The sequence below is a fragment of the Tamandua tetradactyla genome, chromosome 10, assembly GCF_023851605.1.
Source record: "Tamandua tetradactyla isolate mTamTet1 chromosome 10, mTamTet1.pri, whole genome shotgun sequence".
Taxonomy (NCBI): Eukaryota; Metazoa; Chordata; class Mammalia; order Pilosa; family Myrmecophagidae; genus Tamandua; species Tamandua tetradactyla.
In genome coordinates this window covers 4,723,113-4,795,201 of record NC_135336.1, presented here as the reverse complement: position 1 = coordinate 4,795,201, position 72,089 = coordinate 4,723,113, and the positions used below count along the sequence as shown (strand labels likewise).

Here is a 72,089-nt window from a genome sequence, read left to right as displayed (position 1 = left end):
CAAACTGTTAATACCTATTCTAACCCCTCAAGCTATAGCATTGAATGCAGAATGCATATCAATAAATTCAGCCTGATCCAGCCTTATATCCCTCCCACCACTATCCCACACCCTTAAATCCATTGTCACACATATCCCCCTGATTTCTGTCTATATAAATTGGAAACCTCACACAGTTCTTTTGGAGTATTAAATACTTCCTCATGTGTGATACTTTGTACCTCACCTTTAGGGGCCTTTTGGGACTTTAGTCTAGTTATAGGTCTGAAAGAAATGATGGGTGGTGGGGGTGGGTCATGAAAACAATTAGAAATATCTTCCAGGCCATTTGCTTCAGGGCCTTCGTTTGCAGTTTCATCTGTTGAAACAGAATTAATCACTCTAGGGCTAATCCTTTCAGGAGGAGGTTGGGTGGCCAACTCCTCAAGGCAGGCTGGAGGTGGGGTGGTTATGTCCTCAGGGCAAACTATTACAGGGTTATCTAGAGAAGACTCAGCATGACCTAGGGTTTCAACCTCACCCCCGACATCATTATCAATCCATATGTCACCATATGTCCGTTTTTCAGGGTTCCACTCCTTTCCAATCAATGCCCTCACTTTAATGGCAGACACCATGCAACATTGGATTTCAGTTTATGTTGGAAAGTTGCTACTCTAACAATAGGATTCTGAGTCTGATTTTCAGAGATCTCAAGTCTACAGTTACAGTAAATAAGATTTTCCTTCAGGATACTCATAGAAACATCTCCATCTGTCAGACGGCGGTTAAGCTTCTCGCTTGAAGCCTTAAGCCCATCCCTTTCACTCCTTAATGTAGCCAGTGTATCTAGCAACAGCCAGCCAACATCTCTATACCTCTTATTTCCACAAAACTCTGTAAAGGTGTCAAAAATATTATCCCCCAGAGCCCGGCTTCATACAAGTGAAGCATTAGGAGAATCAAATGGTGATATATTGACTATCTCTTTTTCCAACTCACTCCATGGATTGGGAGTGTCATTCTGATTATGGGAATCAGAGTCCTTAGTGCCTTTGAGTCCAGTCAGAGTAGAAACCCATTTTTAAGATTGTATTTCTTAAGAACCACTCCTGGTACCAAGATGTATTAGTTAGGTGAGAAACAGAATCAACAGGGAACACTCGCAAATATAAAATTTATAAAAGTGTCTCACGTGACCATGGGAACACAGAGTCCAAAATCCACAGGGCAAGCTGTGAAGCTGACAATTCTGATGGAGGGTCTGGAAGAACTCCACAAGAGAGGCTTGTCAGCCAAAGCAGGAAGAGAGCCTGTCTCTTCTGAATCCTCTTTAAAAGGCTTCTAGTGATTAGATTAAGCATCACTCATTGCAGAAGACACTCCCCTTTGGCTGATTACAAATGGAATCAGCTGTGGATGCAACTGACATGATCATGATTTAATTCTATGAAACGTCATCATTACAACAGACAGGCCGGCACTTGCCCAATCAGACAAACATGTACCACCACTTGGTCAAGTTGACAAATGACCCTGACCATGACATTCCTTGTTTAGCCTCCTATGTTCTGGAGCAGCTAGAAGAAAAAATCTGAGATGATGGTAAGGTAGCCCATGACAAATTCTGGGATCTGTCCTGTAACTACTTGTTGAAGAGTGCTTTGAGAACTACTGCTTTTTTTCTTTCTTTGCTTTGTATTTATGTTATATTGTACAATAAAAAGAAATGTCGTTTAAAAATTGGTAGCTATCTGGAGATGAATGAAAATGAGAATACAATATATCAGATGTATTGTATTTGGGATGCAGCAAAGGTTGTGTGTGCTGAGAGGGAAATTTATTGCCCTAAATCTTGTATTAAAAAAGAAGAAAGAGCAAAAATTGAGGACTTAACTGCTCACGTGGATGAACTTGAGAAAGAACAGCAAACTAACCCCAAAGCAAATAGAAGAGAAATAAAGATTAAATTAGATAACAAATAAGGTATCAGTAGCTGAGAGACTTCAAATAGAGTCGAAATGCTACTCTGGAGGTAACTCGTACACAAGCTTCAGTTTGGCATTGTTACTATCATAATTTAACAAACCCCAACCAAAACTACCCCTGCCAATCCTAAAGAACACCTAGGGCATTATATAAGATTCATATTTTTGACAGCCCCTTCTAACATGAAAAAGTTAGAATGGGCATAGCCCAAATACCCCTAAAGAGTTGGAGAATGATCAAAGGTGATGGTGGAGTTATACAGAGAACTTAACTAGGGACATAACGGACTTCTACACAGAAAACTACATAACATTCCTAAAAGAAATCAAAGAATATGTATATATGTGGAAAGACATTTCCTGCTCATGGATAGGAAGCTTAAATATAGTTAAGATGTTAATTCTGCCCAAATTGATCTACAGATTCAATGCAGTACCAATCAAAATACCAAAAACCTATTTTGAAGATTTCGAAAAGCTAGTTACCAAATTCATCTGGAAGGGAAAGAGACTCCGAATAGCTAAAAAGTATCCTAAAAAAAGAAGAACAAAGTGGCAGGATTAACATTTCCTGATTTTAAAATTTAGTATAAAGCCACAGCAATCAAACAAAGAGAAGTATTGACCAATGGAATCAAATTAAGAGCACAGAAATAGACCACCAAATCTATGGTCAACTGCTCTTCCCAAAAGCCCCCAAATCCACTGAACTGGGACAAAATAGTCTTTTTAATAATTGGGCATGAAAGAACTGGATAACAATAGCCAAAACAATGAAAGAGGACCTTACATTATACACTATACAAAAATCAACTCAAAGTGGATCAAATGCCTTAATACAAGAACCAGTACCATAAAGATCCTAGAATAAAATGTAGGAAAACATCTTCAAGACCTTATAATAGGAGGTAGCTTCCTAACATTCAAAGCATAAAGAAAAAATAGATAAATGGGAACTCCTCAAAATCAAATGCTTTTGTGTCTCAAAAGACTTTGTCAAAAAGGTGAAGAGGCAGCCAACTCAATGGGAGAAAATATTTGGAAATCATAAATTGGATAGAGGTTTGATATCCTGTACACAAAAAGAAATCATACAACTCAATAACAAAAGAACAAACAACCCAATTATACAACGTGTTGTATATGAATTGGCATTTTGCTCAAGAGTAAATACAGATAGCTAAAAGGCACATGAAGACATGCTCATTTTCATTAGCTATAAGGGAAATGCAGAGCAAGACTACAATGAGATACCACCTCACACCTATACGAATGGTTATTATTAAACAAATAGGAAACTATAAATATTGGGGAGGATGGGAAGAAATTGGGACACTTGTGTACTGCTGGTGGGAATGTATAACAGTGCAGAAGCTATGGAAGAAGACAGTTTGGAGTTTCCTTAGGAAACTAAATATCGAGTTGCCCTACGACCCAGCAATACTTAGTATATATCCAGAAGAACTGAAAGCAGTGACACAGACGGGCATCTGCACACAGATGTTCATAGAAACATTGTTCACAACTGCCAAAAGATGGAAACAATCCAAGTGTCCATCAACAAGCAAATGGATAAACAAAATGTGGTTTATATATACTATGGAATATTATGCAGCAGTAAAACAAAATGATGTCCTGAAGCACATGAAAAGATGGGTGAGGCCTGAGGACATAATACTAAGTGAAATAAGCCAGACATAAAAGGATAGATATTGTATGATTCCACTTTTGTGACCATGGTAAAAGTAAAACCAGAGGCTTATAATACACTTATAGGCCCCAAAGTGAACCACCTTCACTTCTATCTATTTCCTTACATTTGAGTTCAACCTCGTTAGCTAACTGTTCACCCATCTCTAGCTTCTATGTGTTTCTAGGTCCCCTATATTATGTATTATAAGCCTCTGGTTTTACTTTTACCATAAACTCTTACAAAGGCTTCGGTTAGACATTGCTAGCTACATAACTTGCCAAACCCCATCCAAAATCATTCCTGCCAATTGAGCACCTAGGGTGTTATAAAAGATTCTACAAAGATTACATGCAGGGCTTAACAACGTGCGCATTTTAATTCGTCCTCCAGAACAACTGCTAAATAACCAGAAACAGTACAGAACAGCTCCTGGGGCCACGTCAGTGACCAGATACACAGCGTACCCCAGTCTGGACCAGCTGGACCGGCTGTGAGCACCCCCCAAAACCGTGAGTTCCCAAAGCTGCGGCGGCCAGCGCCCCTCCCCCACAGGCCGCTTCCCAGAGGGGAAAGGAAAGGACTTTACCAGCAGCAGGGACTGGGCACAATCAAACGCCAATTGTGGAACTAATTAACAAATTCTGACTACTAAAAATAGGCCCCCAGCTTAGGTGAACCCGATCAAAGCGGAGGTTGCTCATTTTTGCCCCGGCACCAAGGGGGCAGGACTACAGAAAAAGGGGGGAAAAAAAGAAGGAAACAGGTTTTTGTGGCTGTGTATCTACAAAGGCTTGACTGCCTCTGGATACAGCGGCAGGACTTTTCAGGCTGCAAATGCCCCAGGCATAGGCAGAAGTGAGCTCTTTTGGGGGCTCATCTGGAGCCTGTGCCTTCCCCAGGGGAGAGGTGAAGGCCCACCCAGGTGGAATCCCTCCATCAAGGAATTCAGACACCAGGGCTTGGTAATTTGAAGCCATTAAAACCAGCCTACAACCTCTCCTCTGTCTCCAACAAACCCCCAGCCAAAGTTAAAGGTACCACATCATCTTATGCTGGTGGGACCTGCAGTCAGACAAGTGCCACATACTGGGCAGGATAAGAAAAACAGAGTCCAGAGACTTCACAGGAAAGTCTTTCAACCTGCTGGGTCTCATGCTCAGGGAAAACCGACACAGGTGACTCTTTCCTCCTGATAGGAGGCCAGTTTGGTCTGGGAAAATCTGGCCGGGGTCTATAATATCTAAGTAGACCCTCCTAAGTGTGTGTGTGGGAAAGGTACCACACACACTTGGGGCAAGAAACAAGAAAACAAGAACTGAAAAATTCTCCTCTGTTAAACAAAACTTAAGCTAAAGGTTCAGATAAAGCTGAACAGAATGTCAAAGAACAGATAGACAACAAATTCATCCAGCAAGAAAACCCTAGATAAAAGAAGTGAAAGCAATCTCCAGAATAAACTAATTAAGGTAATTAAATGCCTAGACGCCAGCAAAAAATAACAAATCACACTAAGGAAATTGAAGATATGGCCCAGTCAAAGGAACAAACCAACAATTCAAATGACATACAGGAGCTGAAACAAGTAATTCAGAATATACGAACAGACATGGAAAACCTCATCAAAAACCAAATCAATGAATTGAGGAAGGATATAAAAAAGGCAAGGAAGGAACAAAAAGAAGAAACTGAAAGTCTGAAAAAACAAATCACAGAACTTATGGGAATGAAAGACACAGTAGAATAGATGAAAAAAACAATGGAAACCTACAATGGTAGATTTCGAGAGGCAGAACATAGGATTAATGAACCGGAGGATGGAACATCTGAAATCCAACAAGAAACAGAAACTATAGGGGAAAAAATGGAAAAATATGAGCAGGGACTCAGGGAATTGAAAGACAATATGAAGCGCATGAATATACGTGTTGTGGGTGTCCCAGAAGGAGAAAAGAAGGGAAAAGGAGGAGAAAAACTAATGGAGGAAATTATCACTGAAAATTTCCCAACTCTTATTAAAGACTTAAAATTACAGATCCAAAAAGTGCAGCGTACCCCAAAGAGAACAGATCCAAATAGACATACTCCAAGACATTTAATAATCAGAATGTCAGAGGTCAAAGAGAAAGAGAGGATCTTGAAAGCAGCGAGAGAGAAGCAATCCATCACATACAAGGGAAGCCCAATAAGACTATGTGCAGATCTCTCAGCAGAAACCATGGAGGCGAGAAGACAGTGGGATAATATATTTAAATTATTAAAAGAGAAAAACTGCCAACCAAGAATTCTATATCCAGCAAAATTGTCCTTCAAAAATGAGGGAGAAATGAAAACATTTTCAGACAAAAAATCACTGAGAGAATTTGTGACCAAGAAACCAGCTCTGCAAGAAATACTAAAGGGAACACTAGAGACAGATACGAAGACAGAAGAGAGAGGTGTGGAGAAGAGTGTAGAAAGGAAGACTATGAGTAAAGGTAAAAGGAAGGAAAATTAGATATGACATATAAAATCCAGAAGGCAAAATAGTAGAAGAAAGTACTACCCATACAGTAATAACACTGAATGTTAATGGATTAAACTCTCCAATCAAAAGACATAGTCTGGCAGAATGGTTTAAAAAACAGGACCCATGTATATGCTGTCTCTACTCAAAGGTCACGAGGCCAAGGACACAAATGGACATTTACATGTTTATAGCAGCATTATTAACAATTACCAAGTGATGGAAACAGCCAAAATGTCCATCAACAGACAGTTGACTAAACAAACTGTGACATTTACATAAGATGGAATATTATGCAGCTGTAAGACAGAATAAAGTTATGAAGTATGTAACAACATGAATGGACCTTAAGGACATTATGCTGAGTGTGATTAGCCAGAAACAAAAGGACAAATACTGTATGGTCTCACTGACATGAACTGACATTAGTGAATAAACTTAGAATATTTCCTTGGTAACAGAGACCATCAGGAGATAGAAATAAGGTGAGATATCAGGTGATTGGAGCTGAAGGGATACAGATTGTGCAACAGGACTGAATATAAAATCTCAGATATGGACAGCACAATACTACCTAACAGTAATGTAATTATGTTAAAACACTGAATGAACCTGCATGTGAGAATGATACAGGGAGGAGGACTGGGGACACAAATGAAATCAGAAAGAAAGATAGATGGTAAAGATTGAGATGGTATAATCTAGGAATGCCTAGGGTGTATAATAATAGTGAAATGTACAATGTACAAATTTAAGAAATGTTTTTGCCTGAGGAAGAACAAAGGAATGTCATTATTGCAGGGTGTTGAAAATAGATGATAATTAATACTTTAAAATGTCACCTTATGTGTGAGACTAAAGCAAAAAATGTTTATTTGTTACAAAATTTATATTTTGACTAGAGCATTTCCTAATATAACTCATGTAGATAATTTGATTGAATGTCACTTGGAATCTCAGGTAGCACATGAGATTTTGTTGGTTTGTCCAGAGTGATCTCCCGATGAATCCCAGAGTGATTTGATCAGTGACTGGAAAAGTATTGGCAAGCCCCCTTTGGGGAATGGTGAGAGTGGGGAGAAATTCAACTTCCCCAAGCTGAGTTCTTGATATTCTCACAAGCAGTGTGGACAACCAAAGCTATGGGCTGAGCCCCCAGTCTTGGGGTTTGTTCATATGAAACGTAACCCCACAAAGGATAGGTCAAGTCTACTTAAAATTTAGGCCTAAGAGTCACCTCTAAGAGAGCCTCTTTTGTCGCTCAGATGTGGCCTCTCTCTCCAGCCAACATGACGAGCAGTCTCACCACCCTCCCCCTCTCTGCGTGGGACATGACTCCCAGGGGTGTGGACCTTCCTGGCAACATGCGACAAAGATCCTGGAATGAGCTGAGACTCAGCATCAAGGGACTGAGAAAAACCCTAGAATGAGCTGAGAATTAACATCAAGGGATTGAGAGAACCTTCTCGACCAAAGGGGGAAGAGTGAAATGAGACTAAGTGTCAATGGCTGAGAGATTCCAAACAGAGTCCAGAGGTTCCTGGAGGCTATTCTTATGCACTAAGTAGATATCACCTTGTTGTTCAAGGTGTAGCGGAGAGGCTGGAGGGAACTGCCTGAAAATGTAGAGCTGTGTTCCAGTAGTCATGTTTCTTGAAGATGATTGAATAATGATATAGCTTTCACAATGTGACTCTGTGATTGTGAAAACCTTGTGTCTGATACTCCTTTTATCTACCTTGTCAACAAACAAGTAGAACATATGGAATAAAAATAAATAATAGGGGGAACAAATGCTAAAATAAATTTAGTTTGAAATGCTAGTGATCAGTGAAAGCGAGGGGTAAGGGGTATGGTATGTATAATCTTTTTTTTCTCTGTTATCGTTTTATTTCTTTTTCTGTTGTCTTTTTATTTCTTTTTCTAAATTGATGCAAATGTTCTAAGAAATGATGAATATGCAACTATGTGATGATATTAAGAATTACCGATTGTATATGTAGAATGGAATGATCTCTTAATGTTTTGTTTGTTAATTTTTTTAATTAATAAAAAAGTTAAAAAAAAAAAAAAAGATTACATGCACTAGGGTAACTTTCCAGAAGCGTACAACCTCCAGATGGGTCCCTGGACCAGGTAAGTTCTAAAATGCAGAAGGGCCAGCCTTTCCAGAACATCATCTAATTCCATCCCCCTAGCTCTTATTATCAACAGCCCCTTCCAATACGAAAAACTTAAAATGGAAGTAGCCCAAATACCCCTAAAGAGTGGGAGAAAGATTAAAAGTGATGGTGGAGAAGGTAGGGTTTAGCAAGTGAGTATGATTGCTGAATCACTATATCGATATTTCTTTTAGTCTCCTGTATCTTGGCACAGCTAGAAGTGAAATCCTAAAATTGTGGAATTGTAACCCATACCAAACTCTGAAATCTGTTCTACAACTAATTGTTTTGATGTGCTTTGAAATTTATTGCTTTTTTTGTGTATATGTTATTTTTCACAAAAAAGAAAAAACAATTTCTTCTAGCCTCATGTATTGGAGCAGCTAGAAGAAAAAATTGAAATAGTGGAACGGTAACCCGTAACAAACTCTGGGATCTGATCTATAATTACTTGTTGAAGTGTACTTTGAAAATCTTTGCTTTTTCTTTCTTTTTTTGGTGTGTATTTCATATTTAACAATAAAAAAATTTATAGAAACAGTCTGGTATTCTAGCCTTTATAGAAGTTGGGATTGGAGAGATAAGTAAGAAAGATATTCTGGCAAAGGAAAAAGATTTACAAGCCAGTGGCTGCTTATAGCATAAAGAGTTTAGATGAAGGTCTTTGCTTTTGTTTTTGATTCTTAGATTTTAATTTATTTTTCTTGTCTACCAAATAATACATTCCCATGAAGAAATTTTGGAAAGTTCTAGTAAGTGGAAAGAATTATGAACATTTTCCTCATAATATCACCATCCTGAAGGAACCACATTTGGCATATTTCATCCCATCATTTTTATGCGTTGTTTTCTTTACATTCTGGTGATAATTCTATACATATAATTTGGTGTTTATTGAGTGGTAAAATAAAGATGACTAAAACTATAACAAAAACATATTAGTTATTCAAGCTTTTATTATTTAGGATTCTTATCTGTAAGAAACATTAACTATGGAGATTATTCAAAAGATAGTGGGTCATTTTCAGAATCTTCAGTAATGCTGGTACAGCGTTTAGAGGCTGAGCAGCCAGGACATACCTGAATACCCCACGACAGAATTGGTCTTGCAAAAATATCACAGCTGCTACCATTGAGTGCAGCCATCACAGCTCATAACACCACCACCCCTGACCATGGTGCCAACAGCTACAACTGCTACTCTGTTATTTCTAGTAATTGCCCGTAGATGCTGTTGCTACCACTCCCCTTTTCCAAAATGTATTCTGTGAAATCTCTGTTTCTTTGCATTGCCAATTTCCAATTCAAAGACTGGAGTGGTACCTAGCCCCAGAGAAAGGGCAAAAAGCAAATATCTGGGGTAGCTTTTATAATGGGAGGTGGGCCCTGCTACATATTCCCCCAAATACAGGGAAGGAATTCAGATGATTGACTATGAAGAGAGACAAATGTCTAACAAAGTCTACCTCTTCAGCTTCTCAATATATACTCCTCTTCTCATTTTTACATTGTTAGGTCAGGGGAATGGGGAAGGGCACTGCAACTTGAGCTGCGGAGGCTGTGTCGCCCCTCCCAACATGACTTCCGGAAGTAATGAATCGCACCTTCCGGTCGTCACCTGACCTCCATCCTTAAAAGCTGCCCACGCCAAAGCCCACAGGCGGACTCACAACTTTCCATGTTGGGTTCAGTGAGGTCTGCTGGGGAGTGCAGAAATAAACCCTTCCACTTTAAATTTCCTGGTCTACCTTTCTTCTTTCTCACCATTTTGCCTCCTAAACCTTTCATACCTGTCTTTTTGTAAATAACATCAGATACTCGACCTTACAAAATACTTTGTATCCTTAACCTCTTCCAAAAGTGGTTAACTCAAAATCTCATAAATTTGTTGCACCCCTAGGATCTCTTAGATTCCATCTTGAAAATGTGTAGACTATTCTTTAAATTATGAAGTTCAAAAACTTCATTTTCTATATAAAATATCAGTGGAAAGGGTGTAAAAAGAGAAATATTAGTTTAAAACATACTTTTCTTCATGGAATGCCAGTAGATCTTAAAGTCCTCATTTCTGTAACTGGATCCAGGTATTTATAACTTCACTTCCAATTACCATTGCTATTTTTATCTATAGAGCACCTCAGCTGACCAAATCTTTATTGCCAAGGGATTTGAATTTTCAGTGGTCATGTCTATGTAGAGTTACTGGAGTTCTCCATGAACTTTCACCCTTGGACATGGCAGTACTGGTCAACACCCTCACAAAGATTATGCCTCTTTCTTAGTGGTAGGAAGAAGATCCAACAATTAGTCTTTTCTTTTGTAGACAAACTTCACTGAGGTAGCATCCCTTTTAAATGTTTTGTGATTCTTCTCACATCCCCTGGCAGAGATGTTTGTCACCAAGGCACCTAAGGTAGCCACTATCAATTCTCTAGGTCCTTGTGGCACGATTACAACAATGTATTGGACTACCGTGTGATAGTCTGTGAATTGCTGTAACAAAAAAGTTTCCCAAAACACAGAGCCAGAGAGTCAACATAACCTTGATGAAAGACAATGAAGCTGCATTGCTGTCCTTGCCAGGAGAAAGGTATTCTCTGTTATTGGAATCAGGAACAAATATAATTTTTAGATCAATAGCTACATACAAGCTACCAGGACTTATGTCACTTTCCCCAAAAAAGGAAACCCCATTTGGAGTAGCAAATACAGTTGTAATCACCACCTAAGTTTGAGGTATATCACTTGTCATCATCTAGACTCATATGCCTTCTGCACTGACCAGCTGGTGAATTAAATGCTCTGTCATAAGAATCACCGCCTTTGCATCTTAGAAGACTTTGATATTGACACTATTACTGTGATTCTCCAAAATTTCACTGTCTTAGTAGGAAGAGAGAGTTTCGGGAAATTCCACTTGGTTCTTCCTACCATAAAAATATCTCTAACTTTAATGTCAGAAAGCCAACATGGGTATTACGCCACTTGCTAAAGATGGTAAAATTCTGATGGCAAAACTCCAAAAACGACAACAAAAAGTAGTAAATGGGTTCCAGAATGGTCAGTTTCCAAAAATCCAGGGACGCGTTATTGGGGGTTAATTAAATGATTGGGGTAAGCCTTAACAGGAAGGTGACTTAGTTGCAAAGATCCAGATTTGCTTTCCAATCTTATGGGTTCTGGCTGAGGTTTGGTGCCACCCAGTGGAGAAAATCTGTTTTGCCGTAAGTGTTGAATGCGGTGATTCTGTGTCCTGTGGATAGCTGGAACTTCCAGAACAAGTTAACACTTGTTTTATTGATCCAAAATAAGAACATTGAATCATTCCTTCCTCAAATTTTCATAGTAGCTCTCTACTTAAAGACAATGGTTACTATAGCACTATTCAAAGAAGTTGGTACTCACTTCATGAAAGTATCTCGGTGCTTTAGCAAGAGAAGTATTTTCCGGGTTCTTTCAGGATAATAGAGGTTGGGTAAGCAGATTACATAAGAGAAATCTACTCCAATGTTCCCATTTATTTAAATCTTTATATTCTTCCATCTATCATATCAGAAAAGAATCAAAAGGTGTAAGGATTGGAAAAGAAGAGATAAAACTATCCTTATTTGAGGTTGAAATTATCATCTGTCTAGAAAAAGCAATGGAATCTACAAATTATCAGAGCTAATAGTAAGTATACCAAGTTTGTTGTATATAAGATCAACCTACAAAAATCAATAGCATTTCTCACACCATCAGTAACTAACGCAATATAATTAAAATAAAATGCTATTTACAATATTAACAAAATGCAAACTATACAGGAATTAAAGAATACTTAAGATGTCATAGAAAAAAATACTCTAAAATTCTTATGAATGAAACTATTGAGCTGTGTTCCAGAAGCCTAGATTCTTGAAGATGATTGTATAAAGATGTAACATTTACAATGTGACTGTGTGATTGTAAGAACCTTGTGTCTGATGCTTCTTATATCCAAGGTATGAACAGATGAGTAAAAAATATGGACATAAATAAACAAACACGGGGAGACAAAGGGTAAAATAAATTGGGTGGATGGAAACACTAGTGGTCAATAAGAGGGTGGGGTAAGGTATATAGTATATGTGAGGGGTTTTTTTTTTCTTTTTATTTCTTTTCTTGGAGTGATGCAAATGTTCTAAAACATGATCATGGTGATTATGATAGTTAGATTCAGATGTCAACTTGGCTAGGTGAAGGTGCCTAGTTCTATTGCTGTGGACATGAGCCAATGGCATGTGAACCTCATCTGTTGCTGATTACATCTGCAGTCAGCTAGGAGGCGTGCCTGTTGCAATGAATGATGTTTGATTTTACTGGCTGGTGCTTAAAACAAGAGGGCTCAATGGGGTACAGCCAAAGCAGCACAGTATACCTCATCTCAGCACTTGCAGCTCAGCCCAGGCCTTTGGAGATGCAGAAAGGAATCACCCCAGGGAAAGTTATTGGAACCCAGAAGCCTGGAGAGAAGGCCAGCAGAGATCACCCTGCGCCTTCCCACGTAAAAAAAAAATAAAAAAAACCTCAGTTGAAAGTTAGCTGCCTTTCCTCTGAAGAACTATACATTAACTAAATATATTCCCTTTCACTGAAAGCCAATCCATCTCTGGTGTGTTGCATTCCAGCAGTTAGCAAACTAGAACAGTGATGAATGCACAACTATGTGATGACATTGTGAGGCAGTGATTTTTTTGCACTATGTATAGAAAGTATGTGCGTGAAGATTTCTCAATAAAAATATATATTTTTTAATCTCTCATGGTAGAGTTCTTGCCTGCCATGCCGGAGACCTGGGTTCACTTCCCAGTGACTGCCCGTGCCAAAAGAAAAAACCTCTTATGAAGGATATAGCAGTGATCTGAATGAATGCACACAGTCATCCTCTTGCATAGAATGACATTATAAACATGGCAGTTCTCTCCAAGTTAACTAAGTTCAATGCAATAAAAATTTCACAGAAGTTTTTTTTTAACTTTTTTTATTGTGCAAAAATAACATATATACAAAAAAGCAATAAATTTCCAAGTACATTTTAACAAGTAGCTATACAACAGATTTTAAAGTTTGGTATCGGTTACAGTTCCACGATTTTTCATTTTTAATTCTAGCTGCTCCAAGACACTGGAGACCAAAAGAAATATCAATATATTGATTCAGCAGTCATATTCATTTGTTAAATCTTATCTTTATTTTATTCCTCCTACTCTTTTTTTTTCCTTTTTTGTGAAGAATAACATATATATGAAAAAGCAATAGATTTCAAAGCACATTGCAACAATTAGTTGTAGAACAGATTTCAGAGTTTGTCTGGGTTACAATTCCACAATTAGAAGTTTTTATTTCTAGCTCCTCTGAGGTACTGGAGACTAAAAGAAATATCAATATACTGATTCAGCATTCGTACTCATTTTTAAAGCTGAACTTCTCTGGATAACTCCACCATCACCTTTAATCTTTCTCTCACCCTTTAGGGGTATTGGGGAATGGCTGTTCTAACTTTTTCATGTTGGAAGGGGCTGTCAATAACAGGGGATAGGGAAATGGAACTAGCTGATGTTCTGGAAAGGCTGGCCCCTCTGCATTTCAGTACTTATCTGGTCCAGGAACTTATCTGGAGGTTATAGGTTTCTGGAAAATTACCCTAGTGCATGGAAACTTTGTAGAATCTTATATAATGCCCTAGGTATTCTTTAGGATTGGCAGGAATGGTTTTGGTTGGGGTTTGGTATGTTATGATAGGTAGCAATGTCTAATCGAAGCATGTGTAAGAGTGACATCCAATGTAGCCTCTCGAGTCTATTTGAACTCTCTCAGCCACTGATATCTTACTTGTTACACTTCATTTCTCCCTTTTGGTCAGGATGGCATTGATCTCATAGTGGCAGGGCCAGATTCATCCCTGGGAGTCATCTCCACTCCGCCAGAGAGACTTTCATCCCTGGATGTCATGCCCCACATAGAGGAGAGGGCAATGGTTTCAATTGCAGAGTTGGGCTTAGAGAGAGAGAGACCACATCTGAGCAACAAAAGGGTCCTCCGGAGGTGACTCTTAAAGGCATACTCACAGGTAGACTAAGTTTCTCCGCTACTTACATAAGCTGCACAACAGCAAGCTTCAAGATCAAGGGGTTGGCCTGTTGATTTGGGTGTCCCTAATGTTTGAGCAGTATCAGGGATAAAGTTTAATAGTTTCTTGTTTTTCTCTCATCCCTCAAGGGACTTTACCAATACTTTCTCTCTCTCTCTCTCTTTCTCTCTCCCTTTTTTTTTTTTTTAACTTGGGCAGGCACTGGGAATCGAACCTGGGTCTCTGGCATGGCAAGCGAGAATTCTGCCGCTGAGTCATCGCACCACCCTTTGCCCATGCTTTTTGGTTATCTGTTTATTATATTCTAGTATGTATCCAGGCATTACATTAAGCTATACAGGATTAAAAGCCCTCATTCTTATTCTGGGTTCTCTGTGATTGGATTGTTTAAATGAGCTATCCAGACAGGTTGAGTTAGATTATGTGCTACAGAAAACTTAGGTTCCAGACAAAATAAACCTTTCTTCCTTTGGTCTCAAAGAGTAGGTGAGGAAAATAGACATTGTCTATTAAATAGACAATGTCTTTCTTACCCATGTTCTGAATTACCTTAATCCCGACCTGATCGGCTTCATTCTTATCTCTAAATACCAGGTTATACGTATATAAAACAACTTCTCAAAATCCAGAAATAATAATTATCACTCCAGACTAACAGTATCTGCTATAAGAGCATATAATCTAGGCCCCGGTTTTCTTAAAAGTATTTTCTAAAGTAGACCATACAATAATTGTTCTTTTGTTTCTGACTTATTTTGCCTCACCAAATGTCCCACAGATTCATTCACATTGTTGCATGCCTCACAACTTTTTGTAGCAGCACAATATTCAATCATATGTATACACCGTCGTTTGCCAATCTACTTCTCAGTCTGCATCCTTCAGCCACCTGCATTCATTAGGCATGATGTATAATGTCCAAAGTCCACATAAATGAAGTTTTGAGGAATTTTCCAAAGATCTCTATAATTTACTTAGAAGAATAAAGTTTCAAAAATAACTAAGCCAATCCTTTAAAACAGTGTAAAAAAAAGGAGTAGATCCATCAGGGTTCAACCAGAGAAAAAGAATCAGTTACTACATATATACATTAAAGAGATTTATTGTAAGGCATTGTTTTATGTGATTGTGAGATCTGACTGGATAAGTCCAAATTTTGTGGGGCATGCCATCAGTAAGGGCAGGCTGGAAATCTCAGGCAAGGCCAAAGTTGCTGTCCATACAGCAAATTTCTTCTTCAAGGAAGCCTCAGCTCTGCTTTCAAAGCCTTTGGCTGATTGAATCAGGCCTACCCAGATTATCTAGGACAATCTATTTTACTTAAAATCATCTGATTATGGACTTTAATCACATCTATGAAATACCTTCATACCTAGATTAGTTTTGATTGAATAACTGGGGATTGTAACCTACCCAAGATGACACATCAAGAAAAACATCATAAGGTTTTAAAGATGGTACTGTAGAAACTTAGTAATTAAAATGTGTTATTGTTGAAAGAACCATGAAATAGAATAGACATCTTAGGTTCTCTCTACTGAGAACCATGAAATAGAATAAATAGCTTAGAAACAGACCTGTGAATATATGGGAACTTAATATGCAATAAAAGTGGCACCACACAAAAAAAATCAGGTTGGTTAATGTACAATGTTGGAAGAACTAGAGATGGCAATAGAGAAAAAAGAAAATGATCCCTATCTCACATGATGCACAAAAGTAGATTCTAAATGGAATTCAAACTAAATGTGTTGGATAAAAACAATAAATACAAGAAAGTATAGAATATCTTTGTAATTTAGGGAAAAGGGATGACTTCATAAACAAAATCTCTTGCAGAAACCATACAACAAAACTTTATATCAAAATTAAACAATGTTATTTAATGAAAGACACCACTGACAAAATTAATACATGATAGGACCTGAAAAGATATTTTGTAATGTCTAAAACAAACAAGGGATAGTAGCCAGAATATATAAGGAATTTATGAAAATCCACAAAAAATAGGTGGGAATCCAACTGAAATAAGACAAAGGTTATAAACAGGCAATTTACAGAAGAGGAAATCTAAATTAAGGCTAATAAATGGAAAAGAGATGCTCAAACTCATAGAAATAGGAGAAATTAAAATACAACAGCAATGTGATATTAGGTTGGCAAAAATAGGAAACTGAAAAATACAAGAGATGGCTGTAGGACACTTCTGATTCTGCTGGTATGAGAGTACAGACAGCCATTCTGAAGAGACAAGTCAGCTGGCAATCCTTAGTCAAAGTAAATACCCATCGACTCATCAAATCAAATCTTCACACATGTTCATAAGGTGACATGCATGAAGCTCTTCATCACAGCATTGTTTAGGGTGGTGGGGACTTGGAGGTAATTTAGATTGTACACCACAGAATACTACAGAGTAGCTAAAAACAACACAGAACAGCACGGATGAACTTTGAAACATAGCATTGGGTGAAAAAAGTAAGAAACAGAATGCGATCTTGAACACAACAGCATTCACGTGAGTTTAAAATATAAGCACACAGGGAAACAAAACATTAAAGGCAATTGAATAATTGGGGAGGGAGGAGTAGAACAAACAAATATAACTAGTAGGGCCTTGCATGGACCAATGATGAAAAGGGGCCATGAACTGAACAGTAGTCAGTCCTCAGCACATGAAGTGCCTCAAAAAAGTTATTCTGGTAACAGGTGCACACCTGTCTCTGATTTTTATAAGGAGAGTACAGTACCTAGGTCAGGGCCGGCATGCTTCCAGCTATCTTCACCCCACAGGAGGTAATGCTCAGGAAGGGGAGAGGAATAGGGATTTGTGTTGTTTTAAAAAGTTCTAAAGATGATTCTAAATGGGACCTCTAGTGTGTCATCCGTCTCCCCTCCCCTCCTCCTCAAGGCATACTGTATTTAAGAATTCCAAATAGAGGAGGAGACACTATCACAAGCAGCACGGAAACTGGTGGTGGTAAAGCCGGTGGTGGAAAGCATTGGTAGGTGAGGAGGACTTTGCACCACACTCTGACAGAAAGGTCAATAGGCAAAGGCTAGAGCAAGGGGCTGCAATGTAAGAAAAGGGTACCATACACTGTTTTATTTAATCTTTTGAAAATATGTTCTTATTTTAGACATAGAAGAGTAGAAAAAACATATATCAAATACATATGATTTAAGATAACTTAAGAAACAAAACATAAATACAGCATCTCATTTAATCTTTCCCAAAACCCAAAGGGCTAGTACAATTATTATTTCCATTTATAGGTAAAGAAACTGCAGTTTATAGAACTTGTCTAAGGTCACACAGCTGATCTGCACCCATTACTCTTCCCAACATCTCCTAGAACAAAAATAGAGATATGCATGTTGCATTTTAGAAATATTTTATGGAGGACATCCGCCTTGCTTAGGCTGGAGGCAGTCACAAAAGGCTTCCTGATCAGCCTTCTAGAACTTCTCAGTACAACAGTAGTCAGTTTAAGAAGGACCTAATAGAAAAGGAATAAAATAAAAGAGCTATACCAATAGGGGCTCAGTAAGACATAGAGAGGCAAGCCATGTAGTCTAAATCAGAACCCCCTAAATCTTGTTAAGAAGTGTCCTACAGACACATATCCCTCCAACTCTTGGTATTTTCCCATTTCCTATTTTTGCTAGGGGTCCTGGCTAGGGGTAGTAGAGAAATGCCACAAGGAAGAATCAGGTGAGATACACTTTCCAAGGGACTTTGTGGACCAGTCAGGCGGGATTGGGGTGATTGGTGATAGGAGGGAGGGTTCCATTGATTTGGTTGATGGAGCATTGTTTTAGTTTCCATGGCTGCTCAAGCAAATAGCATGCAATGGGTCACCCTAAATAGTGGGAATTTATTAGCTCACAGTCTGAGGTTGGGAAAATTCCAAATCAAGGTATCATCAAGGCAATGCTTTCTTCCCAAAGACTATGGCGTTCTGTGGCTGATCCTTTGTCCTTGGCTCCTCTGTCATATTGCAATGCACAGTGTGTTCTTCCTGTTTTCATAATGAACACTGTCCAATTGCTGTCAACTGTTTAAAGGAAACCATAAGGAAAAACAAACTAGAAGAAAATTGAAGGGTATGTTTAATCTCATCTCAGGATAAGAAGGGATTTCTAAGTCTAAATGTAATAAAGAACTTCCTAACAAAGAAATCTGAAGATCTAACTATGCAAAAATGTAAAACTTGTATTTGATACTAGTTGGGATGACTGTCCAGCTCAAAGGATTGCTTACTAACCATATTTGTTTTTTCCAACAATTACCGGAAAGCAGTAATAGACCTACCTTCCAGGCATAACGATGAGCACATGACCCAGGCTGGAGACCTCTCCCCTCCCATTTCCTACTTATTTTGTTATCTATTCATACATTCCACAATTATTTATAGAGTGGGGCTTCTGTGGTTAACAAAAGCAGAGAAAATTCCTGCCCTCATAAAGCTTACAGTTTTAAGGGGAAAAAAAAACATTAATCAAACAATCCCATGAATAAGCATATAATTAGAAAACAGAAATAAGTACTCTGAAGGAGAGGGAAGGTTTCATTGCCAGGGTGTCACTGGAGATGAAATGTGAAGAATGCAGAGGAATTAACCAGATAAAGGTGGGGAAAGAGACAGGATTGCAGGCCGAGGACCAGGCCACCAGCCTGTTGTAAAAGCAATCAGAGATTAGCAGAGATAAACTTTGTCATTGGTTGTCAAAGAAATTCAAATTACAACTACAAGTAATTCTACTAGATTAATAGTTTTAAATTACAACATCACTGATGTGATGAACATTCATGGATTACTACCAGCAGTGTAAATTCAAAATTAATGCAACTTTTATAAAAAGTAAGTTGACAATATGTTTCAAAAGTCCTAAAAAGAATTATACTTGTTAATTATGTATTTCTTCACCTAGGAATCTACCCTAAGGGAAAAAAATTAAAACTCAGAGATAGATTTATGCACAAAAATATTCATTGAAACATTATTTGAAATGGTGAAAACTGAGAAACAACAAAAAATGGTTAAATAAATTATGGTATAGTCATATGGTAGAATATTATAGTGCCAATATTACAAAGACTATATATGGCATCAATTTTACAGTTGGAAGGTAGCCAATTAAACTATTCTACTGCCAACAAAAGTTGTCAGTACTCAGTGCATAATTCGTTGTTTAATTACTATTTGCTGAATGACAATTCATGCACAAAAACAAATATGGTTCCACATTCAGAATTTTTGATATTTTATAAATTCCAGGTGGATAATTAAATTTTAATGTACATCCAATCTTGTATATCTGACTTCCCATTTGACAACAGAACACTGTTTTCCCTACTTTTTAAGCAGCTGACTTTTCATCCTCTAGGTCTTCATAAATAGGGGAATGGTAAAATATACCATGGCACATATTTACAATGGAGTACTTAGCAGCCATTTGAAATATAAGATAAATCTATGTCTACTGATATGGGAAGATATTCAATATATTTTTATTTTGCTAAGTGAAAAAAGCAAATTGAAGAAAAGTGTGTTCAAATAATATGTATAGCATGATTCCATGTGGGTTTTTTAATTTTAAATTCTATCAATCAATCTATCCCTCTATGTATGTATCTCTCTCTGTTTTTCTATCTACCGAAGTTAGTTAGGCTGCCTGCAACCCTCTCTCTCTCCCCACCACTCCTTCATCGGATTAATTCCTCTGCATTCTTCACCTTTCATCTCCAGCGACACCCCCTGAGTGAAGCCTTCCTGATCACTCTCCTCTCTACCTCCAGAATAGGTCTGGTTTCTTTGATATATGTTCTTTTGCTTCTGATTTAAAATAAATCACATAGATAATTGTCTAGGTCTTAAAAGAAGAAAAACAAATTTATTCTCTTCTTCCCAGGGAGGATATAAGAAATTTTAGAAATGGTATAGCCTTGACGACATAATGATTGGACATTAATAAATGCAGAGAAGCCAAAGGATAATTGCAAAACTCCTAATATAATTATCGGGGAAAAAAATTATACTAGAGTTGAACTAGAATTTTTTTCTCAAATACACCATTTCATCTTTGTGAACTATGATTCCAGCTCCCAGGTAATGGTAATGGCTTGAATTTTCTTTTTTTTAACAAAATTTCTTCTTGCCAAAACTTGAAATATAGTGCTCACAGATCTACAAACTCCACAAATACTAAATCAGTTTCTAAGATACTTTGTAAATTCTCCAGATAAGATGACGTCCAGATAGATAGTGGAAGTGGGGATGGGGAGGAAAAGATACATATAAAAATATTTGGAGGTCAAATTGATAAGACGTGCTAACTAATTAATTACATAGGCAAGGATGAAAGACTCATGATTCCAGGTATTTAGAGGACAGAGAAGGGGCAGAGAAGTCATTATTTTAATTTTAGACATGTCCATTTTTAGTAGCCTCTGAAATATCCAGGTAACTATTCCAGTTGACAAGGGGAATTTAAACATGGAGAAAGTGTTCAAGGCAGGAAATACAGATTTGGAAATCATAAGCATGTAGACCACTGATTGAAACCATGAGAATAAATGAGATTCTCTCGGTGAGAATGTAAAAAGAGGATCGCCTTGAGCCATCAGTAAATTGCTGGGTTTCAGGATCTTAGAAACTGATGCTGTTTCAGATGATCATTTTAAACCAAGCAAGAATCAAATCACCAACTTTTACAACTCAATAATAAAAAGTTTTTTTAACCCAGCTAAAAAATGAGCAAAAGGAGGGAGCCAAGATGGCATCTTAGCAACGTGTGGGATTTAGTTCCTCCTCCAGAACAGATACTAAATAACCAGGAACAGTACAGAATAGCTCCTGGGGTCACATCAGTGACTGGACACAGAGCGTGCCCCAGTCTGGACCACCTGAGAACCCCCCCAGAACTGTGAGTTACCCAGCCAAAGCGCCAGCACCCCTCCCCCAAAGGCTGCTTCCCAGAGTAGAAAGGAAAGGGACTTTACCAGCAGAAGTGGCTGAGCACAACCAAGCTTCAAGTGTGGAATTAATTCACAAATTCTGACTACTAAAGATAGGCCCCCAGCAAAGGTGAACTTGGTCAAAGCGGAGGTCACTAATTTTTGCCCCAGTGCTAAGGGGGCAGGGCTGATGGAAAAAGGAAAAAAAAAAAAGAAACAGAGGTTTTTGTGGCTGTGTTTCTACAGAGACTTGGCTGCCTTTGGAAACACCAGCAGTGCTTCTCAGGCTGCAACTGCCCCAGGAATAGGCAGAAACAAGCTTCTTTGAGAGCTTATCTGTAAATGGAGCCTTCCCCAGGGGAGGGGTAAGGCCCAACTCAGGTGGAATCCCTCCCTCAAGGAATTCAGATTCCAGGGCTTGGTAATTTGAAGCCATTAAAACCAGCCTACAACCTCTCCTCTATCTCCACCATGCCCCCAGCAGGGAGAGTATGCCAAAGTTAAAGGTACCGCATCATCTTATGCTGTTAGGAACTGCAGGGAGACAAGTGCCACATACTGGGCAGGATAAGAAAAACAGAGCTCAGAGACTTCACAGGAAAGTCTTTCAACCTGCTGGGTCTCACACTCAGGGAAAACTAATGAAGGTGACTCTTTCCTCCTGACAGGTGGCCAGTTCGGTCTGGGAAAATCTGGCTGGGGTCTATAAGACCTAAGTAGACCCTCCTAAGGGTGGGGGGGAAATGGCACGATACAGGCAGGGCAAGAAACAAGAAAAGAAGAACTGAAAAGTGCTCCTATGTTAAACAAAACCTAAGTTAGTGGTCCAGAAAAAAGCTGAACTGAATGTCAAAGAACAGACAGACAACAAATTCATACAGCAAGGAAACCCTAGGTAAAAGAAGTGAAAAAAATCTCCAGAATAAACTGATTAAGGTAATTAAATGCCTAGACACCAGCAAAAAATAACAAATCACACTAGGAAAATTGAAGATATGGCCCAGTCAAAGGAACAAACCAACAATTCAAATGAGACACAGGAGTTGAAACAATTAATTCAGAATTAACAAACAGACATGGAGAAACCTCATCAAAAATCAAATCAATTAATTGAGGCAGGATATAAAGAAGGCAAGGAATGAACAAAAGAAGAAATTGAAAGTCTGAAAAAACAACTCACAGAACTTATGGGAATTAAAGGCAAGGTAGAAGAGATGAAAAACAATGGAAAACTTCAATGTTAGTTTTTGAGAGGCAGAAGATAGGATTAGTGAACTGGAGGATGGAACATCTGAAATATGACAAGCAAAAGAAAATATAGGGAAAAGAATAGGAAAATATGAGCAGGGACTCAAGGAATTGAATGACAATATGAAGCACATGAATATACATGTTGTGGGTGTCCCAGAAGGAGAAGAGAAGGGAAAAGGAGGAGAAAAACTAATGGAGGAAATTATCACTGAGAATTTCCCAACTCTTATGAAAGACTTAAAATTACAGATCCAAGAAGTGCAGTACACCCCAAAGAGAATAGATCTGAATAGATGTACTCCTAGACACTTACTAATCAGAATGTCAGAGGTCAAAGAGAAAGAGTGAATCTTGAAACCAGCAAGAGAAAAGCAATCCATCATATACAAGGGAAGCCTAATAAGACTATGAAGAGATTTCTCAGCAGAAACCATGGAGGTGAGAAGACGGTGGGATGATATATTTAAATTACTAAAAGAGAAAAACTGCCAATCAAGAATTCTATATCCAGCAATATTGTCCTTCAAAAATGAGGGAGAAATTAAAACATTTTCAGACAAAAAATCACTCAGAGAATTTGTGAATAAGAGACCGGCTCTGCAAGAAATACTAAAGGGAGCACTAGAGGCAGATACGAAAAGACAGAAGAGAGATGTGTGGAGAAGAGTGTAGAAAGAAAGACTGTTAGTAAAGGTAAAAAGAAGAAAAATTAGATATGACATATAAAATCCAAAAGGCAAAATGGTAGAAAAAAGTACTACCCATACAGTAATGACACTAAATGTTAATGGATTAAATTCCCCAATCAAAAGACATAGACTGGCAGAATGGATTAAAAAACAGGATCCTTCTATATGCTGTCTACAGGAAACACATCTTAGACCCAAGGATAAACATAAGTTGAAACTGAAAGGTTAGGAAAAGATATTTCATGCAAATAACAACCAGAAAATAGCAGGAGTAGCTATACTAATAGCCAACAAATTACACTTCAGATGCAAAACAGTTAAAAGAGACAAAGAAGGACACTATATATTAATAAAAGGAACACTTCAACAAGAAGACATAACAATCATAAATATTTATGCACCTCACCAGAATGCTCCAAAATACATGAGACAAACACTGAAAAGAGAAATAGATGCATCTACCATAATAGTTGGAGACTTCAATTTCGCACTCTCATCAATGAATAGAACATCTAGACAGAGGATCAATAAAGAAACAGAGAATTTGAATAATACAATAAATGAGCTAGACTTAACAGATGTTTATAGAACATCACACCCCACAACAGCAGGATACACCTTATTCTCAAGTGCTCATGGATCATTCTCAAGGATAGAGCATAGGCTGGGTCACAAACAAGTCTCAATAAATTAGAAAGATCAAAATCATACAAAACATTTTCTCAGCTCATAAAGGAATGAAGTTGGAAATCAATAATAGGCAGAGTGCCAGAAAATTCACAAATATGTGGAGGATCAACAACACACTCTTAAACAACCAGTGGGTCAAGGAAGAAATTACAAGAGAAATCAGTAAATATCTCAAGGCAAATGAAAATGAAAACACAACATATCAAAACTTATGGGATGCAGCAAAGGCAGTGCTCAGAGGGAAATTTATTGCTCTAAATGCCTATATTAAAAAAGAAGAAAGGGCAAAAATAGAGGAATTAACTGTCCACTTGGAAGAACTGGAGAAAGAACAGCAAACTAACCCCAAAGCAAGCAAAAGAAATAATGAAGATTAGAGCAGAAATAAATGAAATTGAGAATATGAAAACAACTGAGAAAATCAACAAAACCAGAAGCTGGTTCTATGAGAAAATCAATAAGATTGATGGACCCTTAGCAAGACTGACAAAAAGAAGAAGAGAGAGGTTGCAAATAAATAAGATCAGAAATGGAAGAGGGGACATAACCACTGACCCCACAGAAATAAAGGAAGTATTGACAGGATACTATGAACAACTTTATGCTAATAAACACAACAATGTAGATGAAATGGACAACTTACTAGAAAGGCATGAACAACCAACTTTGACTCGAGAAGAAATAGATGGCCTCAACAAACCAATCACAAGTAAAGAAATTAAATTGGTCATTAAGAAGTTCCCCAAAAAGAAAAGTCCAGGGCCAGATGGCTTCACAGGTGAATTTGACCAAAATTCCAGAAAGAATTAGTACCAATTCTGCTCAAACTCTTCAAAAAAACTGAAGAGGAGGGAAAGCTACCTAACTCATTCTATGAAGCCAACATCACCCTCATACCAAAGCCAGACAAAGATGTTACAAAAAAAGAAAACTACAGAGCAATTTCTCTAATGAATATAGATGCAAAAAATCCTAAACAAAATCCTAGCAAATCGAATCCAGCAAGACATCAAAAGAATTATACATCATGACCAAGTAGGATTCATCCCAGGTAAGCAAGGATGGTTCAACAAGAAAATCAATTAATGTAATAAACCATATCAACAAGTCAAAGCAGAAAAACCACATGATCATCTCGATTGATGCAGAAAAGGTGTTTGACAAAACTGAACATCCTTTCCTGTTGAAAACACTTCAAAAGATAAGAATAGAAGGAACTTCCTCAAAATGATAAAGGGAATAGATGAAAAACCCACAGCTAACATCATCCTCAATGCGGAAAAACTGAAAACTCTCCCCCTAAGATCAGGAACAAGACAAGGATAGCCACTATCACCAATGTTATTCAACATTGTGTTGGAAGTTCTAGCCAGAGCAATTAGACAAGAAAAAGAAATACAAGGCATCAAAATTGGAAAGGAAGAAGTAAAACTCTCACTGTTTGCAGACAATATGATACTATATGTTGAAAAACCCTAAAAACCCACAGCAAAACTACTAGAGCTAATAAATGAGTACAGCAAAGTGGCAGGTTACAAGATCAACACGCAAAAATCTGTAGTGTTTCTACACACTAGTAATGACAATCTGAGGGGGAAATCAAGAAAGGAATTCCATTTACAACTGCAACTAAGAGAATAAAATATTTAGGAATAAATTTAACTTAAGAACTTCCTGGAAGATGGCGGCTTAGTAAGACGCGCGGATCTTAGTTTCTTCTCCAGGACACCTACTAGGGGAGTAGAAACGATACAGAAAGCGCCCAAAGCCACAACAGAGATAAAAAAGACAGCATACCCCATCCTGGAACGGCTGGCTGGCTGAGAGAAGCAGCTCGGGTGAGATCGCCGAGGCGCGCGGGCCTTACCGGGCGGGGTGGCAAGCGGCCGGAGTTACTCCCTTCCCCCTTCCCGGGCCGGCTGGGAGAATTGGAGAGGCGGTCCCCTGAAACAAAGACGGCTGGCGCCCACACCACGCGCAGCCCCCGGACCAACTGAGAGAATTGGATCGGAAACCCCCAGGCCGCGGAGAACGGTGACCCCGTGACTCCCGGGGAACGTGCACTCTCTCGGGCGGGCCGCTGCCGCTGGCGCCCTCCCGCCACGCGTGTTGCCCAGGGCCGACTAGGAAATTCGGACGGGCTCTTTCCCTGGCTGCGGCGACCAGCAACCCTCCCTGCGTTCGGACCCCGGGCCGGCTCAAGCCGCTTCGGCTAGCGAACCCCCAGGACGGCGAGAGTTTTCCAAAGTTTAAGGTCCCACAGCACCTTTTACTGGTGGGACCCGCAGACAAACGTGTGCCACGAGCGCCACCTACTGGGCAGGATAAGAAAAACAGAACCCAGAGATTTCACAGAAAAATATTACAACCTTGCTGGGTCCAACACCAAGAGAAATCTGAATAAATGCCCAGACGCCAGCAGCAGAAGATAACTGTCCACGCTCAAAAGATTGAGAATATGGCTCAGTCAAAGGAACAAACCAATAGCTCAAATGAGACACAAGAGCTGAGACAACTAATGCTGAATATACGAACAGAAATGGAAAACCTCTTCAAAAATGAAATCGATAAATTGAGGGAGGACATGAAGAGGACATGGGCTGAACATAAAGAAGAAATAGAAAAACTGAAAAAACAAATCGCAGAACTTATGGAAGTGAAGGATAAAGTAGCAAACATAGAAAAAATAATGGATAGCTACAATGATAGATTTAAAGAGACAGAAGATAGAATTAGTGATTTGGAGGATGGAACATCTGAATTCCAAAAAGAAACAGAAACTATAGGGAAAAGAATGAAAAAATTTGAACAGGGTATCAGGGAACTCAAGGACAATATGAACCGCACAAATATACGTGTTGTGGGTGTCCCAGAAGGAGAAGAGAAGGGAAAAGGAGGAGAAAAACTAATGGAAGAAATTATCACTGAAAATTTCCCAACTCTTATGAAAGACCTAAAATTACAGATCCAAGAAGTGCAGCGCACCCCAAAGAGATTAGACCCAAATAGGCGTTCTCCAAGACACTTACTAGTTAGAATGTCAGAGGTCAAAGAGAAAGAGAAGATCTTGAAAGCAGCAAGAGAAAAACAATCCATTACATACAAGGGAAACCCAATAAGACTTTGTGTAGATTTCTCAGCAGAAACCATGGAAGCTAGAAGACAGTGGGATGATATATTTAAAATACTAAAAGAGAAAAACTGCCAACCAAGACTCCTATATCCAGCAAAATTATCCTTCAAAAATGAGGGAGAAATTAAAACATTCTCAGACAAAAAGTCACTGAAAGAATTTGTGACCAAGAGACCAGCTCTGCAAGAAATACTAAAGGGAGCACTAGAGTCAGATACAAAAAGACAGAAGAGAGAGATATGGAAAAGAGTGTAGAAAGAAGGAAAATCAGATATGATATATATAATACAAAAGGCAAAATGTTAGAGGAAAATATTATCCAAACAGTAATAACACTAAATGTCAATGGACTGAATTCCCCAATCAAAAGACATAGATTGGCAGAATGGATTAAAAAACAGGATCCTTCGATATGCTGTCTACAGGAAACACATCTTAGACCCAAAGATAAACATAGGTTGAAAGTGAAAGGTTGGGAAAAGATATTTCATGCAAATAACAACCAGAAAAGAGCAGGAGTGGCTATACTAATATCCAACAAATTAGACTTCAAATGTAAAACAGTTAAAAGAGACAAAGAAGGACACTATATACTAATAAAAGGAACAATTAAACAAGAAGACATAACAATCATAAATATTTATGCACCGAATCAGAATGCCCCAAAATACATGAGGAATATACTGCAAACACTGAAAAGGGAAATAGACTCATATACCATAATAGTTGGCGACTTCAACTCACCACTCTCATCAAGGGACAGAACATCTAGACAGAGGATCAACAAAGAAATAGAGAATCTGAATATTACTATAAATGAACTAGACTTAATAGACATTTATAGGACATTACATCCCACAGCAGCAGGATACACCTTTTTCTCAAGTGCTCATGGATCATTCTCAAAGATAGACCATATGCTGGGTCATAAATTTAACTTAAGAGACAAAAGACCTATACAAAGAAAACTACCAGAAATTGTTAAAGAAATCACAGAAGACCTAAATAGATGGAAGGGCATACCATGTTCATGGATTGGAAGACTACATATAGTTAAGATGTCAATTCTACCTAAATTGACTTACAGATTCAGCGCAATACCAATTAAAATCTCAACAACTTACTTTTCAGAAATAGAAAAGCCAATAACCAAATTTATCTGGAAGGGCAGGGTGCCCTGAATAGCTAAAAGAATCCTGAGGGGGAAAAAAATGAAGTCGGAGGTCTCATGCTATCTGACTTTAAGGCATATTATGAAGCTACAGTGGTCAAAACAGCATGGTACTGGCATAAAGATAGATATACTGACCAATGGAATAGAATAAAGTGTTCAGATATAGACCCTCTCATCTATGGACAATTGATCTTTGATAAGGCAGTCAAGCCAACTCACCTGGGACAGAACAGAATCTTCAATAAATGGTGTCTAGAGAACTGGATATCCATATGCAAAAGAATGAAAGAGGATCCATATCTCAGACCCTATACAAAAATTAACTCAAAATGGACCAAAGACCTAAACATTAGATCTAAGACCATAAACTGTTAGAAGAAAATGTAGGGAAATAGCTTACACATCTTATACTAGGAGGCAATTTCCTAGAACTTACACCCAAAGCAAAAGCATTGAAGAAAGAAAGAAAGAAATGGGAACTCCTCAAAATGAAACACTTTTGCACATCAAAGAACTTTGTCAAGAAAGTAAAAAGACAGCCTACACAATGGAGACAATATTTGGAAATGATATATCAGATAAAGGTCTAGTATCCAGAATTTATAAAGAGATTGTTCAACTCAACAACAAAAAGACAGACAACCCAATTACAAAATGGACAAAAGACTTGAACAGACACTTCTCAGAAGAGGAAATACAAATGGCCAAATGGCACATGAAGACATGCTCAACTTCCCTGGTTATTAGAGAAATGCAAATCAAAACCACAATGATATATCATCTCATACACACCAGAATGGCCATTATCAATGAAACAGAAAATGACAAATGTTGGAGAGGATGTGGAGAAGGAGGCACACTTATCCACTGTTGGTGGGAATGTCAAATGGTACAACCGCTGTGGAAGGCAGTTTGGCGGTTCCTCAAAAAGCTAAATATAGAATTGCCGTATGACCTGGCAATACCATTGCTAGGTATCTACTCAGAGGACATTAGGGCAAGGACACCAACGGACATTTGCATACCAATGTTTATAGCAGCATTATTTACAATTGCAAAGAGATGGAAACAGCCAAAATGTCCATCAACAGATGAATGGCTAAACAAACTGTGGTATATACATATGATGGAATATTATGCGACTGTAAGGCAGAATAAAGTTATGAAGTATGTAACAACATGGATGGACCTTAAGGACATTATGCTGAGTGAGATTAGCCAGAAACAAAAGGACAAATACTGTATGGTCTCACTGATATGAACTGACATTAGTGAATAAACTTGGAGAATTTCAATGGTAACAGAGACCATCAGGAGGTAGAAATAGGGTAAGATATTGGGTAATTGGAGCTGAAGGGATACAGATTGTGCAACAGGACTGAATGTGAAAACTCAGAAATGGACAGCACAATACTATCTAACTGCAATACAATTATATTAAAACACTGAATGAAATTGAATGTGAGAATGATAGAGGAAGGAGGGCTGGGGGCACAAATGAAATCAGAAAGAAAGATAGATGATAAAGACTGAGATGGTATAATCTAGGAATGCCTAGAGTGTATAATCATAGTGACTAAATGTACAAATTTTAAAAATGTTTTTGCGTGAGGAAGAACAAAGGAATGTCATTACTGCAGGGTGCTGAAAATAAATGGTAATTAATATTTTAAAATTTCAATTTATGTGTGAGACTAAAGCAAAAAAGGTTTATTTGGTACAAAATTTATATTTTGACTAGTGCATTTCCTAATATAACTTATGTACACAGCTTAATTGAACACCATAAATACATAGAACCTTGAGTAGGACATGAGATTTTGTTGGTTTGTCCAGAGTGATGCCCCGATAAATCCCAAAATGATTTGAACAGGGAATAAAAAAGTATTTACAAAGTCCCCTTTGGGCAATGGTGAGAAAGGGGGAAAATTCAACTTTCCCAAGTTGAATTCTTGATATTCTCACAAGCAGTGTGGACAATCAAAGCTATAGGCTAAGGCCCAATCTTGGGGTTTGTTAATATGAAACTTAACCCCACAAAGGATAGGACAAGCCTATTAAAATTAGGCCTAAGAGTCACCCCCAAGAGAACCTCTTTTATTGCTCAGATGTGGCCTCTCTCTCCAGACAACACAACAAGCAACCCCCCCACCACTGTCTACGTGTGACATGACTCCCAGGGGTGTGGACCATCCTGGCAATGTGGGACAGAAATCCTGGAATGAGCTGAGACTCAGCACCAAGGGATTGAGAAAACCTTCTCAACCAAAAGGGGGAAGAGTGAAATGAGACAAAATAAAGTGTCAATGGCTGAGAGATTCCAAACAGAGTCGACAGGCTATCCTAGAGGTTATTCTTATGCATTAAATAGATAAACCTTGTTAGTGAAGATGTAGTGGAGAGGCTGGAGGGAACTACCTGAAAATATGGAGCTGTGTTCCAGTAGCCATGTTTCTTGAAGATGATTGTATAATGATATATCAAGTTCACAATGTGACTGTGTGATTGTGAAAACCTTGTGTCTGATGCTCCTTTCATCTACTTTATCAACAGATGAGTAAAACATATGGAATAAAGATGAATAATAAGGGGAACAAATGTTAAAATAAATTTAGAGTAACATGCTGGTGATCGGTGAGGAGGAGAGGTGTGGGGTATGGTATGTATGAATTTTTTTCTGTTTTCCTTTTATTTCATTTTCTGAATAGATGCAAATGTTCCAAGAAATGATCATGATGATGACTGTGCAACTATGTGATGATATTGTGAATTACTGATTATATACGTAGAACGGAATGATCAAAAGTTACAAAAGTTTGCGTTTGGTGTTTTTTGGTATTCAAAAAAATTTTAAAAATTAATAAAAACATACAAACACTTTTTAAAAAATGAGCAAAGGATTCAAATATACATTTTTCCAAAGATCTACAATGGCCAATAAACACATAAAAAGATGTTCAACATCATTAGTCATTAAGGAAATACAAATCAAAATCACAATAAATTACCACTTAACATCCACTAGAGAGGCTGTAAAACAAAAGACACAATAGGGCGATGCAATAGTGGTTCAGTGGCAGAATTCTTGCCTGCCATGCTGGCGACCTGGGTTCAATTCTCCCAGCAGGCGCATGCCAAAAAAAAAAGACAATAACAAGCGTTGGTGGAGATGTGGAGAAATTGGAACTCTCACACATATTGGTGGGAATATAAAATGATGCAGATACTTTGGAAAAGGTAAACAAAGAGGTCCAATACTGTTAGGAAAGTCACAGACACCAATCAAGCTGTCATTGCCCAGTCCTCACCTACCCCACATCCTACTCCCGGGAAGTCACACCCTGCACTAAGTGGCCACCCTCTGGCATTCCACTACCCCCGCCTCCTTTTCTGTTGTCTGTCATTCCTTACTCTGGGGAAGATGTTATGTATAATGAAAAGGCCCAGCCAGACCTTAACCTGGGCCTAGGAACAAACAGCCCCAGATGTTTATTAGAACAGGAATTCTCCGTGGCAGGGCCCCATCTCTTGCCTCAAGTGGATAAAAACCACATTTAAGCAGTATAGATTTGCCTCTGTTCTCCTATGTGAAGTGGGGCATGCAGAGCTGCCATCTACCAACCCTGACTTGGAGTAGTTTGGGACTGGGACACCAGCCACAACTGGACTTCTCTGCCTGCTCTTTTGGATTCTTTGTGTTGTGGAAGTAAAAAAAAAATTATTTGACCCTTCTGAACTCTTTATACTGTGCGAGTAATAAAGAGGTCTTTAGTGAAAATTTGTGTTGTGCCCTGAACCAGTATTCCCACGAAGCACTGCTGTAGCAACCCGCTCCAAAGGCTTAACTCAGCAATTCTACTCCTAGGTTACCCAAAATAATTGAAAATAGGTTCATATAAAAACTCGTACACAAGTGTTCACAGTATCATTATTCACAATAGCTAAAAAGTGGTAACCCCACAAATATCTAATAGATGAATGGATAAACAAAATGTTATATAATATCCATACCATAGAATATTTGGGCATATATGCAACAACATGGATGTACCTGAAAACATTATGCTATGTGAAAGAAGCCAGTCACAAAGGAGGACATACTGCATGATTCTGTTTATATGAAATGCCCAGAACTGGTGAATTAGTACACAGAAAGATTTGTGATTGCCTAGATTTGAGAGAGTTGGGTGTGTGTGTGTCAAAATGACTGCTGATGTGTGTGGTATTTCTTTTGGGGGTGATGAAATTGCTCTAAAATAGATTGTGGTGTTAGTTGCACAGCTCCGTCAATATACTAACAAACATTTCAATAGTACCCTCCCAGTGGGAGAATTATACGGTATGTGAGGTATCTTAATAAACCTGGAAAATAGAATCAAATTGTCCTTCACAGGTATTGGTACAATCCCCTTCTTACCCACGGGGAAACAGAGGTGCAGAGAACTTCCAGGTTTGGGCTCTTTCTCCAAAACCATGCTGTTGGGAGTGGCAGAATTAATCATTCTTTCTGTGACACCATGTTATTGTATATGCCTCTGTCACTCAAAACCATGGCCTGCAATTAATTGTGCGTCTAAGGTCCTGCCTTATTAGACCATGGGCTCCTTGAGAACAGAGATTGTGCCTGATTGCTGTTTGGTAAGATCTGGTAAAACATTTAGGAGGTGCTCAAGTGAAAGTTTATTCAGGAAAGAAAGAACTGCAGCTGAGGCTAAATAAATGCAAAGGAAAGTAGAAACCCAGGTTATGGATTTCTGCCATTTCCAACCATGGGAAGGCACAAACTCAAGTGAGGGAGAACTTAATAAAGGATAGGAAAAACGGACGGCATCTCTTTCTTCCCCTCACCCCAAAACATTGCTCTTGGAAAGTTCCAGAAGGGATTCAGGCGTGGCCAATGACATCACCGCATCCCGTGGCGACCACCATGGAGACCATCCCACGCGTTCACTTTCCCGCCTCACAGAGGAGAGGGGGAGGGGGATGTCCGCGCGGAGGGGCGGGGCTTACGTCACGTCCGCTTTGGGCCGCGCCAGTGCGAGAGAGCGAAAGCACAGCCAGGCGGGGGTGGGACCAAAAAAACGCGCGTTTTGGGCGGGGAAGGAGAGGGTTTAAGGAGCGCCGCGTCACGTCCGGTATAGTTAGAGTGCGTGCGGAGGCGGTGCAGAGCGCTTCGTATCTGAGCGGCTCTGAAACCAGTGTTCTGAGAGGCTGCGGCGGAGCCTCGATAAAGAAGGCACCTGAGGTTGGCAGCTTAGACTAAGCCCATCGATCGACGACAGCAGCCGGGAGTCATGAGCGACAGTGGCGAGCAGAACTACGGCGAACGTGTACGTACAGGCGGTGTAGGGGGCGGCTGTGTGGTCCAGCTTCTTGCATTTCTTTGGAGGCCCGTCGGTCTCAGACCTGAAAGGGCGATTTGGCTTCCAAAATCGGGTCTCGAGGGATGGGAGAGAAGGTTAAAGAGCCCCGTGGATAGTGTCTTTAGTCCTAAAGGAGATCAATGTGGCTTTATGTGGCCACATACCCGCGGCGGCGGTTTTTTTTCCGTTATAAGGGGAGGGGGAGAGATTAAAAATGGCCGCTGCGTCCCCTCGGTGTTGGGGGAGGGGAGCAGTATCGTATTTCGCCGTTGCTCTCCTGCGAATCCTCGCCGCAGCCATCTTGGGCTGAGGGTCTGGGCGCGCTGCCAGAGGCACAAAATGGCGGAAGAGCCGTACGTTAACGCGGGCCCGCGCAGACCTGGTGGCCGCGCCTGCGCTTCAGGGGGCCGCGTGGGGGGCGGGGGTTTGGGGAGAAAGATCACGTTCTTTGGGGTCTTCCGCCCAGTATTGGGGTTAATTTAAGGCATCTTATCGGCCCGCAAAGGACAGAATCTCGGGGCCTCCTAGCGGAATAATCTGATGTAGACCTAAATTCCTTACCCCTTAGTTTGACAGGATTGCGCGCGTTCTTGCCGTTGGTCTAAATGGCGTGCTTCATACCGAAAGAGCTTTCCAAGGAAGAATCGTTTAAATTAGCGTCTTTAAAGTCTACTCAAGTAGAAAAGACCACGAAGTCGCTACGATTTGCTTATTTAATAGAGTTGTGGTTGTTTCCCCCCACGAAATTGTGTAGGAGAAAATTGGCGGGCAACAGTTTATGGCGCAGTTACTTCCTTTGTTTTGAGGCGTTGTACTGAGAACCATATCTTGTGTGGGCACACGCGCTTCCCCTCTCCCCCAACTAAGCGGTGAGTTTAGATTAAATGCAGCAAACCGTTGGGAGTCTTAACGAACCGCTCGTATGAAGCGTGACTGTGAGGTCGAGGCTATTAGATTCGGAAAACATCTCGTAAGGATACAAAAATACAAGGCATGCTAGAGACGGAAGTTTGGGAGCTTAGGATACTTTGTTAGAAGGGTAATAAAATCCTTGAACTTGATGGTGGGGGCTGGTATGTAGGTGGGTTTTTTTTTGTTTTTTTTTTTTTACGTTAAAAAAATAACGGTTTCCCCCTGTTAATCTTGTAAAAATCTGAATGGCATCTGTCAGGTAAAGACGTCTACTCGAACTTCTTAGTATATTCATAAAATATATTAGGTATTTGATTAGAAGGGATATTTTTAGAAAGTACCTTCGTTTCTTAAATTCCTCATATTCTGAACTTACTGGGTTTAGAGCCTAATTGAATTTAGTTTGACCTAATCACGCCTGCCTTCAGATTTCAGATGTAGATTGGTTTGATTTGGGAGTTTTGCTTTACTTTTTTTCCCCCCTACGCAGATTTGACTTTTATTATCACCAAGTGTATGTGGTTATTTAAGGTCTCGGCTTTCTTAACAGTTGGATTGAGTGCCCAGGTTGTTAGGGGTGATGCTTCTGGTTCCTGCTAGTTAAACATGTTCTTCGAAGAAGTCATCAGTTTGTGAACATCAATTATTTGATGTCCTTGCATTGTTAAGGAAACAAAAAATGAAAGATTTTGGTTTCTAACTAGGGAAGCTCCCGATTGAGTGCTAGTGACCAAGTACATATGAAGATGAAAAGTTGTGGAAACTTGGTCACAGAATAGTAAGCTAGTATATTTTACAATGAGGTCCTGGTTTGAAACACAGCTGAAGATTAGAAATTTTCGAATTGGTTCTGTTTTCTTACTGCGAGTAGAAAAGACTTTTGTTTTTCCCAACCCTGTTAACTCAGAATTAATATTGACTAAATTATTGTCAAATTATTGGAAGAAGAGTAAAGTTAAAGTGATGTATCAGAAGTTGGTATTTTTAAGTAGTGGTGACTTTATGCGAGAGACTTCTAAACCTCAAGGTTGTGAAATATTTCCACATTGCTTAGCTTGGTGTTTTGTGTCTGCTTTCCGATTGATTATTGAAATAGGAAGTGATTAGAAGAGAATCAGCACAACTCTTCAGTCCCAAAGAATTTTTCTCAAAAGCATAAGCTTGTTGGAACAGGTTCAAAATAAAATGCTATAAAAGATGTAGAACAGTCAAGTCCATTGGTTAAATCCTTTTAAGAGTGGCTAAAAGCACTGAAAAATGTATTAATAAATGAGATGTGTTAAAGATGATAATTATGGTCATGTCTGGTATAAATAACTTCTCATTTAACTCGAGGCTCTTAAAGAATCCAGACTGTTCGTGTGAATTCCTATTACAAATCTTTACAGTTAAGCTGGAGTCTCCCCTTTCAATCATCTAAGACTCTAAGGGAGCCTCTTTCCCCTCCCCCAAGGTAACTTTAGAAGTTGTTCATTTCCTGAACAAGTTGTGTGTGAAATCAAGTAACCTTCAATAGATGATTGACTCTGTCAATCAGTGTTTATTTACCAGGTGAATAAATTGACACTTAGAATTATGATTCAGTGTCTCTCTCATCCCTTGTTTTAAATGCGCAACTAGGATGTGTTCATGAATTTCTGTGATGCGTCACACTTAGTTACGGCACTCTTTTTACCTGAGGAATATAGTAAAGGGGGGGGGGGGTTGGCATCTCACAGTTGATGTAAAATCTGTCTCTATGGGTCTAGTCAGAGTAGGCTTAGATGTAACCTAACCAGGTGCAAAGTAAATCATTTTCATCTTAAGTCCTTTCCAGTATTTTCCAAAAATTACTTGTCAGTCATTTTGTAAAGGGATTGACTGGCTCCTTTCTCTGAAAGAAGAGGCACTCTTAGTTAGCTTCTGTCATTTTGGGAGAATTAGAACTTTGGTAACAAGTTGAGAATTCAAGGTAATATTGAGAGTGTAGTATTAGTAATAAAATCCTTGAGGAGTAATGGTCACAATATAGGGTAATAGGGCATGTGAGTTTTGTTTGGTCTTGCATTCAGTTAATATTGTGCCCTTCTGGAGACTAGGATTTCTTTGGTTTCTACAAATCAATCTTACCCGAAGAATCCAAAAACTATGGAAGGAACACTGTTGTATGAACTGGGTGGTTTGATTTGTCAAGCTATTAAGATTGCAATAGCAAGCTGTTTAAGACATATTTTGTCCCAGCCAATAATAATATTTTTGTAGAAGCAAATTGCTTGCAGTTTAGATGCGTTTTCTCTAAGTCATAGTCTCAGGAGTTGAATAGCATCTGTATATACCATCCCTTCAAACTGCCTTTCAAATTCTGCAGTTTTCCTCTTCTTCTGCTTTTACTCTTTGGTTCTTTTTGTGTTCTTTGGTTTTGGCCTTAACTCTAAATTCTGATTTTCAATACTGAAAACATCTCTGGAACAATTTTTTAAAGATAGATTGTAATCTTCTCACCAAACTTCTTTAGTAAAAGATTGAATAAGGTCACCTAGGAGAAAATATTTTGCACTCTTTTCTATTCCTGTGAGTCTGGTTAGCTTTGAGTCGCCTATAGTCTCTCGAAGCCAGGTTGAAACGTGTTTATTTGACTTTAATTAAGAATGCTTTAATATTGTGGACATTGTCTGGAACTAGAAGGTGACATTCAAAACGAAATTACAAGTGATTACAAGGTAAGTACTACCAGTTTTGTAAAACGAATTCAGATGAAGAGATGTGTTAAATGGAATTCACTCTTTACAACCCTTTCATCCTTATTCCTGGGGGAAAAAACAACAAACTTAGGTGATAAACATTAATGCTTTCATAGTCAAAAGTTAGCGTTTTTCCCAAGACGAAGGACAAAGCCATATTGGTATTATTTTTTCAGGTTTAGCAATATGTTTATGGTGATTGATGTTTAGGATTAGTTTTTTGGAGTGTAGGTCACATACAGTTATGTTTACTCTTGCTTTTTAAGCCTTAAGCCAAAAAAAAAAAGCAACGATGTTTAGCTAATTAGTTTTCAGATTCCCCAAATTCTTTGCTCTGATTTGGGTTTTGGAGGTTTTCAGATTGCCTACGGTGTAGACGACAGCACCTTTTTTGCTTAGATTTGTAGGTAGTCTTCTGAAAAAAGTAAAGAATACTTACTTTTGCTGGAAAGTGCTTGAATGTTTTATGAATGTAAATATAAATTTAAGGGTCTTTGTTCTTTTTGCACGGACCTTCAACCGGTTTAAGCATGTCAGGTGATGGTTTTTTCAGAGAATATTTCAATCTTGAAGTGTTTTATATCCAGTCTTCTGGTGGACAGTTGGCTGAAGAAAAAATGTCCTTTTTATATTAGATGTGAGCGTTAATGTATTATGAGGATCAGTGAGGTTTTCTTTGCCCTTCGCAATTTTTAGAGTATTCATAAATCACCTTACTGAATTTAAGCATGCTTTATACTAAGTGAGTTCCATCTATGGCCCCTAGAATCACCAAAAACTGTTGATAATGAGATAAGTTTTCTGTTCATTTCTAAGTAGCATCTCTGATCCAAATGTGTATATAACTTTAGCCCTTATGGTTGGTCTTTGGGTTTCATAAAGTAGCCACTTGAGCTTAGCAGCTGAATTGAAATAAATCTAATATTTACAGTACCCAGCAGTGTTTTAAACTTTGAACATAAGAGAAGGAAGAGGTTGGAAGGGGTACTCTGAATAGTCAGGAAGGTGTCCATATTGAAAACAATTGTAATATTTATAGCTTTGGCCTCCATTCTAGTATTTTATGACTTCTGCATCTAAGGCCCTGTACATAACCTTTAGGAGGCTCTAAGGAAATCTGCTTGGGCATTCTGATTCCACGATTACATTTGTGCTGCCAACAAAAATTCCCATTACATTTTAGTGATGGATATGAAAAGAAAACCAGTTATTCCCTTAAATAAAATTCCACATAAAATTTTTCCTGGATTAAGTCAAGTTAATAGTTATACAGCCAGATAGAAAATTACGCTTGCTTTGTTAGAAAAGCCATCACAACACTTCCATCATAGAGCCATGATTGTCTTTATGCCCATATGTCTTTATGTCTTTATGGGGATAGAGCATTTTTTCTTTTTCTTTTTCTTTTTTTTTAAGGAAAGGTTTATTTCTTCAAAATGAAGTTGTGCTAGATGAGGAAATCATTGAAAGGCAAATGAAAGCTCATTAAGAGAAGCAGAGATAGCAAGGAAAGCTAGGGGCGTTTTATAAAGGCAATATTTTGTTTAGTGTTGAATACACTATTGATCTAAATTGGTGTTGAGACTGAATATTTGAAGAGGTGAGCTACAGTTTTCTCCTAGAATCACCACCCTTTAAAGTAGGTTTTCTCTTTTGGACATCAGAAGTCTTTAATATTTTGTTCATTGAGGGGAAGAAATTCTTTGAAAATACATACTGTTGGGTTCAAGTTTGTTTTGCTTTTCTTTGTTGCTATTCACATAAAATAGTTGGTTGACTTGATACTTAATTTTTTTATGTTTTTAGTTCTAAATTTAGTATGTAGACCAGTCATAAATTTTCTAGAACAGCTTTCTCTAGAGGTGGGTTGAAAACTAAAGCTCCAAATTTTCAGATTCCCTGACAGTGTCTTTCTGCAGAGCTTTTTAAATATGCAGTGCAAAAATGTCTGACATTAAATACATTCTTTGACCCTATCCAGACAAATCATAGTATTGTAAACCTCTTCAACCTGAGCGTTTGTCATCATTGTACAAATGAATTGTCCATGCTTTCCTTTCTTGGACTTTTGTGTTAGTGTGTCGCTTTGACTAGAGATTTGCTTTTGACACTTTACATATTTTCTATTGATGAATACAATAAGTAAGAAGTGTGGACTGTAATTAAAGTTTTTAAAATGTTAAATGAACAGTAAATGTTCAGTTTTGCGCACTTCACATTCAACTTAAGCATGATAAATCTCTGAAGTAGACAGATGAGCTTGATTACCATATATATATTCTAGAACCAACAGAAAACTATGTAGTTTCTGTTTTTTGAGCTGCATATCCTAGGTTTTTTAAAAATCCAAAACAAGGGATTTTTTTTTCTAGTTTCAGTTTTGGCACTGGATTTTATCCTGGAGTTTTAAAATATTCTTCATCCTGTTCTTTTTCTATTAAGGTTAATGTTGAAGAAGGAAAATGCGGAAGTCGTCATTTGACAAGTTTTATAAATGAGTATTTGAAGCTCAGGAATAAGTGAAGCTGAAATTTGAAAAAATAAAAGAAAGAATGCATGCTAATTATCAGACCAGAAGTCCCACTTGTAGAATATTGAGCAATTTGTGTGAAGTGGGGAAGATGAAAGAAGTCAGAATTTGAAACGGAAGAATGAAGAAAAGAAATAAAAATGAAGTTAAGATAAGAAGTAATCTGGAATCAGAAAGCACTACGCTAAGTAATTACTAGTCTGTTTATGTGTCCCTGTATATTTTGCTAAACATGCATGCATTATTTGTTTAATAGAAGAAAATATATACAGGGTAAAGAAGTACCTTCCAGGGGAGACGTTTAAATTAGGTAATTCTAATTTTAACTGCTTAGTCATAAAATGATTGAAATGCAATTTTAAAACAAAGATAACCTTTGTAGTCGAACACCAGGCAGGAATGGGCTCTCCTAGAGCACGGGTGACAGTTGGTTTCATGTTCTCCCCCTTTAGATTTTTCATAACATTGCTGTCCTGGGGCTTGAGTAAGTACTTATGTCCAGAATTGGAACTGGTGGTCTTGTGTTCCCACCCCCCTCACGTAGACCATTACAGTGCACTTGCACTGACCCCCCTCTTTGAGTATTGAGCTATGTGTAGTTAAAATAATGCTTTCTGAATTTGTCAGGGTTTTTGTTTTGTTTTCCCAAAAGAACCTCACTGATGATGGTTATGGACCCAAAATCCAAAGGGTTCCACAAGAGGTTCCTTTTGACATTTATGAAAACATTCGTTCTTTCCAGATGCTCTCACTGGAGAGCTTTTACTATTTAGCCCCTACTTTAAGGTGTATGTTGTGCTAAATTACAAGGATAAAAAAATTCTTAAATTTGTTAAGTGCCTGTCCTAACTGAGTAGTGATTCTAAAATGTGATAGCTTCTTTTAGAACAAAACAGGTCATGCAGGTGAAAAGGATATCTAATTTAAAGTGCAGTGACAGTTTTTTCCTTTTTTTTTTAAATCAGCTTTACCTATTTTTCTTATCTATCAACACTTTAAATATTATAATGATGTGATGAATACAGATTATAGTTTTTTTTTTTTTTTCTAGTTCTCCACCCCCAAATCTTACTGGGGAAAGCAACCCCAGTAGCACAATTCAGAAATCCTGTAGTTTATTTTGCTAACTCGAAGTTACATAGATGTTTGGTGTGATGTTAGCAATAGTTGGGTTGGGTCAAGTACACATAAAAATAATACCCATTAGTAGCCAACCAACAGCTCTCTTCTACCTTGTTGGGAAAGCCAGGGGTATCATTTTATACTCTTCTTTCTGAAGTGAAGATTAAAAGCTTTTCTCAGAGTTATCAGGTCTTAAAGATCTTGGGGAAACTGGCTTATATGGCATTTCTTGAAGGATTCCTTTTCTCAGGCTTTAGAGCCAAGCCTTTTGTTTGTTGCAGTGTGAAAGTGTGCTTTTTAAAATTTTTTCCGTATCTTACTATGGGAAGAAAATTGTCCCCCCTTTAGGAGACCATTTTCTGCATTTTCTTTGCCCTAATTATTGCTTTGTAAAATTTCTTGTGTGAGGCTACTATCATGTGTCTGACAGTTGAGTGATAGGTTGAGTTTTCAGCTCACTCAAAGGTAAAAGCAGATTTCAAATTGAACACAGTATGGGATAACTTATTTATTTCCAAGATACAATCAGTCTTTAAGGAGTAACCTATGTGCCTTTGGCCTACTGTGCTTTTGCAGTATTTCAACTCATTAGTTTATCCACAGAATCCAGTTTGACATAACGTTAATTCTGCATTCTAAATTAAAGGGCAGGCAGATGGCTGAAGTAAAAATGATGTCAGTGGATATGGTATTCAAACTCATGGTATCTTTTGTTAGGCTATCTGAAAGGTCCTTGGGATCCCCCCCAAAATAGAAGACCTAATAGGGCCCTGAAGGATAGAAAGCAGCTTGGAAGCTGACCACATGTCCCGAATTGGATAGATTTTTAGATGAAAATAGCATTTGTGCTTGTTGACCGTCTGATCCTTCCCTCACCCTTCATCCCCCTTGGCCAAAGCATCTTCGAGTCTGAGGGTTTCTTCCTGGGGCCAGTGGGGAAGAAGGCAGACAAGCCTCTGGTCCTGGGATGTGCTAACAGTGACAAAAACATCACAGGAAGGTCAATTAATACCCGAGAAAGAGGTGACAGGGAACAAGGTACCAAGAAGATACCTTTGCCAAGATAAAAGGTATAGGAAGAGCTTACATAATTCGCGGAGTAAATAGAACTTTTAGCCAGCGTCAGAAATGCATATATGGTGCATTCAAGAAATGTAGGCATCCAGCAACAGACCTACTAAAAACACCCTCCAGGTTAGGCCCTTGTGTTTTTAAATGCTGTACAGATTCAGTGCATTCCTCAGTTTAAGACCCACTACTTTAAATCCTAGTATACTGCACCCAATTTGAAAAATAGCACAGGAAAAATCCAGGGTTTGGGTGATTGCTCCTACTTTGATCATCTTTTTAGAAAGGTGTTTCTAAGGTATGATTCTTGGAATAGAGAGGTGGAGATTAAAGTATTTTGTAAAAAGGCTGATTTCAGTTTTTTCTGCAAGTTGTATACTAGTAGATAATTAAAATCCATTCTATAAGTACTTGATTCCTGAGCATTTTAAAGGGACTTTTTGGCTTTATTTTATTTGTTCTAACTTTAGGTTCATGATCCCTTAGTCTGAGTCATGATGTGTTCCCCAGTAGTACTTGTAGTAGGATTTTTTAAGTGTTGATATCTGTATAGTTCTGTTGATCCTGAGAGTGGACTTCTGAGTTTTCCTTATGTGTAGGGGCCTTCCCATCAGGTTTGATAGATTTGCCCTTGGGTTAAGGTTTAAAGCTAACTTTTATTTATGCTTTTAGATTTAGCTTGTAGTTTCAGGTCTCATTTCTTTCTACACTAGCTAAATTTCCTTGCATGTTTTTCTAACCCTAATGGCCAACAAAACTACAGAGGACTTTAACTTCTTTAAGAAAGTCTCTGACAAGAAAGACGGATAGAAGGCATTGTTCAGGTGTTAGCCTAACCAAGTGTTAGTACAGGAAGGAAGATCTACATTCTGATGCTTCTCTATTATTCTTGATCTAAGTAATTGCTCCCAAAACATACCTGCATAGCCGATTAGTTTTGGAGGCTGGGTGAAAAGTCCTGCAATTATTTCACGGATGTTATATTGTCTTTGACCTTTGATCTAGAATTTCATGAGGAAATGTCACTAAGTCTTCAGTTTTATGCGGGAGCAGGAGTGCTGTCTCTCCCCTCTTAGTGCGTAGACTGTCTGGGAAGCCAGTTCAGTGTGGGATAAGGCTTTTTTTCTGTTAAATGAAACCAGAGACTTAAAGGGATCTTGACTTTTCTACCCACTCTTCCTTTATACTAAGATCTCTAGGGTAATTGAATTTCCATTGATTACGGTTACTTTGTTGGTATTTTAACTCTTATTGTGGAGCTTCTGTATTCTCTTCTGCCTTTCTCAGCAAATTTCAGTAAAGTAATCTTTCTAGCATTGCATAAAGAAAGACAGTAATAACTTTTGGGTTACCAGTTTCTGTCTTCTGTTCTAGATTAGTTTTTGCCTGTGATGAAGATTTCAAGAAATATACCTATTTTTGTGACATTCTTTGTCCAAGAAGAGAAGGAATATGAAGTGTTTCTAAATGTTTCAGTGTTCAGAATATTTGCTGGAGAAATCAGGGGTATTAATTGGGGTACCCAGAGTAGCAGTGCATCTTTTAACCATTTTACTTGTGTTTAAAGGCACCTGTTCTCACTAACAGTGAAGGGTGCTATCTTTTTCTTTTCTTCAAATCTCTTTTATGGTCACTCCTGGGGGCCAGACTGTCATGTTTCATGTCACTTTGTACCATGTTTTTATTGACTTTGAGATCTTATTTGACAAGTTCCAGAGTTAGATGCCTGGAGACTTGAACTCACTTTATTGGCTGCTTTTGTATTTTAAACTTTTAATTTTAATATGTCTTCTCTCTGTTGTGTGTAATTTTTTTTTTTTTTTTTTGAGTGTCCAGAATATGCTGAAATGTGCCACTTTGAGTCTGGCTTTTTCTGCTCTACATTGTATGTCTTTTAACTTGTCTAAGATTGATGACTTACTGAAATAAAGGCTTTTTCTTGACCTTAGTCAGTGTCCAAATTATGGGTGGATTTTGTCCCTCTGTCCTTTTCAGTTTTGATGCTTTGGCAGAACTTTTTCCTGGTCTATTACTTCCTGTGTATGTATGCCTTTCTGATGATTAACCATGTGCCTTGTGGCTCTTTGATGAACTTCATTATCCTTTTTAGCCATTCCTTTACTTCCTTATTTAGCAATCTTCCTTTTTGTGCCCTTTACTTTGACTTCTAGTTCCACTTTTGTTTGGAAAGCTATGGGCATATAGTACATGCCCAGATTCTGATTTTTGCATACAGTTCCTAAACTCCTTTCCTGGTCCCTGTAGATTAGAAGTCCCAATCTAACCTGTCCGTGATTTCACTGTATCCTTTATATGACTTTCCTAACTATTCAAAGTTGACCATCTGTTTGCCCTGACTCCATCTCCATTTAGCTGAGGAAGGTATGGATCTCTTGTATCCACTCTACTCATCTCTATACTGCTGCCTTTCTGTTTCTATCTGGTTGTCTTGAGATTCTTACAACTCACCATGGTTAAGATGGAAGAGGATATACAGGGTCTGGTGTCCTTCAGTTGGTCTTTTCTAATAGATTTCTACCTTTCTCTAGGAATTGAAACTCTGAGATATTCCTGTCTCTTTTCCCATTCAACTGTAAATATAACTTGAAAAGTTGAGGTCTTATGAAAAAATCAAAGGCATTTTAAAAGTAAGTTTTATAAATTTTGTAGGATCTGTTTATTGATTTTAACTTGACTGAAAATAGGTATAAAGTATAGGTGCCATAGTTAATGAGGTTCTTTCTCACCCTAGTTTTTATGGAATAACATTCCCAAAACAATCCTTTGACAGATTCTTTACTTGTTGACCTTGGCACCCCTTTCTGAAGGGAAGTGGGGTCAGATAACTCTTATCCCTGCTCTAAAATGTGGAAAAAAGGACAAACTGGCTTATATCAGTTGGAGCAATGAAATGAAACTATTACAACAGGTATACTCAGTTCCTGCCCTTACCTAAGATTTCTTATCTTGGGAGGGGATTGCTTTCCCTCACCATTTATCTCATACCAGCTTATTTGTTTTTAAAGTTGCCCAGAAAGTATACAAATTAAACTTTTGAAATCTACGTGTAGGAATCCCGTTCTGCTTCCAGAAGTGGAAGTGCTCATGGATCTGGGAAATCTGCAAGGCATACCCCTGCAAGGTCTCGCTCCAAGGAAGATTCCAGGCGTTCCAGATCAAAGTCCAGGTCCAGATCTGAATCTAGGTAAGAAAGACTGTCTTGGGATTTTCTCCTGTTACCCTTAGCTCTGAAATTGGTGTGTGCTTTGTAAACCAGGAAGGTAGAGAGGGTTAGATCATTTGTTGGCCTATGTAATATTGGTATTAGAAATGAACTTAAGTTCTGGGAGACAGAAGACTGAGTGCTTCTCAACTTGGGCTTTGGAGTCAGGGTTCAAATCTTAACTATTTTTGTTGGCTTGGACAAATTAACCTTTTTTAGCTTAGTTTCCTTCTCTGTGAAAAGAGTTAGTAATAGTACCAGTTCTTCAGAGTTGTTGTGAGGATTCACTCTGAGAATAGGTAAAGTGCTTAATATGGCAAACATACTGCAGAGAAGTGGCTTTTCAGTAATCGCTATTAAAATAAGAAATAGGTGTTGTCTAGTGTTTGCATACAGTCGTAAACAAAAATAATACCACAGTGTGCTTTTTTTTTTTTTAATGTTCAGTAGTGTAGAGTATAACATCCACGTTTGTCCCAAACAGTCCCACCCAGTTTATGCCTGTTGCCCAGGCATTATTTAATAGTTCCCCTCTTCTTTCCTAGATGTGTGTTCTGTTTTAGATGATAAATTGTATGGTCAGTCTAGTCAAGAGCCACTTGCTGATTTTTTTTGTTTATTTTTTTTAACTGTTGGAGAAAAATATAATGGTGATTTTAATATCTCATTAAGTGAATGGTGAGCATAACGAGAGAGGCAGAGAAAAGGTGGTATTAGGAAAGAGAAAAATGGGCACAAATCAAGCTAGGGAAGTGCTGCATGTTAGGATTTTCCAAGAGATAACTGTGTTTATTTTACTCTTCCTTCATCTTTCCTTAATTTCAAAAAATGTTGGAGGAGGGTTTTGACTTTGGAACTCTCCATAACAGAGTTGAAATCACTAGATAGAGAAGAAAATTATTAATCCTTGTTATAAGGATCAATAACTCATGTCTACATATTTCTGGAATGTGGTCCTTCTTTTGGAGTTTACTCTAGAATAGAGTGGCATAATAGTTGAAAGTCACTGTCTCTTATCAGTTTTGTCGTAACCTTGAAGCCTTTGTTTTGCAGGTCTAGATCCAGAAGAAGTTCTCGAAGGCACTACACAAGGTCACGGTCTCGATCCCGCTCCCATAGACGATCACGTAGCAGGTCTTACAGTCGAGATTATCGCAGACGGCATAGCCACAGTCATTCTCCCATGTCTACTCGCAGGCGTCATGTTGGAAATCGGGTAAGATGAAGGTTTGTGTTTTCAAAGCAGTGGGACTGCCTAAAACATGCTTTTGTTTTTAATTAGAACTGATTGGAGAGCATTAGCTCATGAATACATGAGTTATCTTTAGCGCCTTTTTGATATTAGGATAGTTCTTTAAGAAACTTCAGAATTAAGAAAGACTGGGAAATAGAACCTCAATAGTCATTATAGAAAAAAATCCTTAAAAATGTTTTCTACATAATAATCTGGATTGAGAGCTGTTGGGCACATTTGGGCACAATATTGACAGGCTGGAGTGACTTAGCCCATAGGGGGAAGGGAAGAGAGAAATCCATTGTGCCTTGATGTTACACTGTTAGTATGTTAGTTATTACAACATACATAGTTCTACACTTCAGTTGTTGAAGTTTTCTGGGTTTATTTCATATACTTTTTTAAAATTCTAAACTAGTTTCAGGTTTTATTAAGGCCTTTTTGATATCTCATGAGGGGTTCCAAGTGAGATGGTGTTTTGTATATGTCTAAGGGGTTTTGTGGGGAGAAGAGGTTAGCTTTTTGAGTGTATGTGGGTGTTTTTTAAATATTTTTATTGTAAACAAACATTCTTGACATGGTTACAGTCAGTGGCTCACAGTATCATCACATAGTTGTATATTCATCACCGTGATCAATTTTGGAACATTCCCATCTCTCCAGCAAAAGAAATTTTTTAAAACTCACACATGCCATACACCTTATACCCCTCCCTCTCATTGACCACTAGTATTTCAATCTACTCAGTTGAATTTTAACGTTTGTTCCCCCTATTTTTACTCATCTGTCCATATCCTAGATAAATGGAGCGTCAGACACAAGGTTTTCACTATCACATAGTCACATTGTAAAAGCTATATCATACAATCATATTCAAGAAACATGGCTGCTGGAACACAGCTCTGATTTCAGGCACTTACCTCTAGCCATTCTAATATACCATAAACTAAAAGGGGTATCTATGTAATGCATAAGAATAACCTCCAGGATAACTCCTCAACTCTTTGAAATCTCTTGGGCACTGACATTTTATTTTGTCTCATTTTTCTGTGTCCCCTTTTGGTTGAGGTTTTCTCAGTCCATTGATGCCAAGTCCCAATTCATGATCCCAGGATTTCTGTCCCATGTTGCCAGGGAGGTTTAAACCCCTGGGAGTCATGTCCCACATAGAGGGGGAGAGCAGTGAGTTCACTTGCTGTGTCAGCTTACAGAGAGAGGGCACATCTAGGCAACAAAAGAGGTTCTCTAGGGTGACTCTTAGGCCTAATTTTTTTTTTTTAACATACGAACATGAACATTCTTACCATATGTTCATTCTATTCTTGGTATATAATTAGTGACTCATGATATCATCACAGTTGTATATCCATCACCATGATCATTTCTTAGAACATTGGTGTCAATTTAGAAAATGAAGTGGAAAAAAAAAATCATACATACCATACCCCTTACCCCTCCCCTCATTGACTGCTAGTATTTCCATCAACCCAATATATTTTAGCCTTTGTTTCACCTATTTTTTCCAAGACCCATACCACTCCCTTTCATTGATCACTAAACATTTGTTCCTCCTATTATTTATTTATTTTTGATCCGTATGTTTTACTCATCTGTCATACTGTAGATAAAAGGAGCCTTAGACAGAAGGTTTTCACAATCACACAGTCACATTGTGAAAGCTGTATCATTATACAATCATCTTCAAGAAACATGGCTATTGGAACACAGCTCTACATTTTCAGGCACTTCCTTTCAGCCTCTCCTATCTTAACTAAAAAGCTGATATCTATATAAGGCGTAAGAATGACCTCCAGGATAACCTCTCAGCTCTGTTTGAAATTTCTCGGCCATCGACACTTTTTAGGCCTAATTTTAAGTAGGTATAGACTATGCTTTGCAGGGATGAGTTTCATAGGGGCAAACCGAACCCCAAGATTGAGGCTGCTTGAGAGAATATCGGATATTCTCCAAATGGGGAAGTTGAATTTTTTTCCCCCTTTCTCCTTATTCCCCTAAGGGGACTTCGCAAATACTTCTTTATTCACTATTCAAATCACTCTGGGATCTATCAAGGCATCACACTAACCTGAACAAACCAACAAAATCCCATGCTGTAGTCAAGGTTCCATGTTCTAAACGGTGTCCAGTTAAACTATCCATATAAGTAAATTAGGAAATGCACTAGTTAAAATATAAATTTTCCACCAAATAAACATTTCTTGTTTAGTCTCACACAGAAATAGAAGTTTTAAAATATGAATGACCATTTGTTTTCAACACCCTGCAATATTGACATTCCTTTGTTCTTCCTCAAGCAAAAACTTTTTGCATGGGCAGGCACTGGGAATCAAACCTGGGCCTCCTGCATGGCAGGCAAAAACTCGGCATGCTGAGCCACCGTGTGGCCCGCCTCTAAAACATTTTCTAATTTGTACATTTAGGTCACTATCATTGTACACTCTAGGCATTCCTAAATGATACCATCTCAGTCTTTGTCATCTGTCTTTCCATCTGGTTTCATCTGTGCCCCCAGTCCTCCTTCTATCATTCTCACATTCAGCTTCATTCAGTGTATTTATGTTATTGTACTACAATCAGGTTGCATTGTATTATTCTAAAATTATTTTAAAGAATTTCAGACATACAGAAAAATGACACTTGTACATAGGGTTTCCATATACCTTTCACGTATACCTAATGTTAATGTAAGAGATTTTTGATAGTGGGGTGGTAATTCTTAGTAAATACTTAATGTATGAGATACATGGAAGCTTCGGGTTAATTAATTTTGGCAACAGGAATATCAGCAATATGTACTTTATTCTTTCTCTTTCTTTATATTGATTGCAGACTGCTTAATAACTTTAAAACTTTTACACTTCTTCCTGCTCATTTAATATGCATATCTGAATACTTGGTTTCCACAAAAATAGAATCAAACTAAACGGCCTCTTCTATGTCTTTGGAAATTACAGTATTTCATTGTATGGATGGTATATTTTAATTCAACATTTTAAGTTGTTTAGTTTCTTTGACTGATAAATTATCCTTAATGCATACATATTGCTGATGTGTGTATATTTCTTTAGAATAAATACCTTAAAGATGAATTCCACAGCCAAATTGCCCTCTGAAAATAGGTCAGTTTTTTCCAACAGTATGAGAGCTCCTGTTTTCGTGGTTAATTAAGTTTGAAATTACTGCTTTTGCAGTCTTTTCTGCCCATTCTCAGCTTTGACCTGCTCCAGTGCTTGCTGTTACAAATTTGTAATTTTTCAGTGGTGTTTTGTCTCATTGTTAATCTGCTTTTACTGTTAATGAAATTTTTTACTACTTCGTGTATTGTTTTTGCTGTTTGATTTAGGACAATTTTTCTAAGTTTAAAGTCCATATATCTATTTCTAGGCAAATCCTGATCCCAACTGTTGTCTTGGCGTATTTGGGTTGAGTTTGTACACCACAGAAAGAGATTTAAGAGAAGTGTTCTCTAAATATGGCCCTATTGCTGATGTGTCTATTGTATATGACCAGCAGTCTCGACGTTCAAGAGGATTTGCCTTTGTATATTTTGAAAATGTAGATGATGCCAAGGAAGTAAGTAGAGGTCTACCTGTACCTTTGTAAAACATAAGCTCTGTTGTTAACTCCAAGTACTAACGACCAGGTACTTGAATAAGGACACTGTTTTTTGTTTTTATTGTGTAAATAGCATATGTGATTGAAGCATTACATAAAGGGAATGCATTCTTCTGGGAATAGATATTGAAATCAATAATAGTATGTTATTGAAGTCTGTATACTTTTTTTTACCCATTTGTTGTGGGAAATTTCAAATAGGTACAGAATGACAGAAGTAAGGTATGTGGGAAATGTACCAGTCACTCTACTTAACTAAAACTTGTAAGCAGCTATACCTAAACTGACATAACACTTGGTACATGATTGTTTCAATGACAATTTATCTAAATAAGAACATTAATTTCTTAAGATATCTGATCAGTTTCTTGTTGGGGCACAAGAAAGTGAAAGCATTATGGCTTGGGAGAAAAAGGAACTAGTTTTGAGTATATGTTGGCAAGTGGTGACTTTGAGTCATGTCTAAAGAAATGTGTAAGGAAGAGAAAGGCTCTGGGACACAATTTAATGATAAGCCATCTGTTGATATTGAGGTCAACATCAGGATTAGAAATTCAGCTCTAGGTAGAATAATTTTTTTTATCAAAGTTATGCTAAGTTTTCAAAAGGATTAACTTGATCTATTAGATCACTCTTAGTAATTAAATCAACTAATAATTACTAGTTAATCAACTAATAGATGATTTTGTGGAGTTGTAAGATATTTGGAGGAACATTATATGTTCTTCACCTTCATTTTAGAAATAAAATAATTGAAATGTCAAAGGTTTAAGTACGATTTTCCCCAGATCACACTGGTAGTATAGACCTGGTTGTCCTAATTTGACTATTCTGCTGAACGAGTGGGTACTGTGAAAGATAGTACTTACTGTCAGAGTCTGTACTGTCAGGAACTGCATATCAGAAACACTTGTTAGTGTAAACATCTGAAACAAAAGATACATACGACTGAAATTAGAAACTTGATTTCTTTTTAAGTGTGGAGGGGTATGTTTTCTCCTTAAACTGAGAAAAAAAATTCTAAGTCTTCGGAATAGAACATACATATATTTGTAGGTACGCACTATTTATTTGTTACGCTCTTGATGTGAATGAACTATATGTGTAACTCAGGCCCTGTTTAATTATCTCTTTCCTTCATCCCAGGTTGCTATTTTGTTTCTATAGCAGGAATTCTGTACTTCTGTAGAGAGCTAGATAATAAGTTTAGGCTTTGTGAGCCTAATTCAGTCTCAGTCAAAACTACTAAATTCTGTTGTAATGAAAGAGCAGCATAGATAATATGTAAATAAGCATGGCTATGCTCCAATAAAACTTTATGAACAAAATTTTTTAATTTCATCTGATTTTCACATCTGCAATGTTCATTTTTATGTTTTCCCTCCAATTATTTAAATCTTAGCTCGTGGGTCATACAAAAAAAAGACAGGCAGCTGGCCGGTTTTGGTCTACGGGCTGTAGTTTAACAGTATCTCCTTCAGGGCATTCACATTTGTAGTTGGATACAGTAATTCAAGTAATTGATGAGTTAGAATGACCTTTATGGGCCCTTTTTTTTTAAGCTGTTTTCATGACTATTTACTGGGGAATAACTCATAAGATGTAGACCTTAATGTTCTGGCCAACATTGAAATAATGGCTTTTATTCAGGATGTTTATAACTGTTTATTTATCTTTCCAAGGCTAAAGAACGTGCCAATGGAATGGAGCTTGATGGTCGAAGGATCAGAGTTGATTTCTCTATAACGAAAAGACCCCATACCCCAACACCAGGAATTTACATGGGGAGACCTACCTAGTAAGTTAAAAAAAATAGTTCAACTCAGCTCTTTCCCCAAAGATCACATGTACTGGGAGCAGTCTTTGGCTCTTCATCTAATTCTGCCACAATATGTTGTTTGTCCTATATTTTTTAATTGGCCAAAAATATATTCAATGGAGGCATTCTATTTTGTGTCACAAACTTCACATGGACACCTTCCAATAGATCACATCCTTCTTTATCATAAAAATATGCCATGTATTTGGCTTTCTAAGGAATTAAGTTCCCTGACAAGGGCATTTTCCCCATAGATACTTGATCCTAGTAAAATGCATAAAACATTGGCTTTAGTTTATTGTACCCCAACTATGGTAGAATATTTTCACTTTATTTTTTATTTTAAATATACCCCCAAATTATAAAATTAGCATATCTGTAATATTTAAATTGAAAATTTTCAGGCATTTCACCATTGCAAAAGTTGACAAAAGTTATGGATAACTTTTTGGCACAAAATCCTGAAATATTCCTAAAACTGTTTGTTTCTTTCTCATCACTCTTTTCAGGGTATGTTTAACTTGACAAAAATATCTAAATTGATCTTGTTTATTTTTTAATTAAATATAATGCTCTTAAAGATAAAGCCTAGAATTGTAATTATGTACCATATTGCCATGTTCTCTTCGATACTATTGCTGCACATTTTCCCATCCTCTGGGAAAAAATACGGGATTCGTAAATGTACTAACTTAACAGTTGAAATAAAGTCAGTAGGATCTTTGTGCCTGCTTAACCAATAGATATGTTTTAATTGTATGTATATTAGAACAAAGAAATCGAGAAGGCACTATGAGAATTATTACAAGAGAAATATTTGCTAGTTAAGGTCAGAACAACCTTAACTATAACTGCTCATTAGTGAGTTGTTAGTAGATATCTCCATCTTTGCCCCTGGCGCAGAAAATAACATGAGGCTGCATGTGAAACAGTTCTCCACACATGGCCATAGAGCTTGTGTGGTTTACCCCAAGACCCAAGTGAGTAATGCTATATAATTTTCACTGTTCCTACTGATAAAAATATCTGAAACAGTTTTTAACACTGAAAGTCATGTCCAGGAAATACCGCTTGATGTTTAGAAAAGATGTATTGTTATTCATAGTGGCAGCTCTCGCCGTCGGGATTACTATGACCGAGGCTATGACCGAGGCTATGATGATCGGGACTACTATAGCAGATCATACAGGTAAGATAATCTGAGGTTTAAGTTGTCAAAAACAGGAAATTTCAACTGTTCCCTTAAATCTGACTTTAATTTGAGGCAGCAGCAGCATTCTCAAAGTAAGTCTTTAAGAAAAGATACTTTAACTTTGCTAAGAAATCCAAAGCTGAGGTTAAAACCAGATTTTAAGGTTATATTTATTGTTATAATATAACAAGCAAAGAAAGAAAAAAAGCAATCATTTTTAAAGCATTCTTCATCAAGTAGTTACAGGACAGATCAAGGTTATATGTCTTTTAATTTAATTTAGTATGGGCATTTATTTGGGTTTCTGTTCCATATTCTACCATATAATATATATTCTACAGTATAACTTCAGTGATAACTTGAATACCTTAATAGTAAAGTAGCCCATTTTCGTTTTAAACATGGGGTGTAAATCAAGTTAAAAATGTTCAGTGTTCTATATTATGCTTATTTTAACCAGCAGAGAGCTCTGTGTCAGTTTCTTAAAAAGGGTGGCAAAAATGTCTCTTAAAACTGCTTGCCTTCAGTGTGGGAGCTTTCGTTGTTTCATTGCATGAAATGTCTATTTTTTCAAAATTTTACAAAACTGAATGTATGTTACTTTGTACCTTTGCAGAGGAGGGGGTGGAGGAGGTGGAGGATGGAGAGCTGCTCAAGACAGAGATCAGATTTACAGGTATGCCAACATAGGACTTAAAATCTGGGCAGTGGTGGAAAGACTCAAAGATGTTGGCCTACTACTGTTTTGGTAGTTAAATTATAAAGGGGCATCACCCGAAATTTAATTGCATGAATCTCATAAATGTTTAACTCTGCAGCCAAATAACAATTGTGAGAGCCCTAATATTCGTGTTTATAAATATTTGGGCTTATACTAGGGATTTGGGGTTTTTGTATGTTGTATATGGGGATTCACACTGCATTATTTTTCCAAGTGAGTATCCCATATGTTGAATATTTTGGTTTGTTTGCTTGTTTGGTTTTTGGGAAGTGCATGGATTGGGAATCAAACCCGGATCTCCCATGTGGCAGGCGAGGATTCTTCCACTGAACAACCCTTGCACACCCCCTCATCCTAGGGATCTTATATCTTAATGTGGTAGTATAATTTTAAACTCTGATAAGAATTCTGATATTTTTAATCAGAATTCATTTACTCTTTCATTGCTGAGTTTTTGCATTGTTTAATTCTTATAGTTTGCTTTTAATAAGCATCTCCCTGAAAAATAGAGACTATTCAAGTCACTTTTTCTTACACAAGCTGAACCTCCTTGAAACATTTGGTGAAATTTGATTTGTATGTTAGTCCGTGAAGGTGTGGTTGGAATTGTTAAGAGGTTTTTTTCCTGAAATCAACTTCACAAAATTCAGGTCGGCAGATTATTGGTCAAATATAGCAAAGGAGTATTTGACCTAATAATTTAAGAGGATTATTTTTTGGTTCTAGGCCTCATAATGTACTTCATTCTCATGACTTAAAACAGACCTTAAAATCAAGCTCCATGGCTACTGCAGAACTAGTGTAGGTTCATGTGGATTTAGAGATAGTGTATAATTTTTATGTCATTCAGACTAAATGATCTTGGGAGAGTATTCATTCCTGACATTTGTTTACAGAAGGCGGTCACCTTCTCCTTATTACAGTCGTGGAGGATACAGATCACGCTCCAGATCTCGATCGTACTCGCCTCGTAAGTTTTTATGTTGATTGGATTTTGTCAGTATATTGCAATTGGCTTTTACCCCAGCTTTACCACACCACAGCAATTACTCACATCTACCTACATCATGTTTGTGAAAGACTAGTTCAAGGGAGTATGTGCATTAAAAAACTTGAAATTCTACTCCTTTTTGTTAATTGAAATAGTAAATACATAGCATTCTGTCATTATTGGTAGCTTTTTTCTTCAGGAGTTCATGAAATTTTTTGGCAACTTAAACATCTGAGTGGCTTAAAACCTCTCTGATTTACACTTCCCAGCTGTATCTGTGGTTTATCTTCTTTCTAGTATAACCCTTTCTCTGTTTTCACCAAGGGAATCTGGGTCATAAGCATTTCCTGATGACAGAATAATCTAGAATTCTCAACATCAGAGCATACTGGATGATCAATTCCCATTAAAGCATATTTTTTTTCCTTTTATTCTCAGGCCGCTATTAGAGCATGAAGTTGAAGACTTTTCCTGAAACCGGCCCTAGAGTTGGGATATGTTTGTGGACAATATTTTTTATTGTCTCCTGTTTAAAAAGTGAGCAGTGCCTAGTGAAGTTAGGTGACTTTACACCTTTTATGATGACTACTTTTGGTGGAGTTGAAATGCTGTTTTCATTCTGCATTTGTGTAGTTTGGTGCTTTGTTCAAAGTTAAGTGTTTTCAGAAAAGTATGTTTTGCATGTATTTTTTTACAGTCTAAATTTTGACTGCTGAGAAGTTTCTATTGTAAAAACTTCATTTAAAAGGTTTTTCTACTGAATCCAGGGTATTCTGAAGATCGAAGCCTGTGTGTAAAATGCTACCAAATGGCAAAAAGCAACAATAAATACTTTGATTTCTACTTTTCTTTCTAACATATCAATGCTTAGCAGAACTGTTCAGATTAAGTTGTCATTAGTGAACTTAAAGACAAAAAAATGCCCATTTTCCTCTACTCCATGATAAATACCATACTTAAATATACCTGCAACTAAGTGTTAAAATTATGCTCTGTAACTCTGTACTGCTAGTATTAGAACTAAAGATTTCAATACAGCAAATGCATAATGCTTATCTACATGTGGATTTGTCAGCCTTTGTGTATTCTGTATTATGTATAGCAGGGAGTAAAGAAACGAGTTACACAGTGTATGCCTGCCAAAGGCTAAAGCTGTTACAAGGGGGATAATGATTATCTCAACTATAATTAACAGCAAGTGACGATACATTCCACCACAAATGTACTCTTATTATTCTAGCTTTTGGGCTATATTTAAAAACTGGGTGCTTTGAAGTACAGGTTAAAAGAAGGGAACACTACACCTGTGTCATGGATGAAGTAAAGAATTTACCTGTTCATTTTTTAAATAGTATTTTCAGGTCCTTTGCTTACCAAAGGAGGTCCTATTTCACTCAAATGTTTTGAGAACTGTGTTTAAATAAACTCAAATGAAAAGAGTAAAATTGCTGGTGCAGCTCTCCGTTTACAAAGAAATTTTGCTTTTGTTTTGTTTTTAAACCTGGTTACATTGCATTTAATTCCATCTCATTAAAGTCCTTTTGTAGTTTAGTCCCTAATACCAGTGTACATTGGACTGAGATGCTTTTATATATTCCTGGAAAATACCTTGTGTGAGTAACAGTGGAGTGACCATCTCCATTTAGGGCAGTAGGGGTATATTAAAAAATTATTCTAAGGTCCACACATGCTGTGAGAACACTTGTTGTAATACCTGTTTTCAGTATCCTTTTGAATTGAGGTTGTTTTTCTTCACAGCCAATTTTAGGGAAATTGCTCCAGTCAGAGTAGTCTACTGATCTTTATGGTGCTTAGATAACATTTTAGTATGCTCCAGGTACTTTACATAAATTAATTCATTTTATGTTCAGCAATCCTCTGGTGTAGAATAACTTAAAACCATAGGGCAAACAGCTGTGTAAAGTGACAATGCCAGGATTTGAACCTAGGCAGTCTCACCCTAGAATCTGTACTAGTAGTTGTTAATCATGGTGGTATTCTGCCTCCAATTTTAATAACCGCAGGTGACCAATAAATTTTAATGTTTTCGTTTCCTAGCCCCAAGAATACCATGGAAATGACTGGTTAACAGGAATTTTTTGGCTCCTGGTTTCAGAGGCTTCACTTTGGGGTTGATGTCTTCTGGGTGGCCAGCAGTCTTTGGGGTTCCTTGGCTCCTCTATCACATAGCAGTGCACAAGGCAGTATCTTTCTCTTCCAGGTTCCATTGACTTCCAACTTGTAGTTCTTCTGCCTTCTGTAAGCCTTCCAGTAATAGAATTAAGATCCATGTTGATTCAGTTGGGCCACACCCTAACTTGAGTAACCTCATCAAAGTTTTTCTGTTGACTATGGGTTCCTGCCTACAGAAATGAGTTAAGATTAAGTACTTGATTTTCTGGGAGGTGCATAATTCCAAGCCATGACACTTGGTAGTGGAGCATAGAAGATGTTACTTTGTAAAACTCCTGGGCAAGGTGTTCCTAATGTCTGCCTCAAGACTTTTTTCATTGCAATGTTGGGTGAGGTGGCCTATAAATGTATTGGCCAAAAACTGATTTCCCCATCACTGCTACACTTTGTAGTGACCACTGTTTTTCACTCTTTAGCAGTTAAGAGTTCTGAAACAGCATCTTTCTCTTTTAAGGAACTTAATTCTAATCTTCATGCTATTGACCACCTAACCCAAGTTGGCTAGTCAGTTTGTCCCACAAATTTGACTATATTAAATGGAGACTCTGGACATTAAGTGGCGAGAAGTAAAATAACTGAGTGATGGTGTGTGACTGGTTTTAGCTCTTCAGTTCTGCAAAGGATTAATTCTGCCAGTAAAGCAAAATGACTCTTGGAATTGGAGGAATTTTGTCAAATTCATAAGTTGTTACTCATAATACGTGTTACTAAAAGCAAGATTTGGAACTTTGAGTTCTGCTAAAAGTAAGAGGAAACTTTGTAGTAATTTAGTGTGCTACAATGGTGATGACCTGTGTACCCATCAAAGGAGCTCTGGAGACCCCTGGGTGACATGCCACAGACTGGTATTTCATAGGGAAACAGAAATCTTGGATTGAAATGAAACTTTAACCTTACAGTCATTTCCACAAATATCTGTCCATTTATACATTCAACATTTTAAGTTGTGTTACGGGCACTGTTGTAGGTCCTGAGGTTGGAGCAGTGGGTATACAGAAAAAACCCTTTCTCTCAAGATGCTTACGTTTTGTTGGAAAGTATGTCAGATGTTGCCAAGTGGTGAAAAAGCAGAAAAGGTTTAAAATAAGATGGTCAGAAAAAGCCACATTTAATATGACATTTCAGTAGACAGGTGAAGCCATATGGGTACTCAGGGAAGGAAATTTGAAACAAAAGGAACAGTATGTTTCTTAGCTTGTTGAAATTTAAGGCACACCAGAGAGGCCAGTGGGAGTGAAAAGGAGTAGGAAAAAAGATGGATAACATTTTCTGATTTTATAGGTGTTAAGGAAATTGTGGTTTTTATTCATGGTGAAGTGGGAGAAACCATTGGGGATTTGAGACCGAAGAGTGACATGATCTGACTTACAAAAGGCTCAACTATTGAGTAACAAGCAATGTGTACTGAGCACAAGAATGAGCTCTCAAAAGATGGCCACACAGAGATGTGATTTCATTCTAATGCAAATAAGGATCTGTTGCAAAAGTAGTTATGGGGATTCTGTGAAGAACCCCACAGGGTGCACCCTGGGCAAGGCTTTTTGGGGATGACAACATAACCACCCTGTATGTAATTATGTTGCAAAAGTGCCTTGTAAGCCATGAAACAAGAAATTTTGAAGACCATGCTTGCTTAATGGAAGCTAAATAAATGGTCACTGAGAATCTGAAACAGTAGAATTCTCTTAGACTTAATCCTCTACGCTCTTATGTAAAGTCTTTTTTCCATGTCCTAAAGATTTCTAACAGGTCTTCTTTGCCAACCCTTTTATCACCTTTGTGACCTCTGCAAAGTAAGTGTATCTGATCAGCTATGACTATAATATTTCAGGGTATTCTGAATACCTTTATTTAACTCATGAAACAGGGTTAGCTGGAATGGTGCTGATCTCAAGGCAGATTCTAATCTGCAGGACAGCTAGGGGTTGGCTGTTGAGTGCTGCAGTGACTAAGAGCTGTGCTTCATGTTCTTTCAACTTCCTTGGACCAGTGGGCAAGCCAGCACGTTACTCTTGTACCAGTGGGAGTAACGTGATAACCAAGACCAGCTACCTAAATGCATTTCAAGTTTCTACATACACTGACCTCCAATAGGAAAACAAGCCAAGGTGTGAAGGGATGAGAAAATACACTACTTTTAGTGGGTAGGATTACATTACATAGCAAAGGGCATAGATACAGAGGGATCGATAATTTGACCTACCACATTAAGTTCATTTTTTTTGCACCTACCCGGCAATCAGATTTGTCTATGAAAAATTCCCGTTAGATGGATCTTGCAGCATGGCAGAGCCCACCTCCCACCACAGGTGCTGCAAATCCAAGGTAGAGCAGATGTGTGTGACCTTAACCTTAGTCAGGTGTATTCAAACATTAAAGCGGCAGCCAGTGACCATGAAGTAGGAATAACCGAAGACCTGTTTGAACAGTGGGGTGGGGATGGTAAGGGTGCCTCAGAAATAGCAACATCATATGGGGGTGGGGGATAATAATCAGCTTTAGTGGCTGATTCTTGTCTGGAGCCTTTGGCAGTAGTGAGGCAAGTTGTTTCCAGGCTTTGGCAGCAGCAGCAATGGTAAACCAACTTTGTGGTGTAACTGGATGTTAAACTTCCTTACATGTCTGTTTTCCAAGCCTGGTTCTCTTCATCTTTCTGAAGAGTGAACTATCCAGTGTTCAAATAAATTCTTTTTCTGCTTAAATAAGCTGGCATTTTTTGTTCTAAGACTTTTTTTCCCCTGTTAAGCCTAATGATGTAATACTCATCAGAAATGAACCATCTCCCTAGGCCCCATTCATGCTCTCTCCAATCCTCCACTTCTCAGTGAAAGTGAATTAGATCATAGCACTCCTTTGCTTTGAAATTTTCAATGCAATAGTGACTTTGGGGGGGGCTCCAAGCACCTTCATGATCTAGCCCCTCACATCCCTTCTAACCTCATCTTGCACTTCCTTTTGACTACTGGAAGCAGGAGCTTTCTTGACTTAATTTCTGTCTTTTTTTGTGTGACTTCAGTAACTGGGAGTTCCAGCAAGAAGCCACTTGAGGAAGAGAAGGGGAGAAAATAGGAGGCAAAGAATTTGGAACCAGTTGCCTCAGTGGGCTATTTTTCAGGCTAGGGACCAATTCCCTAATCCTTGTTTTGCTAACTTCGTGTTTGACTTTAATTTCAATGCGATTTGTTTTAAAACATTCTTTAAGATGTAGACAACCTAATTTGTAAGATTTGATTTCCTAAAACTATAAAGGCCTGTAGTCTTGATTATGTATAAACTGTACTTTCTCAATTATTTTTATTAAATCTAAAAGGTTACCAGATTCTTAAGACAAATACCATTTTTCTTTTCACCTGTCCCCCAAAAAGCAATTGTCTCTAGGCAATATAAAGAAAATTGTAACTATATTTGTATATCCTGTTCATACTTTGCAACAGTCTTAGTGTGTTAACATGAACGAAAAAAACTTAAACCACCAGTGCCAATCAAACCACTTGCACCTTGCAGTAAACATCCATCTAGATAGAAGATTTGAGCTTCCTTAAGTATTTAAGATTTAAGCTTCCTTAAGCACTTTTTTCTCCACGTTTATAGAAGTATGATTTGTATGTGATGAAATTCAGACATTTTGTATACAATTTCATTAATTTTTAAAGTGTATACACCCATGTAGCCCCAAACCATAGCAAGATACAGAACATTTCCATCAACTCAGAAATACCCTCATGTCCCTTCCAGTCAATTCCTACCCCTAGATGAACCACAGAATTTATAATAATTAGTTTTGCCTATTTTAAATCTTTATGTAAAGAGAACAAAAATCCCCCAGTGTGTGCTCTTCTGTCTGGCTTCTTTTCATCAGCATGTTTTTGTGACAATTGTATACATCAATGGTTTGTTGCTTTTAATTGCCAAGTAATAATCCATTGTATGGATACATCATGGTGTTTTTATCCATTCTGTTGGTGGACACCTACACTGTTTCTAGTTTTCAAATATGACTAAAGCTGCTACGAACGTTCTTATACAGTCTTTGTAGACAGGTGTTTTCATCTCTTGAATAAATGGTTCCTTCACAAAATACTGGCAAACAATCTAATAGTCTTTTAAAAATTATATACCATGACCAAGTCGGATCTATTCCAGGAATGCAAGGATGGAACAACATAAAAGGGTCAAGCAAAGTGATTGATAACCACATTAATAGAATGAAGGGAAAAAAACATTATCTGAATTGATACATGTATTGGTTTGTTAATGTTACTGGAATGCAGTATACCAGAAATGGATCAGCTTTTAGAAAGGGGATTTATTGGGTTGCAAATTTACAGTTCTAAGGCTATAAAAATGTCCAAACTAAGGCATCCAGGTAGATACTTTGACTCAAGAAAATATGGTCTGGAAATGCACGTATGTGGCTAGTGTCTGCTGGTCCTTTGGCTTCTGGTTTTAAACAGCATGCTTAGGGACGTTTTCGTTCTACATTTCAAACATCTGTCAGCTCTGTGGGCTCTTTTCGCCCTAAAGCAACTTTCTCCAAGCATCTGCATCATAGCTTTCTCCAAATGTTTCCCCTTTTAAAGGACTCTAGTAAATTAATCAGGACCCACCTTGAACCATCTCCATCTAAAAGGTTACACCACAATTGTGTCACATCTAATCGAAAGTTCACACCCACAATTGAGTAGGTCCATCTCTATGGAAACAATCTAATAAATTATTCCACCCTAAACAATAGGTCTGGCCCCACAAGATTGAATTAGGAAAAGGACACGGCTTTTCTAGGGTACATAACAGTTTCAAACTAGCATAATTCAGAAATGCATTTGACAGTATTCAACAGTTTAATGATGAAAACACTAAAAAGTAGGAATAGAAGGGAACATTCTCAACAGGTAAAAGGCATTTATGATAAATCCACAACATATATACCAAATGGTGAAAAACTGAAATCTTCCCTGAAGATCGGGAATAAGACAGGGATGCCCACTGTCATCACTATCATCAAACACTGTAGTAGGTTCTAGCCTGTGCAATCAGGTAAGAGAAATAAAAGGTATCCAAATTGGAAAGAAGTCAAATTAACTAACCCTTTGGCAGATGACATGATTCTATATAGAGAAAATCCCAAAGAATCCATAAGAAAGCTATTAGAATGAATAAACGAATTCAACAAACGTGTTCAGTACATGATAAACAGTCAGAAATCAGTTTGTATTCTGAATACCAGTAATGGTCAATATAAAGGAGTTTTTTTTTTTAATTCCATTTACAATAACATCTAAAAGGATCAAACATAAAGGAATAAATTTAACCAAGGAGGTCAAAGACTTGTACACTGAAAACTACAAAACATTACTGAAAGGAGGACTTCTGGGAAGATGGTGGAATAGAGTTGCTCGAGATTAGCCCTGCTCCATGGAGAAGTTAGAGAAGACACAGGAGGGCAACTGAGGCGGCAACCCAGGTCTCTCTCTGACCTGGAAGAGCCTTCTGCACCACATGGTGCAGCCCTGGTTACTGAGGCTGAAGAATTGAGAGGCAGAAAGCTGGAGCCTGGCGTGGAGGCGTGGAGCTGCGGAGCCTACAAGAGTGCACAGACAGGAGGCTGGGACTCAGAAGTAAGCCAGGCTGCGTTCCTTGGACATGCTACCCTCACCAGCATAGCCCGTGACCGGAGACTCACCCCACACCCCATGCACCCGAACCCTGTCACCTGTTCCCATTCCCCATGTCCAGGCGCTCCCCCCCCCCCAACTAGTACCTGCCCCACGTACCCACCCCTAGTGCAACACAACGTACCTCTTCTACACCCCTCCCAAGCACTACCTCCCCCTCCCTGTTCACTGCAGGCTGTTGCCAGCACATAAAGGCTGCGGGCACTAATCTTCGTACCTAGGCTACTCCTGACCCCCTGCCCATAGTATTAAACAAGGCTCACTCCTCCCACCCTGAACGTTGCACCTCCATTTATGGCATTCCCAGGCCCATGCATGCGCATGGGCCCTCAGCCACGTCTTTCAGCTCTGGGAACCGCACTTTACAGCAGTCCTAGAACTGCGCATGCGCACAGCCCTCAGCCACAATTCCCAGCTCTGAGAAAGTGCTGACCTGAGCAACCAGGTCACATATGCTCCCAATCCAAGGAGGCATAACACTGACCTGCTGCCACAGCTCTACACATGCACACAAAGGGCTCCATGCCCTAGACCAGCATACACCAGGGTAACACCCCCAGATCAGTGCACCTGCACAGCTACATGCTCCCTGGCCGTTGGGCACCCACATGAACAAGTATCAGTGTAACATCTCCAACCTGCACTTACACCTGCCCTGAAACAAACCCTGCACTGAGTGCTCCATCCTGTGCCCTACTCCCTGCTGTACAACCATCCCGCAAACACAAGGCCTTAGAATACTGAAAGAAGTCAACTCCCAAAGTAAATCAATCAAGATACTTAACATGCGATGAAGATAGCAGAAGATCACTAAGCATATCACAATGCAGACAAATACAGCCCTGCCTAATGCCTAAATTAAAATACCAGAGGAGACACAGATGTTGGAATAACTAATCAAAGATGTTCATACAACTCTACTTAATAAAACAAGTAGGATAGCAAATGACATAAAGATCAAGAAGACAGTAGAAGAGCATAAAGCAGAATGAATAGAAAAATAGCAGATATCACAGAGATTAAAGACTGTTGATGAAATAAAAAAACACTAGAGGCACACAACACCAGATTTGAAGAGACAGAAGAAAGAATAAGTGATATAAAGGATATGATAATTGACTTCAAAGACACAAAACAGCAAATGGCAAAAAGATGGAAAAAATTGAATGGAACTCAGGGAAATGATAGACAAAACAAAGCACGCAAATATAAGAATCATTAGTGTACCCAAAGGAGAAGGGAGTAAAGGGCTAGGGAGAGTAGTTGAGGATATAATGGAGGAAAACTTCCCAGCCCTCATAAAAGACATGCAAGTCAAATAGCCCAAAGAACTGCAAACAGAATAAATCCAAATAGCCCTTCCCCAAGGCACATACTAATCAGTCTGTCAAATGTTGAAGAGAAGCAAAAGATCCTGAAAGTGGCAAGAGAGTAACAATCTACTATATAAAAGGGAAACCGAATAAGACTGAGTTCAGACTACTCAACTAGCACCCAAGAGGCAAGAAGGCAGTGGTATGAAAGAGAAAGACTTCAGCCAAGAATTCTGTACCCAGCCAAATTGTCCTTCAAATTTGAGGGAGAGATTAAAGTTTTCACAGGCAAAGAAGTCCTGAAAGAATTTGTCAAGAAGAGACCGACCCTACAAGAAATACTAAAAGGGGTTCTGCTGGCTGAAGAAAAAAGACAGAAGAGGTGGGTCTGGAGGAGGGCATAGAATTGAAGAGTAACAGTAAGGGTAATTTAGAGAATACAAAGAGAAAGAGGGAAAAGAATATATAGATCTGACAAATAAAATAGAAAAGATGAGATGGTGGAATCAAGAAACACCTTTTCAGTAATAACTTTGAATGTTAGCAGACTAAACTTACCTATTAAAAGATACAGATAGGCAAAATGGATTAAGAAACATAACCAGCTATATGCTGCTTACAAAAGACTCGTTTTAGACACAAGGATACAAATAGACTGAAAGTGAAAGGATGGAAAAAAGATTTTCCATGCAAGTTGTAACCAAAACAAAGCAGGAGTAGCTATACTAATATTGGACAAAATAGACTTTAAATGTAAAGACATCATAAGAGACAAAGAAGGACACTATATACTAATTAAAGGGTCAATCCACCAAGAAGATATAACAATCATAAATTTTATGTTCCCAATCCAGGAGCTCCAAAATACATGCGACAAACATGGGCAAAACTAAAGGGAGCAATAGATGTTTCAACGATAATAGTAGGAAACTTCAATACACCACTCTCCTCTATGGATAGAACAACCAGGCAGAAGATTAACAAGGAAATATACAAGTTAAATAACTTGATAAGTGACTTAGACCTAACAGACATATATAGGTCACTGCACCCCAGAACACAAGGATATGCATTCTTCTCTAGTGCTCATGGAACATTCTCCAGGATATGTTCCAGTTTGTGCTGGGGCACAAAACAGGTCTTTATAAATTTAAAACCACTGAAATTATTCAGCACTTTGATCACAATGGGATGAAGCTGGATCTCAATAACCACCAAAGAATGAGAAAATTCACAAATATGTGGAGATTAAATAACACACTCTTAAACAACCAGTGGGTCAAGGAAGAAATTGCTAGAGAAATCGGTAGCTATCTGGAGATAAATGAAAATGAGAATATAACTTATCCAAACTTATGGCATGTGGCAAAGGCAGTGCTGAGAGAAAAACATATTGCCCTAAATGCCTATATTAAAAAACAAGAAAGAAAAAATATCAAGGACATAGCACACCTGGAGGAACTTGAGAAAGAACAGCAAACTAACCTCAAAGCAAATAGAAGAAGAGAAATAACAAAGGTTAAAGCAGAGATAAATGAATGAGAGAACAAAAGAAGAATAGAAAGAGTCAATAAAACCAAAAGTTGGTTCTTTGAGAAAATCAATAAAATTGATGGGCCACAAGCAATTCTGACAAAGAAAGAAAGAGAGAGGATGCAAACAAATACAATAAAAAATGGGAAAGGGTTTCTTACCACAGACCCTGAAGAAATAAAAGGAATCATGAGAGGATACTATGAACAACTATATGCCAACAAACTAGACAACTTAGATGAAATGGACAAATTCCTGGAGACACACAAACAAGCTACACTGACTCAGGAAGAAATTAGAAGATCTCAACAAACCAATCACAAGTAAAGAGATTCAATTTGTCATCAAAAACCTTCCTACAAAGAAGAGCCCAGAGCCAGATGGCTTCACAAGGAAATTTTACTTAAAATTCCATAAAGAACTAACACCACTTCTACTCAAACATTTCCCAAAAACTGAGGAAAAAGGAACTCTACCTAACTCACGTTATGAAGCTAATATCATTTTAATACCAAAACCAGGTAAAGATGCTGTAAGAAAGGAAAACTACAGGCCAATCTCTCTAATGAACATAGATGCAAAAATTCTCAGTAAAATATTAGCAAATTGAATCCAACAGCACATTAAAAGAATTATACACCATGACCAAGTGAAGGTTATACCAGGAATGCAAGGTGGTTCAACACAAGAAAATCAATTAAGGTAATACAGTACATTAACAAATCGACAGGGAAAAATCACATGATCATCTCGAAAAAGCAAGTGAAAAAGTTCAGCATCCTTTTCTGAGAAAAACACTCCAAAAGATAGAAATCAAAGGTAGCTACCTCAATATGATAAAGGGAATATATGAAAAAATGATAGACAGCATTGTACTCAGGAAGAGAAACTGAAAGTGTTCCCCCTAAGATCAGGTACAAGACAAGAAGACAAGAATGCCTACTGTCACCACTATTATTCAACATTGTGATAGAAGTTTAGCTAGAGCAAGCAGGCAGGCCGAAGATATAAAAGGCATCAAAATTGGAATGGAAGAGGTAAAACTGTCATTATTTGCAGATGATATGATACTATACATGGAAGCTCCTGAGAAATCTACAGCAAAGTTATTTGAGCTAATAAACAAATTCAGCAAGGTGGCAGGATACAAAATTAATGTGCAAAAATCAGCAACATTTCTATACAGAAACAACAAGCTAGCTGAGAAGTCAGTTAAGGAAAAAATTCCATTTAAGATAGAACTAGAAGAATCAAGTACTTAGGAATGAACTTAACTAAGAACATAAAGGACTTGTACATGGGAAACTATGTAACATCACTTAAAGAAATCAAAGGAGATCTAAATAGGTGGAAAGACATTCCCTGTTCATGGATAGGAAGGCTAAACATAGTTAAGATGTCAATTCTAGCCAGATTGATCTACAGATTCAACACAGTACCAATCAAAACAACCTAGTTTGAATATTTGGAAAAGCTAACTACCAAATTCATCTGGAAGGGAAAAAGACCCCGAATAGCTAAAAGCATCCTAAAAAAGAAGAGCGAGGTGGGAAGATAAACACTCCCTGACTTTAAAACCTATTATAAAGCCACAGTGGTCAAAACAGCATGGCACTGGCACAAAGATAGAAACATTGACCAATGAAATTGAGTCAAAAGTGCAGAAATAGACCACTAAATCTAAGGTCAACTGATTTTTGACAAGGCCCCCAAATCCTCTGAGCTGGGACAAAATAGTCTTTTCAATAATTGGGCATGGAAGAACTGGAATCAAAGCCAAAAGAATGAAAGAGGACCCCTATCTTACACACTAAACAAAAATTAACTCAAAGTGGATCAAACACCTAAATATAAGAACTAGCACCATAAAGCTTCTAGAAGAAAATGTAGGGAAACATCTTCAAGACCTTGTAATAAGAGATATTTTCCTAAACATTACACACAAAGCACAACCAACAAAAGAAAAAATAGATAAATGGGAACTCCTTAAAATCTAATGCTTCTGCACCTCAAAAGACTGTCAAAAAGGTGAAAAGGCAGCCAACTCAATGAGAGAAAATATCTGGAAATCGCATATTGGACAAAGGTTTGATTTCCTGTATATACAAAGAAATCATACAACTCAACAACAAAAGAACAAACAACCCAATTATAAAAAGGGCCAAAGATATGAATAGGCATTTTTCTGAAGAGCAAATACAGATGACTCAAAAGCACATGAAGAGACGCTCATTTTCATTAACTATAAGGGAAATGAAGATCAAGACTACAATGAGATACCAGCTCACACCAATAAGAATGGAGGCTATTAAACAAACAGGAAACTATAAATGTTGGAGAAGATGTGAAGAAACTGGAACACTCATGAATTGCTGATGGGAATGTATAACGGTGGAGCCACTATGGAAGACAGTTTGGCAGTCCTTAGGAAACTAAATATCAAGTTGCCCTATAACCTAGCAATAGCACTACACGATATATACCCAGAAGAGCTGAAAGCAGTGACACAGACATTTGCACACTGATGTTCACAGCAGCATCGTTCACAATCGCCAAAAGGTGGAAAGAAACCAAATGCCCATCAACAGATGAGTGGATCAACGAAATGTGGTATATACATACAATGGAATATTATGCAGCAGTAAGACAAAATGACATCCTGAAGCACATGACAAGATGGGTGAGCCTTGACAACATAATGCTGAATGAAGTTAGCTAGACATAAAGGGATAGATATGTATGATTCCATTTTTATGACCAGCATAAAGATATCATCAGAGGCTTATAATACAGAATATAGCAGACTTAGAGATACATAGAAGCTGCAGATGGGTGAACTGTTAGCTGATGAGGTTGAACTCCAATGGAAGGGAATAGAGAGGAGCGAAGGTGGTTCTCTAGTGGGTCTGTAAGTAATATTACCATGTTGAAGATGAAGAAGCTTGAAAGGGATTTTATAGACCTACCCATCCCACTGATTAAAACTAGAAATATGAATTAGTTCTCACAGGAATTACTTCAAAGATTGATTCTTGTATAAAGTGTTTAAGTCCAGTGTACAGGGGGAAAAGTGCTATTGCATGGTACGAGCTATGTTCAAAAGGAAACCATCAGCACTACCACAGCAACAGCAGAGGTAAATAATGGGGGAAGGAACAAGAATTAAAGGGAGGTTTAGATTTCCTAGTTGGTGAGGGTGTGTTTATTCATTTTCTTTCTCTTGGGAACAATGAAATTATCTAAAATTGAGAATGCTGATAGTCTGTGGATTTCGGGCCCTCTATATGATGCCCTATGAGTGCAGGTTGCTGAAGGATGCACTGACGGAGAAGTAGATTGTTGAATGATGATGCATACTTTTGAACGAAGGTTGTACTGCTACAAAAAGGAACAAAGTTGTGAGGCATCCAATGATGTGAATGAACATGTGAGACATTTGGTGAAACAAAATAAGCCAGAAACAAAAGAACAAGAATGGTATGGTCACCTTTAGAAAATGCTTATAAGAAAACAGGAGCCTAGATTATAAGCTTTTAGAGCAAACACATTAAGTCCGGAGTGGTGATTATTATTTCCGGATTTTGAGACTGTTTTATATATATAACCTGATATTTAGAGATAAGAATGAAGCCAAGCAGGTTGGCATTAAGGTTATTCAGAACATAAGGGTAAGGAAGACAGTGTCTATATTTTAGAACCACCCATACTCTTTGAGACCAACGGAAGAAAGATTTATTTGATCTGGAACTGAAATTTTCTGTATTACATAATCTAATTCACCCTATCTGTATAGCCCATTTGAACAAGTGAAACACAGGGAACACAGAATAAGAAACAGGCCCTTGAATGCTATATAGAATATTGTAATGCCTGGATACATCCTAGAGTATATTAAGCAGTTGGCAAAGTCCCCTGAGGGATCGGAGAAAAATATGCAACTAATAAACCTTACCATCAGGGAATCCCTGATACTGTGTCAAACCTTAGGGATACCCAAATCAATAGGCCATGCCCTCAATCAGGAGGCTTACTCTTGTGAAGCTTATGTAGGTAGTGGAGAAGCTTAGTCTACCTATAGGCATGCCTAAGAGTTACTTCTAGAGGACCTCTTCTGTTGCTCAGATGGGCCTCAGTCTCTCTAAGCCCAACTCTGCAAGTGAAATCATTGCCCGCTCCCCCAATATGGGACATGACATCCAAGGGTGAAAGTCCCCCTGCGACGTGGGAGATGACTCCCAGGGTTGAATCCATACCTAGCACTGTGGGATCAACAATACCATCCTGACCAAAAAGGGTAAAAGAAATGTAATAAAATATCAGTGGCAGAGAGAGTTCAAATAGAGTTGAGAGGCTACTCTGGAGGTTGCTCTTATGCATGCTTCAGTTAGACCTTGTTACCTATCATAACCTGCCAACCCCCAACCAGGACCATTCCAGCCGATCCTAAAGAACACCTAGGTCAATATATAAGATTCCACAAGGGTTCCATGTACTAGAGTAACCAGTAACCTAGAACCTCCAGATGGGTCTCTGGTCCAGATAAGTCCTGAAACCTAGTCCAGGCTCTCCAGAACATCAGATAGCTCCATCTCCCTACCCCATATTAGTGACAGACCCTTCCAATATGAAAAATTTAGAATTGCCATCGCCCAAACACCCTTAAAGAGAGGGATGGAAAGATCAAAGGTGATGGTGGAGTTATACAGTGAAGATAGGAATTAACAAATGAATATGAATGCTGAATCGTTAAATTGGTATCTCTTTTACTCGGCAGTATTTTAGAGCAGCTAGGAGTAAAAACGTAAAATTGTGAAATTTGTAACCCATCTCAAACTCTGAAATATGTTGTACAACTAATTGTCATGCTGTGATTTGAAATTTATAGCTTTTTTTGTATATATGTTATTTTTCACAAAGAAAAGAAGGAAAAAAATTGATTGTGATGATAAAATATTTAAGTCCTTTAACCTACTATACTGTGTAGCAGCTAGAAGGAAAACTATGGGAGGATAGTATGGTAGCCCATGACAAGCTCTGGGATCTGTCATGTAACTTCTTGTTGAAAACTATTGCTTTTTTATTTCTTTGCTTTGTATATATGTTATACTATGCAATAAAAACAGTTAAAAAACATTACTAAAAGAAATGAAATAAGTGGAAAGACATCTCATGTTCATGTATTGGAAAACAATGCTGTTAAGATGTCATACTGCCTAAAGCTATCTACAAATTCAATGCAATCCTTATCAAAATCCAAGTGGCTTTTTTTTTTTTTTTCTTTTTGCAGAAATGGAAAAGTTGATTCTCAAAGTCATACAGAATTGTAAGGGGCCCTGCATAGTGAAAGCAATTTTGAAAAAGAAGAACAAATTTGGAGGACTCAATTTTCCTGATTTGAAAACTTACTACAAAATTACAGTAATTAAAACAGTATGGTACTGGCAAAAGGGTAGACAATATAGACCAATGGAATAGAATTGAGAGTCCAGAGTTAAATCTACACATCTGCAGCAGTTGAATTTATATATATATCCTTACACATTAGATAAATATCCCCTTTTTTGTTTAAGGTGTATTAAGAGTGGCTAGAGGGAACTGCCTGAAACTGTAGAGCCATGTTCCAGTAGCCATGTTTCTTGAACATGATTGTATAATGATATAGCGTTCACAGTGTGACTGTGAAAACCTTGTATCTGATGCGTCTTTTATCTACAGTAAGGACAGATGAGTAAAAACCATGGATAAGAAATAAATAACGGGGAACAAAAGTTAAAATAAATTGAATGGTCGATGAGAGAGAGGAGTAAAGGGTACGGTATGGATGAGTTTTTCTTTCTTCTTTCTTTTGCTGGACAGATGCAAATGTTCCAAAAAATGATCATGGTAATGAATACACAACTATGTGATGATATTGTGAGCCATCAATTGTAACCATGTCAAGAATGTTTATATGTCAAGAATCTTTGTATGCTTGTTGTTCAAAATAAATAAATAAATACATTCTTGACATGATTACAATTAATGGCTTGCAATTATCATTTTTTTGTAATGAAAGTGATCATTTTGTTTGAACATTTGCATCTGTACAGCAAAAGAAAGAAAAAAGAAAAAACTCATCCATGCCGTACCCCTTACTCCTCCCTCTCATCACAATTCAATTTATTTTAACTTTTGTTCCCCCTGTTATTTGTTCATTCCTTATCCATGGTTTTTACTAATCTGTGCTTACTGTAGATAAAAGATGCATCAGACACAAAGTTTTCACAATCCCACAGTCACATTGTGAATGTTATATCATTATATAATCATGTTCAAGAGACTTGGCTACTGGAACACAGTTCTACAGTTTCAGGCACTTCCCTCTAGCCACTCTAATACACCTGAAACTAAAAAGGAGTTATCTATCTAATGTCTAAGCATAACCTCCAGGATAACCTCTTGGCTCTGTTTGAAATCTCTGAGCCACTGACAAGATTTTGTCTCATTTCTCTCTACCCTTTTGATCAAGG

At 37.9% G+C, this 72,089-nt stretch overlaps 1 protein-coding gene across 2 annotated transcripts; it reads left to right on the top strand.

Annotated features, from left to right (window-relative positions):
* The first annotated feature begins 33,417 nt into the window (after positions 1–33,417).
* TRA2B (transformer 2 beta homolog) lies at positions 33,418–55,709 on the top strand. Of its 2 annotated transcripts, none has more exons than XM_077117815.1 (9): positions 33,418–33,665; positions 45,122–45,255; positions 46,327–46,489; positions 49,913–50,101; positions 51,826–51,941; positions 53,068–53,151; positions 53,771–53,830; positions 54,775–54,845; positions 55,305–55,709. In XM_077117815.1, exons 1-9 carry the CDS (start codon positions 33,630–33,632, stop codon positions 55,313–55,315), a joined length of 864 nt encoding a protein of 287 aa, XP_076973930.1. In that variant the 5' UTR covers positions 33,418–33,629; the 3' UTR covers positions 55,316–55,709. The 2 variants fall into 2 exon arrangements, with proteins under 2 accessions (XP_076973930.1, XP_076973929.1); XM_077117814.1 differs by having other exon boundaries at positions 33,419–33,665; positions 54,772–54,845.
* The last annotated feature ends 16,380 nt before the right edge of the window (positions 55,710–72,089 follow it).

What these genes read in the sequence shown, in the direction of transcription:
- TRA2B (XM_077117814.1), top strand. Translation starts at nt 33,630, where the DNA reads ATGAGCGACAGTGGCGAGCAGAACTACGGCGAACGT. An exon ending in GGCGTCATGTTGGAAATCGG is followed by an intron (nt 46,490 to 49,912) that starts GTAAGATGAAGG and finishes ATCTATTTCTAG; the next exon opens with GCAAATCCTGATCCCAACTG. An exon ending in TACATGGGGAGACCTACCTA is followed by an intron (nt 51,942 to 53,067) that starts GTAAGTTAAAAA and finishes TGTTATTCATAG; the next exon opens with TGGCAGCTCTCGCCGTCGGG.